Genomic DNA, 69,566 nt, shown 5'->3' with positions numbered 1-69,566 from the left:
TACTATGGGCTGTGCCCTCGGCCCCAAACCCAGGCCCCGGGCCAAGGAGCACCCCCTCCTCATTACCTGTCTCTGCCCCATCCTGGAAGGGCTTGTGGACATACACAGGGTGAGCCAAGGTCTAGGGAAAGGGAAAGAGCAGGGCCCCAGAACATCATGGAAGAGAACCAGGCACTTCCCCTGGGAACCTGGTTCTTCCTCATCAGGTGGGGCCAGGAGCAAAATGAGCCACAGGATCCCAGGTGGAGGCACTTGGGGGTGGAGGGTGGGGGTAGGTCACCCAGAGTGGGTGGGGAGAGGCCAGGTGCAGGGCCAGCTCACCCTCATGGACCTTGGCCCCCAGGAACCCTGAGCTGTGGAGTCTACGACCAGGCCTGGCCCTGGGCGTCCAGACCAGTGAGGCAGCCGATCGAGTCACAGATAATCTCTATCACTTTCTATTGCCCCCGTATCACAACCTCAACCAATCCTGAATATTCATTGGAAGGACTGATGTTGAAGCTGATGCACCAATACTTTGGCCATCTGATGCAAGAGCCAACTCATTAAAAAAAAAAAAAAAAAAAGAGCCAACTCATTAGAAAAGACCCAGATGCTGGGAAAGATTGAAGGTAGGAGGAGAAGGGGACGACAGAGGATGAGATGGTTGGATGGCATCACTGACTCAATGGATGTGAGTTTGAACAAGCTCTGGGAGATGGGGAAGGACAGGGAAGCCTTGTGTGCTTACAGTTCATGGGGTTGCAGAGCCTGACACGACTGAGCAACTGAACAACAACAAAAATCATGACCTCATTTTAGAAAATTTAAAACATAAAGATAAGCACAGAAGAAAAAAATCATTAAGCTCATCTGTGAGTTGCCCCCTCACACCCTACCCCCGGGACAACTGCTCGAAACATGGTAGTGTTTATTCCTTTTATTTTCCCTACTCCCACATTTTTTAAAAAACAGAAATGGGATTATATTGTTAATACTATAACATTTAAATGTACTAGTAGAGTATGAACTCTTTCCAGGGCAAAATACTTAGATATACACTGCTAATTTTAAGACTGTCGCAGCTGTCCACTTTTCTAATGGAACCGTAAACTGGCTACACCAGAAATAATAATAATAACAATAGTAATAATATCCATTTACTGAGCATCTAGTATGTGTCATGGTCCCATAAAGAAGGCTAAGTGCCAAAGAAGTGATGCTTTTCAACTGTGGTGCTGGAGAAGGCTCTTCAGAGTCCCTTGGAGAGCTAGGAGATCAAACCACTCAATCCTAAAGGAAATTAGCCCTGAATATTCAATAAGGACTGATGTTAAAGCTGAAATCTCCAATACTTTGGCCACCTGATATGAAGAGCCTACTCATTAGAAAAGACCCCAATGCTGGGAAAGATTGTGGTCAGGAGGAGAGGAGGGTGACAGAGGATGGGGTTGTTGGATGGCATCACTGACTCAATGGACATGAGTTTGAGCAAGCTCCAGGAGATACTGAAGGACAGGGGAGCCTGGGGTGCTGTGGTCCATGGGGTCACAAAGAGCTGGACACGGCTCAGTGACTGAAAAAGAAGAAGCATGTGTCATGCTAATCACTAAAAACCAAAGGAAATGTGTACAGTCACCCCTAGCTTACAAATGATACCAGTGAGGATGACAGGGTCAGGTGCCTTGCCCAAGGCCACAGAACTATCCAGGCAGGATTCAAAGTCCTATCTTCATAGTTGCTCTTAATCATGATATCTGGCCACCTCATAGGCTCCTTTCCCAGGCCCCCATGTCTGTTTCCACCCAGAAATTCCGATAAACTGAAGCTCTGAGTCTGCCTTTTACCCGTTCCACTCAGAGGGAAGCTTTGTATTGGGGTCGACAGCATGGGGGTTGGTGGGGCAACCCTTTCCATCTCCCCTGCCTGTTCCCTTAATTAAGGCTCCCGAGACGTGGCATTGAACCTTTCCCCTCAGCAGCTATGGAAACAACGCTGGCTAGACCGAGGAAGGGACTTGCCCAAGATCACACGCTGCAGAGCCTGTACCAGACTTCCGATTCCCCACCCCAGGTGTGGACAGAATCTGCAGGATACATGGGACGTAGAGCCTAGAGGCCCCCACTGCAAAGACAGGGCTCGTGCCAGTCTTGCTCGCTGCTGATCTGCCTGCCAGGCAGCAGGCATGAATGGGTAGAGAGGATACAGGGACCAGGAGGGGTCTCTGCAGAAGGCCTCCGGGAGGAGCTTAGGATGGGCTGAGGAGGGCAACTGGGGTTTGGACCAGCGGAGGGGAGAGGGCGGGCAATCACGGGCAGATGAATGGAGGTAGGAAGGAGAAAGTATACTTTGGAGGGCAGGGGCGGGACACGAGACCAAGTGTCTGAGTCTTTGAGTGACCAGAGCAGACCCCAGGAGGCTCCGAGCCCAGACTTTGGGGCAGTCCCCACGACCAGCAGAGCCCGGCCCCAGGGTAATTCCTGAACAAGAGCAGAAGGAGGAAGTTGTATAAGCGACACTCAGCTGGTGCGTGGGAGGCAGGGCTGGCTTTCGTTTCCAGACAGTCCTGGAGTTGTTCAGCTCTGGTGGCCGCCCCCGCCCTCGCCCATCCCCGCTGCCTCTGCCCTTGATTCAAGGCAGTGATGAACCCGAAAGCCCAGGGGAGGTCAGGAAGGAGGCATCAAGACCAAGAAATGGGGAAGTCCCGTCCCGTGGGAATGCCCTCAGCGAACTGCTCGATGCGTTTCCTTCTCTGCCGGACCAGGTGGTGAACTCTGGTCGCTGGGGCTGCAGTTTCCACACCCTCTCTCCCTGGCAAACTTCTTCCCATCCTTCAAGACCCAGTTGAAAGGTCCTTCACCTAGGAAGCCCCCCAAGAAAGCCCCACCAAAGCAGCTTGACAAATCACTCCCTCTCTGAGCTCTCCAGCACTCAGACTTAACTTGAAAATAAGGAATCATTGTTTGTTGAGAAATTTCAGTGCCAAAAGTGCTGTATTAGATCCCCCCGAGCTCCAACACCTTATTGCCTCCTCTTAGCATCATTGAGCATCACAGAGAGAAGGTTCCATCACCAGGTCCTTTCCATGAAGCAGCATCGTGAGGCTTCGCGAGATCACGTGGGTTGCAGATGGTGGGGCTGAATCTTCCGGACATGGAAGTTCATGGCTCTCTGGCTCTCCTGCTCAGGGTGTTTCAGTATCTGTTTCCCCTTCTGATTTGAGACCCCTCAATGGGCAGGGTCTGTGTCCCTGCACACTTGGCCCAGGGGAGGTGCTGACCTATGGACAAAACTCTGAAACTCTTAAGGACCTAGGCTGGTGTCCTGTGTACAGTAGGTATTTGATAAATACCTGTGCCATCCAGAACACTTGATCCTAGTTCAGGCTGTCATGAACTTGCATATGACCTTGGGAAAATCTCTTCCATTCCCCAGTCCTTGGTTTTCCAAGTTTTAAAAGGAAATGTTTAGTGACAACTCTCTTGGCTTCCTGTCTATCCTAAAATTCTGTCCTTTGTTTAAAGAACATAACATAGAATATGGTGGCAGTGGTTTTAGTCACTAAGTCATGTCTGACTCTTGGGACCCCAAGGACTGAAGCCCACCAGGCTCCTCTGTCCATGGGATTTCCCAGGCAAGACTACTGGAATGGGTTGCTATTTCCTTCTCCAGGGGATTCCCCACCCAGGGTTCGAACCCTCATCTCCTGTATTGCAGGCAGATTTTTTTTACCGCTGAGCCACCAGGGAAGCCCAACATGGCATATATTCCCCAACTGGTTGCCCCTATAACTGCCATCTTCCATCAGGATGGTAGATTTGTTCCAATGAATGAGCCAATCTCAGTGTACTATCATTAACTAAGGTCCATAGTTCATTCAGAGTGCTGAGTTTTCCCCTAATGTCCTTTTTCTGTTCCAGAATCCCAACCAGGATGTCAAGTTACATTTAATCATCATGTATCCTTCTGCTCCTCTTGGCTGTGAAAATTTCTTGGACTTTCCTTGTTTTCTATGACCTTGACAGTTTCAAGGAGAACTGGTCTGCTGTTTAGTAGAATGTCTTTGACTGATGACATTGGGATTGTGGATTTGGGGGAGGAAGACCACAGAGGTGAAGTGCTATGTTCGTCATATCATATCAAGGGCACATATTATCATCGTGACCTATCCCTGTTGATGTAGATCTTGACCACCTGGCTGAGGGAGTGTTTGTCAGGTCTCTCCAAGGTAATGTTACTGCCTCCTACCCCATGCTGTCCTCTCTCGGAGGAAGGAAGGCACGGTGAGCACTCCCCCATCTAATGAGCTGGGAGTTATGCACCCCTCCTTGAGTTACCATTTTTTTCTTCTTTAGTATCTACTTTTCAAAGTACTCCCACAGAACATTGCTACATTCCATCTATCCAACAGGCCTGGGAAATGTGGGAGATGGAGACGTTCCAGGAGATGCAAGCTTGGAGGCTCAGGGTAGGAGGGGTCAGGGGTGGTGTCCAGCTCTGTGGGTCTCACCTCTCCCTACTGGATGTGAAATATACCCAAGGTCTGGGTGGGACAGAACCACAGAGCCTGAGTTTCAGACTCAGGAGGGCTTGAGATTAAGGTCCTGCCCTCCCTCCCCGGGGCACATCGCCTTGCCTCGCCTCAGTTTTCTCATCTGTAAAACAGGAATAACAATAGCTCCTACCCTGTAGTGCCGTGAAGAACAAGCACATTTGCAGAGAACAGGGCACTGCCCAGGGGGCTCCGGACACGGTCACTATGGGCTGTTGCGATGCTGATTATTTTCACAAGCATTCTTTGAAGCCCTCCTGTTGCAGCCTGTCTCCTCTCAGCTCAGCAGGTTTCTCACCCCCTCTGATGTCTGGGGTCACAGCTCTGGCTGCAGATTTCCGCCCTGCCCTCTGCCCTCCTGCCAGGTGAGGCAGATCAAGGGCCCTGGTTCCTTTTATCTTTTCTCACAAACATTCTGAGATTATGGCGGAAGGAGGCTTGGGGTGGAGGAGGGCAGGTTCTGCTGGCCAGTAACTCTCTGTGTGACCTTGGGAGAGTGTCTGTCCCTCTCTGGGCCTCAACTGAGGGGAGTGATGTGATGAATAGCTGAGTTTCTTAGTGAGGGGGGCAAGAGTCTCCCCTATTTTCACATGGGCAGCCTCTGTTCTGTCTCCAGACTCCAGGCTGAGAATAGAAATTGGAATCACACATTTCCACCTGTGAAGTGACCATACAGACCCAGAAGGTGGGCCACAAGGATTCTAAGTGTGCCGGGTGGCATTCAGAGGTCAGTGCGGTCACTCATTGGTCTTTGCTTGGGCTCTATCTACTCAGGTGCTCACTGTTTCCATCCCTCCCTGGAGGTGGGCAGATGCTGCAGGAGCCTGCAGTTGGCTGACCACCTCTCCAGAGCTCGGCCTCTGAGGACACATACACTCACTTGCTCCCAGCTCTCATGGGATTGGGGGCACTCCCTTGGCATCCTGGGTCTTAGGCCTTCGGGCCAGTTTGGCCTCACTCCCTGGAATATAGGTTTGTGCCCACACACACACACACACACACACACCCTGTAAGCCAGGGGCTCCACCTCCCCTGGTCCTCAGCTGTAGTTGCCACCAGCCCAGAGTCCCACAGACTGCTCCTCCCACCCCTCCATCTGCCCCCTGCTCAAGGACAGCACCTCTCGACCAACCCTCCATGGCTCCCCATTGCCTCCAGGACAGAAGCCAAGCCTGACATTCAAGCATCTTCAGGGCTCCCCCAGCCTCCCTTCCCACCTCCCTTCCCCTAGCCCAGGCGCCCACTGCTCATTACACTGTGCTCCTTTAGCTCTGCCTGCGCTTGCTTCCAAACAGGGTTTTCAGCCTCTGTGTCTTTGCTCACACCTTCTCTGCCCATCTTTCATCTGCAACTACTTCCTCCGGCTTCTATAGTCTCCATAGACATCCTCCTTCCTTCACCTGGACTCCATCACACATGCAGAGTCAAAGCCCCTTCCCTCCACCCCCCAATGCTTGCCCATCACTGTGCCAACCACCACACCACCACTCTTCCCCGCTCCTCCAGACTGTGAACATCTCCAAGGCAGAGACCAGACTTGGCTTGTTCACTACTGAATCCCAGAGGTGAATGTGCAGAGCACAGATCCTAGCATACAGTAGACGCTCGGTAAATATTGACTGACCAGAGGAAGGAAGAGTAAGGCTTAGCCAGGGGCTGGCAGGGAGAGGGCATTCCAGGCAGACGGACCAGAGCAGGCGCTTCAGGGTGGAACAAGCTGCTGTGATAACAGGGAGGCAGGCTTCCCATAGTCAAAGTCATGCTTCCCATAGTCAAAGCTATGGTTTTTCCAGTAGTCATGTATGGATGTGAGAGTTAGACTCTAAAGAAAGCTGAGCGCCAAAGAATTGATGCTTTTGAACTGTGGTGTTGGAGGAGACTCTTGAGAGTCCCTTGGACTGCAAGGAGATCCAACCAGTCCATCCTAAAGGAAATCAGTCCTGAATATTCATTGAAAAGACTGATGCTGAAGCTGAAACTCCAGTACTTTGGCCACGTGATGCAAAGAACTGACTCATTGGGAAAGACCTTGATGCTGGGAAAGATTGAAGGCAGGAGAAGGGGATGACAGAGGATGAGATGGTTGGATGGCATCAGCGACTCAATGGACATGAATTTGAGTAAACTCCGAGAGTTGGCGATGGACAGGGAAGCCTGGTGTGCTGCAGTCCATGGGGTCGCAAAGAGTCAGACACGACTGAGGGACTAAACTGAACTGAACTGATTGAGGCTTCCTGAGCAAGGCCCGAGCAGTTAGCGAGGCTGATGCACTGGACATCTCTGTGTAAACTGTAAATTGTAGTGCCAGGAGAGGTGCCAAACCCATTTCACAGCCTCAAGCCAGAGTCTGTCTTCTTTCCCACCTTGTCCTGTAGCCCTGAGCCTGGTTCTTCGAATCGCAGCAGACTATCTAGGGAATGAGAGGGCGGGTCTGGAATTTCCCACCCAGCGCCTGGGATGGGTCAGCTTCCCAGTGGCTTTCCAAGGATGTGCTGGGCTCAGGGTGGGTGAGGCGAATAGCCTGGGGGAGGTGCAGGCAGTGCCCTGATCCCATGGCATGGGAAAACTCTTGCCACAGGTCTGCTGCCAGCTGTGAGGAGCCAGGCCTCACCCCACATGCTTCATCCTGCCCTCAGTTGTGGCTTTGACCCAAGTTGGGGGGAGGAAAAGAGAGGAGGTTTCCAGAGACAGAGAACTGTATACAGCTGGTGCTCACCATCTCCACGGTGTTGACCTCAATAACGTCTGTCATCTGCTGGGTGCTTGGGGTTGGGAAATTATCCCTCTTGGTGTTCCAGGCCTGGCACGGGGCTGGGTATATTATCGGTGACCAGTGTTTGCCGTTCATGGACAAAGATGAATGATTGGCAGGTATGAAGCAATGAGCTGCTGTTTTACTAACAATCTTTTTAAGCAAAATAATATACAAAGAGTCACTCACCAGTTCCCCAGGCTAGACCAGCAAGCAATTCTTGCACCTGCATAATCCTGGTAAGGGTATTGCTCCCAATTTATCGATGAGTAAACTGAGGCTCAGAGAGGGCAGGATCACATAGTCAATGAATGGAAGAGTTAGAACTCTTGTATGTATATCCCTAATCCCAGTGCTCTCTTGGCCAGAGAGTGTCGCTTGGCAGTGCCTACTCTGTGCCAGGGAACAGGCCAGAGTCCCTGCCCTCTGGTGGGGACAGACACTCCCAAATGGCTCAGGGTGTGCCTCCAGCAGAGGATTGTCAGGAAACTTATCCTGGAGGAGGCCACACTTACTTAGGACCATGATGGACAGGGAGGGTCGGGAAGCTAGAGAGGTGGGGCGAGCATTCCTGGTGGGGGTTACAGCCTGAGTGAAGACCCAGAGGGGTGGTTGAAAATAACGAACTCTTCCAACGCTCAATCATGAAACCACCGTATTGGCCACATCCTCCCAAAAGACCTCCTGAGAACCTCAGCGGCTGAGCCGAGCCACTGGTGGTTCCAGGTGGAAGGCCACATATCACTCACAGAGCCAAGAGGGGTCCCAGCTGCCCCCTCTCCTCCAAGACAGTGGTAGGGTGTGAAAAGGGCTGAGACACACCGAGGGGACGTTGCTTCATTTCACGTTCACGGGAGTCTTCTGAGGGGAGCACTCTCTTTAGCTCCTTTTGCAGGTTGGCATAGTGAGGCTCAGAGAAACTCTGCTCCCCTCAAGGAGAGGTAACCATGGAGTGGCAGAGACGGGACTTGAACCGAGGTCTGTGGGTCTGAAGTCTATGCTTTTAAGCACTCTTGTTATCCAAGCTTTAGAAGAAGCCCAGAACTTTCAACTGAACTCCTGGGGATGAATTTAGTGATGGGCTGGTAAATATTTAACAACTAGCTCTCTGGAATTAAAAAAAAAAAAAAAAGCAAAAGCCTTGATTTGTCGTGTCTGCTGGTTTCTGCGGTGTTAAAAGTTCCACTTCTGACGTCAAGCTACCAGGATGGTATCACTGAATGTGGAGTTGGGAAGAGATGAACCCAATCTGCTCCTGCCCGAGAGAAGAGCCAGCTTCAGCACACCACTGGATGAATACCCCGCCCTCAGCCCAGGCCCCCCAGTAAAGGCCTGCAGGCCTGTCTGAGGAGTGAATGACGGCTGAGAAACCCGCTCCTCCAGCTAGGGCCCCGCCCAGTATATCCTAGGAAGCTGGGGTTAATCTTTAAACCAGCCTTGCAAATACCTGCAGCCATTTCACCAGCCAGGGTTGGCTTCTGGTGCTGGCTCTCTTGCTGACTTGCTGTGGGACTTCAAGCAGCCCCTTCCCCTTCTGGTCTCAGTTTACCAACAATAAGCGCTTTAGCTTTGTTGAGCACAACCTCAGTCACCCTCACTCTTGTCAGTTCTAACCTTCCTGGAAGTCGTCTGTGGACATGTTTACTCCTGTTTCATAGGCGAGGGGACCTGGGCTGGGGAAGGTGATGGACTCGTAGAAGGTACAGCAGCTGGGCAACCAGTCTAGATTTGAACCCAGATCAGTCCAGCTTAAGGTCTTGCTCATTCCTGGTCTCCCAGGTACTGTACTGTACCCTGAGGCCCTTGCCTCCCATGGTCTCGAGTTTCCCTCCCTGCTCCTCTCAGGAGAAGTCCAGGCTTCTACTATTTGACTTGGACTGGGCTTTACTTTCCCATCTGTGAAATGGGAAAACTTTCAGAGAAGGAAAACAGAGGCAGATGGTGGCATTTAAAGCTGGATTCAGGCTGACCTTGCCCTGTGCAGTAATCCCAGGAGGACCTGTGAAAAGCCAAAGGCGGGACTAGCACACGTGCTCAGTTGCGTTTGACTCTACAATCCCATGGACTGAAACCTGCCACCAGGCTCCTCTGTTCATGGAATTTTCCAGGCAAGAATACTGGAGTGGGTTGCCGTTCTCTTTTCCAGGGGATCTTCCTGAGCCAGGGATCGAACCCAAGTCTCCTGCCCTGGCAGGCAGGTTCTTTACCACTGAGTATAATTGCCACTGAATACCTGCTTTGGCCCCTCCTAAGGGGCTTACTCAGAGAAGGCAATGGCACCCCACTCCAGTACTCTTGCCTGGAAAATCCCATGGGCGGAGGAGCCTGGTAGGCTGCAGCCCAAGGGGTCGCGAAAAGTCAGACACGACCGAGTGACTTCACTTTCATTTTTCCCTTTCATGCATTGGAGAAGGAAATGGCAACCCACTCCAGTGTTCTTGCCTGGAGAGTCCCAGGGACGGGGGAGCCTGGTGGGCTGCCGTCTGTGGGGTCGCACAGAGTCGGACACAACTGAAGTGACTTAGCAGCAGCAGCAAGGGGCTTACTGGAAGCCGTTTATAAGTTCCTTATCTGGAACTTATTGGCTTCTTAGTTACTTTTTTTTTTCTTCTGATGCACATTAAAATGAATGCATAGCTATTAAGATAAAAACGCTCTTCCTTACCACACTGTCCTGCTTGTCTCAGTCCCCAGTTTGGGAAATTCAGGTCAAGGCCAGGGTCCAAGACCTGGCTCTTGTCAGGTGAGTCCCTTCTCTGTGCCTCAGTTTCTTTGTCTGTAAAATGGGGGTGATCATTGGCCTGCCCAGCCCACTTGGTTGGTAGGAATAGATCCTAAAGTTGACCTGAACAGCTTAGCATGGCACCTGGTAAGGAATGAGTGCTCCATCAGTGCTGCTGTTACTGATTATCAGTAATAATTTAATGAGAGGTAGACTTGGGGTCAGTTGGGTGGGTGGGTTGGGAGGAGTTGGGGAGGATATTTTGGCTTGAGAGCTGATGGGTGGGTGCCCCATGGGTAGGGAGCACTCTCAGGGCGGGGTAGGGGGCGGGGCTTCCGTGGCCGGAGCCCCCGCCCTTCCATTCCCTGGCCACCGGGACCCCGGGCGTGGGGAGGCCGCGCGCGGGACTCTCCCAGGTCACCGGCGGGGACCCGTCCCGGCACGCTTCCTTCTTCCTACCCCTCCCGGCGGCCTGCCGGGCCCCTCCTCCCTGCTCGCGCGCTCCCTCCCTCCTCTTCCCCTCCCCGGGCCGCCGCCTCCTCCTCCTCCTCCGCCTCCCTTTCTCTCTCGATCTGTCTCTCCCGGCCCGGAATCCATTCCGGCCCGGGAGCCGGAGCGGCCAGGCCGCCGTGTGCCCGAACCCCTGGCGGTCCGGCGGTCCGTCCTCCAGTGAGTCTGTCTGCCCGGTGCGTCCGCCTGCCTGCCGGTCCAGGTGAGCGCCCCCCGCCCCTCCGCCGGCCCCGGCTCCCGGCCCGCGTGAGGGAGCCCCCCGGCCGGGGACCACTCTGGCGTCCGATCGCTGGGCCGCGGGGGCTCCTGCCCCCCCTCCAAACCTCACCCCTCGAGCCAAGCGGCGATCCTGGGGCGCAGGGCGGGCGCACCGGGACTTGTCTGGCGCGGCCTTTTGTTGTGATGCCGCGGGGGGGGGGGGGGGGTCGGGGGGGGGGGTGGGGGGCTTGTCCCCGCGCGGGCCCCCCCCCCCCCCGCTCACTCTCCCCCTGCGGGCCCCCTGAGAGCAGCGAGCCGGGCCCGAGCCCCCAGGCCAGGTCTAGGCCAAATCTGAAATCTGAACCAGTCGGCGCCGCCTCTGGCCGCCGCTACCCAGCCTGGCGCCCCCAGCCCGGGATGGGAGGTGGAGACGGGCCGGCAGGGTGGGCCTGGGGGGGCGCCGGGCAGGGGGTGCCAGGCCAGAACACCAGGATCTCCTTGTACTCGTGGGGCCTCGGGTAGGGCCTGATGCTGCCGGGCTGGAAAGGACTGGGCCAAACTGTGGTTGGTCCCAGCTGCCCACAGCCCCCAGCCTCCTCTCTGGGCAGGCCCTACCTCCGGTCTGCTCAGAAGTTGGCAAAAGTTTAAGATTTGGCCCCCAGGCCGGGTCCATCTGCCTGCCTGGGCTAGGGTTGGTGGTGGGTTTGAGTCCCAGTGGGGGCTCCGCTTTCCTCCCTGCTGTGCTTCCTTGAGCAACTGCCTGCCCTCTCTGAGCTGGGGGTCCTTGTCAGGTCCAGCTGTGGGCCTGGCTGAGCCTACTGGGCTGGTGGAAAGACTGGGTGAACAGAAGGGGCTCACCTGTGGGGTAGCAGTTCACCCTCTGGGGCCTTCAGGCAGACTTGAGAGTGGACAGAGCCTGTGTGGCCCTGGGTGAGGTGTCCCCGGCTTCAGGGACTCTGTCCAGCTGGGGCAGTGGTCTCTGGATCACCTGGAGTGACTCCAGGCCTGGCTTCAGTCAGCTGAGATCAGACTTGATTTCAAGAATGGAGCAGGCTGATGCTGTTGCTGACCCTCATCTTGGCTTTCTGGCTGGAGAGACAAGACCTCGGCTTCTGGTCACACTGGGCTACCTGGGCCAAAGGACCGCCCCTCTGAGTCTGCTTGTGTGCGGTGGGGATCCCCAGGGGAAACCTGTAGGCACTTCTGCAGGTAGGGCCTTGGCATGTAGTAGGTGTTCAATAAATGAGCATGGCACTGGATGAATGGCCTGAAAAAGATGGGCATGAGATGAGATGGCTGGCTCTTGTGGGGCTTATCCCAGAAGAGGGTGGATCGGTGTCCCCAAAGCCACCTCCTAACCCCTTGAGGAGGAACCAGCCTCAGTGCAGTCTTGCCACCCAGCACTTGAGACAACTCGCTTCTCCTTCTGGCTTCAGGTTTGTTCAGTATAAAATGGGCTCGTGAGAATGATAGCTGCTAACATCTATCGAGTACCACCTAGGAGGTAGGGACTTTTGTGTATCCCCTTCTTGCTGGGGAAGAGACTCAGGCTCTGAGAGCGGAAGTGACTTGACCGAGCCACACAGTTTGAAGCTGGAATGAGAGCCTAGAGCTCAGAGTGCCCGGTTGGGCTGCCCTTGTTCCCTTCCCGTGATGGAGGAATGGGTGTTTCTCAGCATGGGACCAGGCACACGACAGTGTTGGAAGAGACTCGGATGAGTGATTGTGTGGATGCCACGAGGCCCTTTGGGTGAGGTGGTGTGCCGTGGTGATGTGGTCTTTCCACCCAAGGAAATGATTTACAGTGTGTCACCTCTCAGCTGACTGCCTGCCTAGGCCCTCCTGTGTGACCCCTGGGCCTTTGCTCCTGAGGGTTTCCCCGCCGAGAGTGCCCTCTCCTCTAAGAGGTGCTTGTCTGCTTTTGCTCTTTAAGGCTTTGTTTAAGGCCCACCTCTTCCAGGAAGGCCTCCCAGCTTTCTCCTCCTCTCCCCTAGCCTCTTTCCAGGCGTGAAGTATCCCCAGCTCATAGCCAGTTCCTGCTTTGGCTTCTACCCTGATTGTGACCTGACCTGGGAGTGGTGGGGTGGTGGGTGGGGGGAGGTTGTCTGGCTCCCTCAAACCCCAGGAGCCAGGAACGAGATGGCTCAGTGGCCTGTGACCAACCACCCATTCCCTGAACCTCAACTGACCCCATTTTCCCAAACCTGCCGAGATACAAGCATCCATGGCCCTGTGTTGAGTACCTATGATGTTCTACGAGCTTTGATCTTGAGCTGATCAGTGTGTGATGGGTTAGCAGTGGGAGCTGTAGCAGACCTTGGGAGGCTACAGGGGCGGGGGGCAGGGAGCAACATTTTCCTCAACAAAGAAGGGGACACAGTACTCTTTCTTCCTTTCAGCTCAGACATGTCCCAGGGCCCCTGGGGGAGGCTCTGGGACGTGTGTGGGAGTGGTCAGTTTGGGTGGGTCCTTGCTGGGGAATTGTGAACAGTCCTGGCTGCCCAGAAATGTAAGTCTAGAGGGTGAGCCAAGTATAATAGCAAACAAGTTACCAAGTAAATGAATATATAATCACAGATGTGATAAGGGTTGAGAGAGAGGTGTGGGGTGCAGAAAAGTCATGAAAGAAGCATAGAGGAGTCCGCCAGGCATGGAGCTGGGGATAGGGCTTACCAGGCAGAGGGAACTCATGTGCAAAGGCCCTGAGGTGGGGAGTGTGTGCTGTTCTGGAGAAACAATGGGAAAGCTTGTGAGTCTGGAGCACAGAAAATTAAGACAAGTAGATGACAGGTGAAATGAGGGGATGTTATCAGCAGGGCTGGGCCATGTGGGGCCACGTGGGCCTTGGGAAGGAGCCTGGCTTCCATCTTCGCACAAGGCGCCGATTGGCGTCCCCTGTGTGAACAGCTCCAACTTGCGGACCAGGGAGGTCAGAGCTGACCAAGTCACCTGGGAGAAGTAAATCTGTGGGCTGGACTCCACGTATTCTGTGGGGGCGTAGATCAGGTGTCAAGAGGAGGAGGCACTGGAGGCTGGGCTTTGAAAGTAGAGTAGGAGTTCGGTAGCAGGAAAGCAGGAGAGGGTGAGAGCCAGGGATAGGGGCAGTGCCATGCAGAGTGTCTGGAGGCTGGGAGCAGGAAGCAGTTGTCTGGGCAGCTGGAGACTAAGGTATGGTAAGGGCTCAGGAGTCAGACAGGCCTGCATTCAAGTTCTGACCATGCCTGCTTGCCAGGTGTCCTTGGCTCATTCATCCTGTCTTTCTTGAAAATGGGAAGAGTAAATATCTCCCTATGGGGTGAGGGTTCAAGGAGGGCTGTAAGCCTAGTGCTTGGAACCAGCAGGTCCTCAGGGGAGTGGGACCTGCCCTGTGCGGTGTGAACACTGGGAGGGTTAGTTGCCTCAATGAGTTGACCCCTCCCCAGCTGTCCCATGAAGGCTTCGAGGGAATGAGCTCACTAATTCTGAAGGCGCTGGCCTCAGAAAGGATGTTGGTGGCCAAGGCTGTCCGTACACGGGGTGATCGGAGTCCTGCCTTGCCCTGTGTGTGTGAGGAGGCTGAGTTGGGGAGAGCTCTGTGGGTCCAGCTTGTCCCAACTTTTGGAAACCTTGCCTTCAGTGATATTAGCCCATTTTCCACCTGTGAATACTGAGACCCGGAGGGGGAAGACACTTGGTAGGGTCTCCCAGTTGCCAAGTGACAGAGCTTGGGGCTCTGGGCTCCTAGTCCTAAGAGACCCTTCAGAGGCCTCCGCCCCCTGCCCTGGGCCTTTTGACCAGAGCCTCACTTCCTGCCTTAGCTGTGTGGCCACCCAGCCTCTATCTCTCTTGGGTTCCCCCAGCCCTTTACTTCCCCTCCGCTGCTCCTCCCCACTTATCTCCATGGTAAACCACTCTGGTCTCCACTTGAGCCCCTAGAGGGTTGGGGACCGTTTCCTTTGGGGGCACTTCAATTTCCTCATCTATGAAGTGGGATGGTATGAGTCATGGCTCCTGGAGTGTCCCAAGGGGACTGAAATAAAGCGTTTACATTAGCTGGATGAATGGTGGGAACAGCTAGGTACATGGTCAAGTCCATCGTTCTCTGGCAGCTGACACCCCCTTCCCGTGACTCAGTTTCTGATGCTGTAAAATGGGCATGGGGCTTGCACTTAGTAAGCCCAAAAGGAGGACGAGGTGAGGCCATACCTGGTGGCTGGCTCTGCATCATTATTCCTGGGGAGCGTGACCCCAGAGGTACCTCCCCTGTGTTCAAGGCCCCGTTCCCAGCTGTCTGTCCAAAGGCAGATCACTCAGCCTCTCTGAACCTCAGCTTGTGCACACCTCCCTCCTTAGGATTAAATCAACAAATGTCTCCCAGCACTTGAAACTACTGGATGTCCAGTAAATGTTACGTCTTTCTTTCTCCTTTCTCCTCCCTTGCGCGCATGCTAAGTCACTTTAGTCGTGTCTGAGTCTTTGCAACCCTATGGCTGTAGCCTGCCAGGCTCCTCTGTCCGTGGGATTCTCCAGGCAGGAATACTGGAGTGGGTTGCCATGCCCTCATCCAGGGGATCTTCCTGATCCAGGGATCGAACCCATGTCTCTTATGTCTCCTGCACTGGCAGGTGGGTTCTTTACCACTAGGGCCACCTGGGAAACCCTCCCCTCCCTTGGGGAGGACTCATATGTTGCCCAATCTAGGGCTAGCCCTGGGACTCAGACCCCCCAGACCTGGACTGCTCTGTTAAAAAACATGCTGAGGCCCAGTCTGAGGCTTCATGGGAAAGGGTGCTGTGAAAGATTAATAATGTTAGATATCACTGTGTATGTGCCATGAGTTTGTCTTTCCTGATCTATTCTGAGCTTCTCTTTTCACAGATGGGGGAATTGAGGCCAGAAAGACCCAGGACATAGTATTCAAGCAGGGTGAAAAATGCACATCTCCTATCTTTTCATCCAGGGCTCTCCCCACCCAGCCAGCTTGTTCGCAATACAGCCCCACAATACAATGCAGGGCTCGGGGAGGCTGAGTCAAGGAGTAGATGCTTGGGGAAGATCCCAGAGCTGGAAGTCAGAACCCCAATTTCCCTGCTTCTTGCTGCAAGACCTTGAGCAAGTGACTTCCCCTGCAACCTGGGCCTCAGTTCCTCTCCTCCTCTTGAAACTGTCCAGCAAAGTTCCAGAACAAAATGAGAAGCCAGAGAGGAGAAGTAGTCCAGTGATCTTGTCCAGGCCTCTTTGTGCTCTGTTCCTTGGGTTCCTCAACTGTCTGGTGAGGGCTCTCCCCTCCTGAGGTTCTGAGACAGGGATCCTAGCAGGGGGTCTCCAGGGCCTGGCTCCGGCTGCGTCCTTATTGATGCTGGGTGGGCCTGGGGATGTCACTGGGGCTGGGGGCTGTTGAGAGACTGTGGGGATGGGTCTTTGGGGTCCTCAGACCTGCTGGGCTGTGAGGCTGGCGCAGGTGGACTCCTGCTGCTATGGGATGGAAATCAGGGTTGGAGTGCCGTCTGGAAGCTTGGTCTGCTCTGTTAAGATCTGCTGTTGTGTCCGACTCTTTGTGACCCTACGGACTGTAGCCCGCCAGGCTCCTCTGTCCATGGAATTCTTCTGGAGTGGGTGGCCATTTCCTTCTCCAGGGGATCTTCCCTACCCAGGGATCGAACCCATGTCTCCTGCACTGGCAGCAGATTGTTTACCACTGAACCATCTGGGGAGCTCCTCTTTCTGGCTGCTTTATCCAAATTCTCGGTCTTGACTTTTACTCTATCTGATGTCAATGTCCAGGTCACAGCAAGGTGACTCATTCCATTCTTTGTGTCATCTGGGGGTGGGAGGAATTTTTGTTTTTATTACACAGAAGAGGAAACTGAGGCTCAGAGGGGCTAAGAGCTGGAGCCACAATCACCCATCAGAGTGTGAGCCCAGATTTCTGACTTCTGGTTGATGTGTAGCACCTGAGTCCCACTGAGCGAGAGCTCAGCTTAGCTGAGGTCTTGCCCGAAATAGCATGGGTGTGTGGCCGGGCTGACAGGCGATCCTGCCTCCCTGGGCTTTCGGCTCTGGCCGGTGGATCTCCACTCAGATCTGGAATGCTGGGCCTTGCAGGGATCTCCCAGCTCCCAGGATCAGCATAACATGTGTGCTCCACGGACACTACTTCCACTCAGATTTTTGGAGTGAATGGGTTCCGGGTTCAAGTCCTGGCTGTGCCCTTGTTTGCTGTGTGTGATTGCGGGAAATGGTGGCTCTGAGCATGAGTCTCCCTGTCTCTGAAGTGGGGATGGCAGGGCCAGCGAAGCTTTGGCCAGGTGGCCTGAGGGTCAGGCGAGCGAATGTGTATCTGCTCTGGCGCAGGGCCCCCACGCAGTCCGTGCTTAGGATTTCTGAGTGCCTGTAATTATGAAGGTAATTCCCTGATGAGGCGGGAATTCTGGGTCTCTGCAGGCCGGTGTATCCAGGAACCCTGAGGCCTGAGACTGGACGCCCGTGTCCAGGCTTGTCCACTGGGGCGGGGATGGGGGCGGGGAGGTTAACTATAGACAGATAGGTTTGGTGGCCAGACCAATTGCACGCTGCCAGCTCCCTCCAGCCTCCCTGAGCCCACCTCCCGCCTCAGCGCCTGCCCTCCTGTGGCTTGTGAAGGTCTTTGAGTGTCCTGAGCCCTGGCATTCAAGGACTCCCTTACTGAATGGGTCCATTTCTCCAAAAGTGGCTGCTGTTTGAGCACTGCGTGCTTTGCATCTTTGCCTGCTGGGCCTGGAGTCAGGGACTGTCACTGCTCTTGTGTTTTGGGGGAGGCACAGCTGAAGCTGAGAGAGGCTGGAGGAGCCCAGGGCCCATAGCAAGGGCTCCTGGACATGGTGGTGGTCTGGACCACGCTCTTCCCTCCACTCCACCCTGTCGCCTCCCACTTTCCCCTTTCACTCAGGTGACCTGTTAGCCTTTCTGAATCATCGGCTGCCTTCCTGCCAGCCCCGGGCAGTCTAGCGTCCATACTTTGACTCTGCGGGTCCCGCTGCCAGGCGTTCCCGCCCTCTCCCTCCATCTCCATGTGGCTGAGATGTCTCTGCCTCTGGAAAGTTCTGGCTGACTACCCTCTGCCCCAACCCAAATCTACACTTTCCGAGCTCCTCTGTCCCCTGACCCCCATTCTCTGCCTTCCCTCATGGCTCTAGCACATTCTACCTTAGATGGCAAGTCACAGGATTCTTCTTGCCTCTAAGGGAGTACAGTGATCGTCATCACTCTCAAGGGTGCCATGCTTTGCAGTTTACCAAGCACTTTTCACCATTGCCTTTGATCATCCCAGCAGGGCTGGGAGGGAGACAGACCATCTAATAATCTTCATTTGGGGAATTCCCTGGTGATCCAGTGGCTGGGACTCTGTCTTTCCATCGCAGGGGTTCAATCTCTGGTCAGGAAATTAAGATCCTATATGCCTCACAGCCAAAATAAAAAACCCAGCAGACTTCATTTGGCAGGATGAAGACATGGAGGTCTCCAGGCAGCATCATGCCAGGCACTGCTCTCTCCGCGTAGGCAGGCTGAACTGAGCCACCTTCCCCGCATATGCTCTCAGTCCTTCCAGGGAGGACCTCCTTCCTCAGGGCCCTGTGAAAGCCTTGATTTAGTAGCAAAAGGAGGAGCCAGAAGTTCAGAGAGGTGAAGTCATTTGTCCGAGGTCACACAGCCTGGAAAGCTGGCAGAGCTCGGAGGGTTCCCACTAGGGAAGATGTAGGCTGTACCCCCGCCTTCCTGGCTCTGCAGAGCAGAGAATCAGATACCACCCATATCCTAGAGGAGCAGTGAGCTGTTGGCCCAGCCCTGAGGCTTCTTTCCTGAGCACACAGTTGAGCTCTCGTTCAGTGGCAGACGAATGTCTGTGTCCCGTCCCCACAGTGTCTCTGCGAGACAGCAGTTCTGGCCCCATTTTACCAAATAGAGGCTCAGAGGAGCAAAAGGACAATGGCTTGGGTACGGACCCCGGGCCTCCTGAATCCTGCCCCATCCTGTGTTCCTGCTGCCTGACCCCTGACCTCTCCTCCAGCCTCCTCCCCACTGTTCCTCCGGGGCAGCATGAAGGCCAGGAGACTCCCCTGGGAAGCCCCCCCACCCCCCGCCGTCTCCAGCCCCACAGCCTTCTTTTCTGCCTCCATGCTCGCTGTGTGACTTTGTGAGTCAGCTCACCGCTCTGTGCCTCAGTTTCCCCATTTGAAAAACAGGCCTGATGGTAATATCTGCATCACAGACTTGTTCTAAGGATCAAGTAAAGCATTATGTGATGCTCTGAGCAATGGCAGCATGTAGGAAACACTCAGTATGTGTTGGCTGTTACTTTATTATAATTTGTATCAAGGCTCCCCAGGTAGCGCTGGAAAAGTGATAAAGAATCTGCCTATCAATGCAGGAGACATAAGAAATGCGGATTTGATCCCTGGGTCAGGAAGATCCCCTGGAGGAAGGCAAGGGAACCCACTTCAGTATTCTTTCTTGGAAAATCCCATGGATAGAGGAGCTTGGCAGGCTATGGCCCATAGGGTTGCAAAGAGTCGGACGTGCCTGAAGCAACTTAGCATGCATGGGGAGGAATCACAGCTCCTGTCACCAAATAGGAAATCTGAGACTCAGAGAAGGGAAATAGTATCCACCAGGTCAATCCATAGAGGAATATCACAGCCAGAGAGTTCCTGGGGCACATCGCACTCTCCAGATGGGGAAACTGTCCCCTTGTAGGACTCAGTTTTCTCATCTGTGTGGTGGGTCTGTGCATATTTGAGGGGAGACAGTTGTATCACATTGCTCCAGGGTGGCTCCTCAGTCCTCAACCACTCTAAGGGGAAGGTCAGAAGGATGTAGGGGCTCTTGTTCTATCTGGGCCAGTGAGGTTCTCTGGCCGTGAGCTATGCCAAGTCCCCAAGGCTGGGCTGACACAGAAAGGTGAACCAGGCCCTGTCAGGCCTCCTGGGTGGTCCTCTGGCTGCCACCACCCAGGTCCCACCACCTTCCATCTGGTCCACCTGCCTCCTCTGCTCTGTGTCCTGAGCCAATGGCTTCTCTTTTTGAGCCTCAGTTTTCTTATCTGTGAGATGGGGGCAGGAGTCTTTTCTTCATATGACTGTTGGGAAGATTCGATAAGCTCATTCCCCCCAGGTGCCCACCTGTGTCAGGCTTATACCAAGTGCCCAGTCTGTGGCCACAATGCCAAGGAGGGGCAGGATTCTGACCAACAGCCAGGGCAACAGCATTCTGGGCAGAGGATGCAAGTGAGCAAAGGCTGGGAGGTGGGACAGTTTAGGGAGCACCCGGTTGGTAGGTGGGGGCAAGTGGGATTGGATTGGGCCTAACCCTGAGGGAGGAGGGTGGGGTGTCTACACCACCATCTCCGGCTGCAGGGGTGCTGGCCTCCCCGTTCTCCAAACTTCAGATCTCCCTTTGCAGCCTTGGGAGCAGCCACCTGCCCTCCCCACCCCCACCCCCACCAGGTGTTCCCGGAGGCCCTGGAACCAGATGAGCCACCGTTCTATTTGGGGACAATTCTGCTGCTCCCGTTTCTCTCCTGTGCCCTAGTTTTAGAAACGATGTGGGTTTGGTTACCAGTTGGCTGTTGGTGGAAAGCCCCCCTCCCCCACTCCACCCCTACCTTAGATCTGTGGGCAGTGTGGGCAAAATAGGAGTCAGTCCTGCCTCTGGGAGTTGCTCCTGGCTTCTGTTTAGTGGGTTCTCCAGGCAGGGGGTTGGCAGCTGGCCTTTGGACTATGTGCCGGTGAGATCTGGGCCTTGTTCTGGGTGCTGGGGACCCCAAAGAGGCACTCTGGGAGCAGCCTACACCCCAGGGGAGCCAGACACAGACCCTGATCATGGCCCCAGCACCAGGTAGATGCCATATGAACTGGGGCAGCTGTTACGATGCCAGAAGGGCTTTACAGAGGAGGTGATACTTGGCCTGAAGCTTAAAGGGTGAGCAGGAGCTCATGAGGGAAAGAGAAGGGTGAGGGCCTGCCAGCAAGAACAGACAGGGTGAGCAAAGCTCTGGGGAAGTGGGGAGGTCAGATCCAGGGCAGTTAGACCGCGACGAGGTTGGTCAGGCAAGGCTTCGGACTGCGACTTCTGGGCACAGGGCTGGCCTCTTGCTGAAGGTGAGAAGGGAGGGCGGAGAGAAGGATCAGGCTGGGCTCAGGTGCTCAGTTACTGTTGCCAAATGAAGGCAGCCCACAGAGGCTGGGGTTCAAGATAGTGATCAAGAGCCCCTAGCTGGAACAGAAGGGAGGGGCTGGTCTGGGGTCTTGGAGAAGTGAGTCAGGGAAGACTTCCTGGAGGAAGTGATACATATGACACCCTTGGGACAATGGAACAGTTCTCTGGGAGCAGGTAGAACTTGTGAAAGGCCTGAAGGTACAGTGTGAGTAGCTCTACTCTTGTTGGAGTTCAGAGGAACTGCAGAGTTTTCTCCTGGCGGGTGGCTGGTGCCAATCAATGGAGGGTTGGGAGTCCCTCCCTGGGGAGTCTACACACTACCCTTGGGGAGCAAGGAGAAGCCACAGAGGCGAGGGTGGTGATGGTGATGGACAGGACTGATTTGCCTGGCCCTGTGGTTAGTGCCCGCTGAGGGTATGTGTCCCGTTGGCACTGTGGCCTTGGTGAAGTGGCCCTGCTGACTGCCTTGAGAGCAGATGGGCCTGGAGAGAAGGTGGGTGCCAGGGAGGCAGATAGCAGGTCTGTGATTGACAGGGGAGCGGCAGGTGAGGGGTGGGGGAAGTCTACCCCCTGGTCTGTCTGCCTGCCCAGCCTTTCCCTGTGGACGCCTGCCTGGCAGGAAGTGGTGGAAACGTGTTGGGGCCTGGCCAGCAGATTGTGAAGACACCTGGGGCATGGGCTGGGCATGGAGCAAAGGCTCCGAGTTCAGAGCCCAACCCCCCCTCCCTTGTTGGGTAAACCTCCAAAAGACAGTAATCTTCTGCTAAGGGTGAAGGACCAGGTGTGGTTGCCCACTTGTGCCTCCAAAAAAGGCACCCCCACCCTTCTGAACCCAGAGACAGGGCGAGTTGAGAGCAGGGGCTGAAGATGCTAGTGCCAGGTGGGCTTGGGTCTGAATCCTGGCTTTGCTCTTTGCTGGCTGGGAGACCTTGGCCAAGTGACTTTGCCTCACTTTCCCCATATATAAAAATGGGGGTCTTCCTAGAACCTCCCTCCTAGGGCTCCCAGGGAGGATTAATGAGATTTTAGAAGGCTGTGCCCAGCACCATGCCAGCCCCTGGGATCCGGCTTTGGAGCTGTTAGCTCAACTGACCGGGGGTGCTAGGACCTGCTGGGTGGCTGAGAGGCAGCTTCCGGTCTGCCCTGGGCTCTCAGCACTGAGGACAAAGCCCCTTTGTGGTGGGACAGATGGAGCCTGGGAGCGCCCCCCTCTCTGGGAACCAGGGGGCCATCTGCCCCTCCTCCTCACTCGTTCCCTGGGGTGGGGGGGAAGGAGCTTCCTTAGACTGAGAGGATGAGAAATGAAAGTCGGGCTGTGCAGGGGCAGAGACTCCAGCTGCAGAGCCTGGCTGGTGAGCTAGGGCGGACCCTTCCCTTCTCTGGGCCACCTTCTCAGAGCCCTGGGCATCTCTGGTAAGTCCCAGGCCCACGGTGTGTTCACTTATTCATCCATCCATCTAGCTATCATCCATCCATCCATCCATCTATCCATCATCATCCATTATCCCTCCATCCATCCACTATCCCTCCATCCATCCATTTGTTCATTCATCCAGTAATTACCAAGTACCGACTCCATGCTAGGCCCTATACTTTGGCCAGTGTCCATTCCGACCGGATGGCCCCAAGCATCCCGGCTGTGAACTGTTGTGACTGTTACACCCACTGCAGAGTATTTGGCTGGGAGTGAGACAGAAGTGGCCCCGGTCCTCCTCCTCAGACATACTCATCCAGTGTGTTATGTCATCACAGCTATGGTCCCCGCTAGGAAGGAGAAGTTGAAGGTTCTCACTTGGGGGAGGTCAGAGAGGCCTCCTGTGAGGAGGTGGCTTTTGAAATGAGACTCAAAGAGAGCGGAATTGGCTGAGTGTGTTGCTGTTTAAACCGCTGGTCAGGACTGGCCTCTGAGCAGGAGATGTCTGAGTAAAGCCCCCGAAGGAAGTAGGTGCTGCTGGGGGGAACAGCAAGTGCCAAGGCTCCGAGGCAAGTGTGTACCGGGTTCTTAGGGAAAGGGGAAGTGGCCAGTGTGGGCGGAGCAGGAGGAGGGGAGGGGCGTGGGCCGGGTAGTGTCCACTGGGGGACCTTGGAGGCCCCGCGAGGATTTTGTCTTTTGTCTTGGAGTGTGGGCTGTGAGGGGCGTCAAGCAGGAAGGATGGGTTCAGATGGACGTTTCAGAGACACTCTCTTCAGGCAACCTGCCAGCCTGGGGGGTTGACCTGAGGGGTGACTCTGGTGGGAGGGAAGGAGGTGGACTCAGGCTGTGTTTGGAGGTGGGAGTGACAGGGCTTGGAAGTGGGTTTCGTGAAGCACAGGAAGCATCATCCTTCCTCTCTTGGACTGCTGGTGATGCGGGGCTGAGTCTACACCACGCACCACTGGCTTCCTGTTCTTGTTTGCTCCCCTCCCCTTGATCCATCTGGAGGCACAGAGGCCAAGCAGCTTCTCCACCTTGTCCTGAGGGCTGGACTGAGACTTCTGGCTCCTGAAGCTTTTTTTATTTTTATTTATTAGAAGAGGAAATTTATTTATTTAAAATTTTATTTTAGTTTTGAAAATATTTTGGCCGTACCATGAGGCATCTTAGTTCCCAGACCAGGGATCGAACCCATGCCAGCTGCCGTGGAAGTCTGAAGTCTTAACCACTGACCGCCAGCAAAGTTCCTCCCTTCTGTGGCTTTAAGCAGTGGTATACCTTAGGCTAACCTGGCAAGATCCTACCCATTTTATAGATGTGAAAACTGAGGCTCAGAGTGGTACACCTATGACCTGGATTACAAAATAGGGGCAGGGTTAGAGTTTGGCCTCTCAGGACTCAGGAAGGCCTATGGATTTCGGAAATATGGACCCTGCCCACCTTCTCCAATTCCAGCTATAGATTTCAGGGGGTACCTGAGATTTCTTTCCTACCCTGACCTGTCTTGGGGAGAGAGAGGCTGCCCGTGTGACCTCAGGGGTGGGGGTGGGGACCTGGACTCCAGCTTGCCATGTGATCTGGGCCTCAGTTTCCTCTGCTGGGAAATGGGCACAGTAACGGTCGCTGCCTCACAGTGTTGGTGGGAGGACCCGGTGAAACAGTGCCTGTAGAGCTGGCGTGGCAGGCACAGAGTAAAGTGTTCAGTAACTAGTGGGCCTGTTATTGTTGCTTCTGTGAGGAGTAAGGACATGTGTGCAAGGCTAGGCTCTGGCCACGCCCACCCCAGGGGTTTGCTCAGGGGGAGGGCTGGAGTCTCCAAGGTGGCCTCTTCTAGATAACTCCGCAGGTTGGGATGGAAGAAAGTCCCTGGAACCCATGCCCAGCGCTGTTTTTCCCCTGGGGAAATGGTCTGGACCCACCTGGATTGGCCGAGGGCCGTGTTGCACCTGGGTGCGGAGCGGGGCTTGTCGAGCTCCGACATCGCCTCCTTCCCCGTTTTGGGCTTCCTGGCTGAGGACAGGTCCTAGGGCTTAGAACTGGGTTTCATGGGGCACAGGAAGAACCGTCCTTACTCTTGGGCTGTTGCTGATTCAGGAAGGGACCCCGCCCTTTACAGAGCAGGTCAGGGCCTAGGGTCTGGAAAGGGGATCTCCTTCCTGTCCAGAAAGAAACCTAAAAGCTGCCTGGACTGGAACAGTTCCATCTCCACGGGGCCGGGGTTAGTGGGAGCAGCACGATCCGCTTGCTGAACCATCATCCTCCCGGGGCGGTGGGTCCCAGCTCAGGCAGTGCCCCTCCATCTGCCCGCTGTGCCAGCCTGAGCCTGCAGTGCCCACCCCGCCCCGGCCACACTGGCGGAGCCGGTTTGAGGTCTGACAGCTGTGTGTGTGCTTGCGCCGGGAACACAGGACCAGACATGTCCTGGCTGCCCTGGCCCGTGAATGGCCCCTGGCTCACGCTTCAGTAACCTCTGGCTCATGCAGCAAGCATCCCTGGTACCCAGTCCGTGCCTGAGCCATGCAGGGTGGGGCTCAGGGCTTAGAGCTGTCTCACCCTTGCACACTGTCCCGTGTAACCAGGGAGGTCAGAGGCTCTGCCCAGGGGACAGGCCAGGCAGGAGAGTGCTGTAGTTGGGGCATAGGTTGTGGGGCTGGGCAGACCTGGGACGGAGGCCTGTATCTCTTTATCTTAGGGGGCCCTGGATAGGACCCATTCATCCGTCCCTCCCTCTGTTCCTCCCTCCGTCCCTCTTTCTATCTCTCCCTCCTTCCATCCCTCCCTCCATCTACCCCTCCCTCCCACAAATATTTACTGAGCACTACTGGGTGCCAGGGGGGCTTCCCTGGCGGCTCAGATAGTAAAGAATCTGCTTGCAGTGTAGGAGACACAGGTTTGACCCCTAGGTCGGGAAGATTCCCTTGGAGGAGGAAATGGCAACCCACTCCAGTAGTCTTGCCTGGAGAATCCCATGGACAGAGGAGCCTGGCAGGCTATAGTCCATGGGGTCACAAACTGTCCATGGGGACACGACTGAGTGACTAATACTCTGTGCCAGACAATGTTCTAGAGGTTGGAGATTCAGCAAAGAAGCAACAAGGCAAAAATGTGTGGTCTCACAAAGCTGACATTCTAGTTGGGGAGATAAAGGCAGAGCAGATAAGGAAAATAGGCACATGGTCTGTAAGAACTTGATAGGCTCAGTTGTGTCCGACTCTCTGTGACCCCAGGGACTGCAGCACACCAGGCTTCCCTGTCCGTCACCATCTCCCGGAGTTTGCTCAAACTCACGTCCATTGAGTCGCTGATGCCATCCAACCATCTTGTCCTCTGTCGTCCCCTTCTCCTGCTTTCAATCTTTCCCAGCATGTCATGGGTCAAACATAAAGCTGGGAAGACTGGCTGGGATAGAGAATGGATTGTGATTAGCTGATTACATAGGATGGTGAGGGATGGGAACACGTGGGGAAGACTTCTCCCAGAAGCTCACATCCCCGGAGGGGAGGGAGGAGACAGGTCACTCCCCGAGGCAAGAGAATCCAGGTAGAGGGAACAGACAGTGCAAAGACCATAAGGTAGGGGTGCACTGGAGTGTTGGAGAAACAGCATGGAGGCCAGGGGAACAGAGTGAGCAAGGGGGAGAATGGCAGGAGGAAAGGACAGAGAGATGGAGGTCAGGGAGGGCCTCTGGATCCTTTTGACGTTGACTCTTACTCCCAGTGAAATGGGGCTTCAGGAGGCTTTCTGAGGGCATCTGGTTGCCGTGTGGGAAGCAGACTGTGGGACTGAGGATGGAGCCCCCAGACCAGAGAGAAGACTGCTGCATTGGTCTGGTAGTGGAGAGTGTGACAGTGGCTGGCCTCGTCTGGGGGCGGTTCATGGCAAGGGGTAGGGGCTCAGACATTGTTTTGTATTGTTTTCTTTCATCTTCCTTTTTGGTTTTTTCTTTTGGCCATGCCGCATGGCATGTGGGATCTTAGTTCCCTGACCAGGGATCGAGCCCATGTACCCTGCATTGCAAGACACATTCTTAACTACTGGACCACCAGGGAAGTCCTGACAATGATTATTTTTAATATCTATTTTATAAGTGAGGCAATGGAGGCACAGAGAGGTAGAGTAACTTTTCCAAGGCCACACAGCCAGGAAGGGTCAGAGCTGGGTTTTGAACCCAGGCAGTCCAACTCTTAATCTCTATGTGATGGAGGCTTGTGAGCCCAGAAAAAGAGGGTACCTTTCTCAGCTGAGGGCAGGGTATGGCCTGTGGTCAGGCTCAAAGAAGGCACTGGAGTTCCTGGAGTTGGCTGGGGCCGGGGTTGTGATGCTTCAGGAGGAAACAGCAGGGTGCAAAGGTCTGGAGGCTGGAGTGTAATTCTGAGTTCAGGGAGGGTCAAGGGGTGGGGAGGAGGGAGCTTGCAGCAGCCACCCCCCCAGCCCATTCTTGGCCTTGATCCCATGAACAAATCGTAGGAGCTTTGAGGGTTTCGGCCATCTTGCTACCTCTGTCCTTGGCCTCAGGCTCGGATGCCCTCTCTCTCAGAGACCTCCCAGAGGTCCCCATTTCATGGGTGAGTAAAGGGAAGCCTGGGCCTTCTGGAGGTTACATGTCCCGGGTGGCACCTGCGGGCTCTGAGTGTGGAGGGCTGAGTTCAGGGCCAGCCGTGTGGAGGGGCCTGGCCGCCAGCTGCTCCTGCCCACCCGCGTCCCTGCGGGGGCTGGGGCGGGGGTGGGGAGGAAGGGAGACTGTGTGTCCCCAGAGCAGGGACGCAGCCAGAGCTGCTGGCAGGAGTAGCGGGCGCCGTGGGCAGGGGCCGGCTGGCAGCTGTCTCCCCCGGAACCTGTCAGCCATCAACCAGCGGGGCTGGGGGTGCCTGGGAGGTATGACCTTGGCGAAGCTGGGACAGAGCAAAACTCGTCACCTCAGTGTTCCCTGGGGTCACTCTGATGCTGGGTTGGTGGGGGGGTCTGTTAAAGAATCCTCGGCATGCCAGGGCCTCTGCCCAGGTGCAGATGCTAAGGCCCATGAGTGGGTGTGATTTGCGGAGATCACATGGAGATTTGGAGGGAGGCCTTCTGCTTAGCCACATGGTGGCCAGGCCAGGCGGTACCTGCCTGGGTCCCTGCGACCAGCCTGATGCGTGGTCCTGGGGGCCCAGCATCTCTCTTCCAGCTCCTCTTCACCCCAGTGCCCTTAGGCCTGGTGCGCCAAGAATCTTCAGTCCAAGCCCCATCCCACACCCTCTTTCGAACCCCCACCTCTACCGTGCTGTGTGGCCTGAGGCTGAGTGCGGCCCCTCTCTGAGCCTCTGCTTCCACATCTGTAAATGAAGATCTCTTACAAAGCTCTCTGAGATTGGGACTGTGGTCTCCTGGCCCCTCAGCTGCCCTCCCCGTCCACTTGCTGGGCAGCCTGGCCTGACCTGTGGGGTAGAAGGGTAGGGGGTGGTCAGTGAAGCCTCCCAATCCTGCCAGCCTCAAAGATAACCCCCATGGCAGGAGGACCAGCTGCCAGTGCCCTTCCTCTCGGGCAGCGGCCTTGGAGAAGGGAGGTGGTAGGACGTGGGGGTGGGGGAGACGGAGGCACCCACTGTGTGCCCTTCTTTCCCCCATTTTGTTCCTGGAGAAACTGAGGCCACATGACTTAAACTGACCTGGCCCTTTGTCTTTCTTTCAGTGGTCCCACCTCTGGGCCTTTGGCCAAGCATTTGCTTCTGCCTGGATCACGCTTCCCCTTCCTCTTTTCATAAACTGCTTACCTTTGGACCTCAAGTAAGATGTCCACTCCTCCTGGAAGTCCACTGTGGTTTAGGTGCCTCCGCTGGAGCTGGAGACAACTGTGCTCTGACAGGATCGCTGTAGGATGAAGTCTCAATAATCTGCCCCCATCCCACTCAGCATGCTCCAGGGCCTGAGAAAACCTTCATGGGCTTCCCTCTCAATTTTTCAGGTCTTTATGACCTAAATTGCTGGACGTGTCCCTCTCGGGGCCTCCCTCAGACCTCCTCGTGCCTGGGCCAAAAGCCTGCAGTGACCCAGTTAGGCTGGAACCCACTCAGTCCAGACCTCGCACTCAGTAACCCTCTGCACATCTGACCCTCCTGGCTCAGGGCCTTAGCTGGTGCTGTGTCTGCCTCCTGCACGGCCCTTCCCATGCCTCCTTGCAGGTGCAGTGGAGAGAGGGTGGGCTTTGGTATCCTTGGGCCTGGCTTGGCACCCTGGCTCTCTACTTCCTGGCTGGGGCAGCTTCCTGGAGCCCCCCATGTGCTGACATGTAAAGTGAGTGACACGTAAAGTGGTTCCAGGGCTGTTGGGACTATGGAAGGAGTACTGTAAACCCCAGGTGGGAGGACATGAAGGGGAGTGGTGTAGGTCTCCACACCACCATCAGCACGCCCCGTCCCACTCCACCAGCCCGCACTGGAACAGCCGATGGCAGGATATTTGTAAAAATTACTTATTTGACTGCGCTGCATGGCAGGTGGGATCCTGGTTCTCTGATCAGGGATTGAACCTGTGCCCCTTGGTTTGGAAGTGTGGCGTCTTAACCTCTGGACTGCTAGAGAAGTCCCAAGAGGTGGGATTAAAAAATATATATATTTATTTATTTGGCTGCACCAGGTCAGTTGTGGCACGTGGGGATCATTAGTTGCAGCCTGCGAACTCTTAATTGCAGCATATGGGATCTAGTTCCCTGACCAGAGATGGAACCCAGGCTCCTGCATTGGGAGCGCAGAGTCCTAGCCACTGGACCATCAAGGAAGTTCCTCCCTGCCTCTTTTTTTTTCTTCTAATAAGAGGTGGGATTTTAATCGCATTATTTAACCTTTCTCTGCTTCTACTTCTTCATCCGTAAAATGGGTTGAAAAGCATAGGACACAGTAGGCACTAAATACATATTAGCTATTGCTTCTGCTGTTATCTTATCAGTGTCATTATTCATATTCCCTTCTCTGAAGCAGGACTTTTTTCTATATTCCGAATCTGCTTGTACAAAAACACCTCAGGTGAGCAGGTGATTCTTTTGAAAAGCTGAAGGAAAAAAGAAAATGAAAAGATTTTTGCCATATGTGGGAGGTCTCTGGGGAGGCAGGCAAGGGTGGCAGCCCCCATCTGTGAGATGGGCATGAGGGCTGGCCCCTCTCCCAGGCTCCCCCAGACTCAACTTCCTCCCCTGTGGACACGGCCAGTGCTGGTGGTGCCTGCCCCGCCTAGGGCTGTTGTGAGGAGGCAGGGGGGATCAGCTGGGGACCCAGCCTTGGAGGTTCAGAGGGCTGAGAGGTTCCTTGCAAAATAAGGGTTCTTCTTGGGCTGTGTGGATAGGCCCATTCCCCGTGTCTTGGCCTCCATTCCCCTAGTTGGAAATGGACTGGCTGAGGGCCCTGCTTAAGTCCCTGGTGTAATAACTTCCTGGGAGAGCCCAGCTGGGACGGTGCCCTTGGGGAGGGGGGCCACAGTGGCCCGGGGCCAGGAGAGCCAGGGTCCCTAGCTGGTCCTCTGCTGTCTTGGATGGTGGCCTGGTGCCTGGCTTGGCTTTTCTGAGCCTCTCTCTGTTGCCTCATCTCGGGGCCTGGGCTGATCTTCCCTATGAAGCAGGGTCCCGGTGAGAACTGGAGAGCGCGACGGTAGTGATCGAAACTGTACGGTAGCTGTGATGGTTGGAGCCCCGTTTATCCAGCGTGGCCTGTGTACCCAGGGCACGAGCGGTTAGCTCCTGCGCCTTCATAACTGTCCCGGGATCCTCTAGGTGTCTCCATGGTACTGAAGAGCCGACTCGTTAGAAAAGACCCTGGTGCCCGGAAAGATTGAAGTCAGGAGGGGAAGGGGATGACAGAGGATGAGGTGAATGGATGGCATCACCGACTCGATGGACGTGAGTTTGAGTGAGCTCTGGGAGTCGGTGAAGGACAGGGAGGCCTGGCGTGCGGCAGTCCATGGGGTCGCAAAGAGTCGGACATGGCTGAGCAGCTGAACAATAGCAATGGTACTGAAGGAGGCTTTGGTTGACTTGCTCGGAGCCCTCCCATGGGTTGTGGCAGGATCCCTCTTCACAAGGATGTTGCATCCCACCCAGCTGGCTCTGGCGGGTACCCGATGGAGCTTTTTTTGCTCCCTTCCCTCCAGAGGCACGACTGAGATGGGCTGTGCCCCTCCCCCACCTCCTCCACCTTCCCCCTCCTCTACCCCCGCTTTCCCCGCACAACCTCCACCATCCACCCCTCCCACTCCTGGTCCTGTTATCAGGACACATTCCTGGACTGGCTGAGAACAGCTTATACCCTGGGTCCTTTTCAGAAGGAGTGTGACTGCTGATACAGGCCCTGGCAGTACAGGCTCCCTCGGGGGAGAGGCCCTGGGACATGAGATTACGGAGCCCAGGTGATCTGCCTGCTGATTCGGTCTCTTTTGAGCTGCGTGACCTTAGGCTAGTCACTTGACCTCCCTGGGTCTCGGTTTCCTCATCTGCAAAATGAGAGTGACCAGGTAGGGCTGCAGAAGGTTCAGTTGGGCTTGTGGACTGTATGGACTTCTCAGCCCGGTGCCTGGTACACAGGAGTCTCTCTACCCATCAGCCAGGTGCTGTTATCATCTGAGAACCAGTTGTCCCTCCTCTTTGGGATGGCATCTGTATCCACCTTTTGCTGAGCACGCCATGGGATGGCCCCTGTGAGCTTCCTCTTCTCCAGAGGCACAGGGAGGGTGGAGCTGGGAGAGGCCCTTTCCGGAAGTTGAGAAGGTGCTGTGTGACCTTAGGTGGCCTCTGTCCCTCTCTGAGCCTCTTTTTCCTGGGTGTGGCTCTGCCGCGGCCCCTTGTCTCCGCACACTCTGTAATTCCTCCCTCGGCTGGTCCAGCTACTTGGCTTTGTGTGTCTGTCTCATGACAGTGCTTGGTGCATCGTCAGGATTTAGCTGAGCTTTGCTGAAGGACGCGGTGAATGCACGATTGCGCAAACACCCAGGGCTTTCTTACTTCCAGGCCTTGGCCTGCGCGGCTCTCTGCCAGATGCACCATCCCCAGTCATCTCTGCTTGTGGACCTCCTTCTCGACTTTGAAGTCCTTTCCACATGCTGCCTCTCCCAGGAAGCCCTTCCGGTTTCTCCCAGGCGGAGGGGATTGCTGATGCTCTGAACACTTGGTCTGAGGCTCTCTGGTGGCACCTGTTACAATCCACCTTGGTGTCCATAGTGACATATTAATAACCGACGCGGACCACGCACCTACCACTAGGCGCCAGACACAGAAACAGTGGGGGCCCTGTGCATGCCTGTGGGGCCTTGTCTTATTTAATCCTTCACCACAACCTTGCAAGGTGGAGACTATTATTAGCCCTCCCTTTGCAGAATCCAGAGGTTCAGAGAAGTGACTTGCCCAGCTATGAGAGAGAGCGACACCAGGATCTGAAACCAGGTAAGCCTGTCTTTTTTCTTAAACAAGAAAGAAAAAGCATTGACACACACAGTAAAAAATAATTCAAGCGGTATAGAGGAAGGCAGGGAAAAGCAAAGCTTCTTTGGCATTCAGATCTCCTTGCCAGAGGCAACCATGGGGAGGCGTTTCCAATATGTCCTTCCAGGGCGTATATGGAAGCATGTATGTTCCACAGACGATCACCCATGGTGTATCCTCTAGTCTACACCTGACTGCTCTTGACAGTGTGGCTTGGAGATCTTTTTCTGCTCCTGCTTTCTTTTCCCTGGTTACATAGTGTTCATTGTGTGGATGGAGACAGTGCTTTATTTAATTTGTGAGGATTGCTTTGCTTATTACAGATCATTCTGGGATGCATACCTTCCATTGCACACTTACTGGCCCTGTGTGAGGAACACTGGATAGTCCCAGTCACAGGGTCTGAGGATGTGTGCAGTTGTAATTTTGGTAGATGTGGCCAGATGGCCCTTCACACGCCACCCACCCTCTGCTTCCCCTAGCTGTCACCAACACAGGTTGCTCTAGAATTTGGGAACCTGCCAATCTAACAGATGAAACTTAATAGATGGCCTCTGGTGTAGTGTTTTGTTTTTTTAATATCACACCTCTATTGGACTTCCCTTGTGGCTCAGCTGGTAAAGAATCCGCCTGCAGTGTGGGAGACCTGGGTTCGATCCCTGGGTTGGGAAGATCCCCTGGAGAAGGAAAAGGCTACCCACTCCAGTATTCTGGCCTGGAGAATTCCATGGTCTATATAGTTCATGGGGTCGCAAAGAGTCGGACCGGGTCGCAAAGAGTCGGACCGGACTGAGTGACTTTCACTTCTCTCTGCTGCTGCTGCTGCTGCTGCTGCTAAGTCGCTTCAGCCGTGTCTGACTCTGTGCGACCCCATAGACGGCAGCCCACCAGGCTCCCCTGTCCCTGGGATTCTCCAGGCAAGAACACTGGAGTGGGTTGCCATTTCCTTCTCCAATGCATGAAAGTGAAAAGTGAAAGTAAAGTCGCTCAGTCGTATCCAACTCTTAGCAACCCCATGGACTGCAGCCCACCAGGCTCCTCCGTCCATGGATTTTCCAGGCAAGGTACTGGAGTGGGGTGCCATTGTCTTCTCCATCACTTCTCTCTATTGGTATAGAATTCACATGCCAAACAATTTACTTATTTAAAGTGTACAGTTTGTGTTTTTATTTAAATTTTTATTGGCATAGAGTTGATTTGCGAGGTTGTGTTAGTTTCTGTTAAACAGCAAAGTGAATCAGTTGTACATACATCAACTCTTTGTTTTAGCTTCTTTCCTTGTATAGGTCATTACAGAGGATTGAATAGGGTTCCCTGTGCTATACAGCAGGTCCTTATTAGTTATCTATTTTATACATAGTAGTGTGTGTATGTCAGTCCCAATTTGCCAATTTATCCACAGCCGGAAGTGTACAATTGAATGATTTTTAGTATAGTCACAGAGTTGTACAACCATCACTGCAATCAATTTTAGAACAATTTCATTACCCCTCCCCCCAAGAAAGAGACTGTGTAACCCATTTAGTCAGTTCCCACTCTCCCCCAAACCTGTCTCCCCCAGCCCTAGGCAATAACCAATCTACTTTATGTTTCTATAGATTTGTTTATTCTGAATCTTCCATGAAATTATGTAATAGGTGGGCTTTTGAGTCTGACTTCTTTTATTTGGCATGTTCTGAAGATTCGTCCAAGTTGTAGCATGTATCAGTATGTCATTTCTTTTTCTTGCCAAATAATATTCAGTTATATGGATATACCACATTTTATTTATCCATTCATCAATTGATGGACATATGATTGTTTCCACTTTTTGGCTATTATGAACAATGCTGTTATGGACACCTTCAAGTTTTTATGTGGATATATGTTTTCTTTTCTTTTGGGTATATTCCTAGGAGTGGGACTTCTGGATTATAAAGCAACTCTGTTCAACCTTTTAAGGAACTGCCAGACTATTTTCCAAAACAGTGACACCATTTCATATTCCCATCAGCAATGTATGAAGTTTCCAATTTCTCTACATCCTCTCCAGCCACTTGTTGTTTTCTGTCTTTAATTATAGCCATAGTGGGTGTGAAGCTATATCTCATTGTGGTTTTGATTTGCGTTTTCCTGGTGACTAATGATGTTGCGTATCTTTTCATGCAGTTATCGACCGTTTGTATATTTTCTTTGGAGAAATGTCTATGTGAATCCTTTGCCCATTTTAAAATTGGGTCATTTCTCTTTTTTGTTTGTTGAGTTGTAAATCTTATTTACATATTCTAGACACAAGTCCCTTATCGGATACATGATTTGCAAATATTTTCTCCCATTTGGTGGATTCTTTTTACTTTCTCTCTCTCTCTTTTAAAATTAATTTATTTTTAATTGGAGGGTAATTGCTTTACAGCATTTTTTTGTTGGTTTCTACCGTCCATCAACGTGAATCAGTCATAGGTATACACATGTCCCCTCCCTCTTGAATCTCCCTTCCACTTCCCACCCCATCCCACCCCTCTAGGTTGTCACAGAGCACCGGGCTGAGCTCTCTGTGCTATACAGCAGCTTTCCACTAGCTGTCTGTTTTACACATGGTAATATATTTATTTCAATGCTACTCTCTCAATTCATCCCTTCTCCTCCTTCCCCAACAGTGTCCATTAATCTGTTTCTCTTTTTTCTCTTTTAAAAAAGTTTTTGGTCATGCCATGCAGCTTGTGGGATCCCTGACCAGGGATCGAACCCAGGCCCTCAACAGTGAGAACATGGAGTCCTAACGACCGGACCGCCAGGGAATTCCCATCTTTCCATCCTTCTGGCTGGTGCCCACCCCCGCTTTTTTAAAATAATTAAATTTATTTATTTTTATTGGAGGATAATTGCTTTACAATATTGTGTTTGTTTCTGCCAAACATCACCATAAACAGCCATAGTATACCTATGGTTGATGGTGCCCTTTGACACACAAAAATTTTTAATTTTGATGAAATCCAGTTTTATCTATGGGTTTTTTTTTTTTTTTTGGTTGCTTGTGTCATGTCTAAGAAACCATCATGATCCAAGGTGTTGAAACTTATGCCTGTATTTTCTTATAAGATTTTTAAAAGTTTTACCCTGTACATTTAGATTTGTGATCCATTTTGAGTTAATTTTTGTGTAGGGTTTTGAGGAAGGTGCTCAGCCTGAGTGTATGTATCCAGTTGTTCCAGAAGTCTTAACTGAAAAAAGTCTTCTTTCTCCATTGAATTATATTGGCAGCCTTGTCAAAAATCAATTGACCATAAATGTGAGTGCTTATTTCTGGACTCTTAATTCGCTCCCATTGATGTCTAAATCTGTCCTCATACCAGAACCAGACTGTCTTAATTACCAGTGCTTTGCAGCAAGTTTTGAAACTGAGATGTGTGGGCCCTCAACTTTGTTTTTCTTTTTCAAGATTGTTTTGGTTTTTCTGGGTCCCTTGACCGTCCGCATGAATTTTAGGATCAGTTTGTCTGTTTTTGCAAAGAAGTTAGCTAGGATTTTTTTTTTTTTAAGGGTTGTGTTGACTCTATAGACTAGTTTGAAGACTATTACCATCTTAAAATGCATAGTCTTCTGATCCACGAAAAGTGGGCTCTCATCCTGTTTATTTAGTTCTTTAATTTCTTTCAACAATTTTTGTGTTTTTCAGAGTATAAGTTGTGCATTTCTTTTGTTAATTTTATTTCTTTTTTTTTTGCTGTTAATTTTATTTCTAAGCCTTCTTTTGATATTATAATTTATTTTCTTAATTTAATTTTTGGATTGTTTATTGTGCTAGTGTATACATTTTTATTTTATTTTATTTTTTTACATTTTTATTTTATACATTAATTTTGTACTTTGCAACTTGCTGAACTTGTTTATTTAGTTCTCCTAATCTTTTTAGTGTACTTAGGAATTTTTATATACAAAATTCTGACATCTGTGAATAGTTTTACTTCCTTGTCAATCTGGATGCCATTTTTGTGTAGTTTAAATATGATTGATCAGGAACTTATAGGCATGTGGAGTGAGATTGAGCTCCAATATTGTTTCCTGAAGGGAGATCGTGGGTTCCAACTCCGTCTTAAAAATAGCCTACCTTTTTCTCACTGTTATGAAATGCCACCTTCGTAATATATTAAATTCCCATGTGTCTGGGGACAATTTTTGGCCCCTCTGTTCTGCTCCATTAATTTGTTTCTTTTTGTGGTGATATCACAGTTTTCCGTATGTAACTTTTCAGTAAGTTGTACTCTCTGGTTGAGCTATTTGCTCTTTGCTACTCTTCTTTTTATGATTTCCTGGCTATTCTTATACCTTTACTCATAAACTTGAAAACTGACCTGCCTAATTAGAAAAAAAATCCTGCTGAGATTTTCATTGAGATCACATTCAATGTTTAGATTTACTTAGGAAGAATTGATATTTTTGTAATGCTAAGCTTTCTTTCATTTTATCTCCTGATTGCTGTTGATGTGTAGCTATATTATTGACTTTGAAATATTTACATTTAATTTCCTTCCTTTTTACTCAATTTACTTTTTCTTCAATAGTTTTATAGCAGATTCTCTTGGATTTCTCAGATATACATTGATAATATCTGCAAATGATGAAACTTGTCTTCTGTTTGTTTTCCAATTCTCTTTATTCCTTCCATTTCTTTTTCTTAGCTCATTGCACTGGTGAGCGTTGTAGAGCAAAGTTAACTTGTAGACATGCTTGTCTTTTCTGGACTCTTTCCCTATGAAGTGACTTCGGTAAGCCTCAGCTCCAATCAGTTCTACCAGATACTCTGTCCAGGGTCATGCACAGGGCTTGGCACATAGTAGGAATTTTGGAAGCCGTTGCCTAATTATAAGAGTGGTTAGAAAAGAGAGCAAGGATATGAAAAGAAATCTTCCATAGTAATGATAATAATAGCAAGTATTTAGGAAGCACTTCCTGTGTTCCGGGCACTGTATGAGTATTACCTCATGATTTCTTCTCAAGCTTAATCATGTGGGTGCAATTATAGATTCCCATTTTTGATGAGGAGTAAACTGAGGCCCCCTGGAGGCTATGCGACTAGAAAGTGGCAAGTTGGCTTCTGAATCTGGCATTCTGGCTCCAGGCCTTCCATAATGCTTCTTCTTCTCTGGAGGATCCAGAGGTATGGATGATGATGTCTGAGGTTGACCTCTGACCCGAGTTGCCTCTGTGTTAAGGAGGTGGAGATGATGGAGTGGTGGGCGCGCCTAGGGTAGTCAGAGCATCAGTGAGGCCCCAGAGGTACCTTCTCTTCTGACTGCACTTCCCTGAACCTGAGCATCCCAACTCAGCTGCACCCGCTTGCTGTGTGGCCTCAGGCAAAGTTCTGGCTTCTCCGAACTTTGAGCCTATCTGTAAAGAAGGTGTAGTTATAGTCCCCCGCTTCACTGTGTTGTGGGGACAATTGAGTATGAACTGCAAGCAAAGTTCTCAGTTCTGTGCTTGGCTTTCAGGGCCCTGCCATTTACTCTTGCTTTATCTTGCTATTTGTCCTCTCGTCACTTGTAACGGTAATAACAGTAAACGACAGTGAGTGCTGTTTACTGAGCACTTATTCTCTGCCTGGCACATGGACTCTCTCACTTAATTCTCAGACATTAAGTTTATTACTACCCCCATTTTATTTTATTTTTTAAAAAGTATTTATGTCCAGACTCGCCATGCCGCCCTGGTGGCTCAGATGGTAAAGAAATCTGCCTGCAATGTAAGAGACCTGGGTTCGATCCTTGGGTTGAGAAGATTCCCCTGGAGAAGAAACGGCTACCCACTCCAGTACTCTGGCCTGGAGAATTCCACAGACAGATCCTTGGTGGGCTACAGTTCATGGGATTGCAGAGAGTCGGACACGACTGAGCGACTTACTGGGTACTTATTCTCTGCCTGGCACGTGGACTCTCTCACTTAATTCCAGATGTTAAATTTATTACTACCCCCATTTTATTTTTTTAACGATACTCATCTATTTATTTTATTTTTGCTGTGTTTGTCTTTGTTGTGGTGCACGGGCTTCTCTAGCTGTGGCATGTGGGTTCAGTCATTGCGGCACGTGGGCTTAGTTGCCCCATGACATGTGGGATTTTAGTTCCTGGACCAGGGATTGAACCCACGTCCCCTGCGTTGGAAGACAGATTCTGAAGCACTGGAGCACCAGGGAAGTCCTACCCCGCTTTTAAAGATGAGGAAACAGAGGTAAAGTGACTTGCCCGAGAAGATTTAGCTAGTAAATGGTGGAGCTGGCTCCACTGGGATTTGAATCCAGGTCTGACTGGGATCCTCACTCTCAATTCCTAAGCTCCTGGCCTTCCTTCCACCCTTAGAGGAGGTGGAGGTGACATTCTTGAGTCAGGAAGGAAGGAATGGGTATGTCCTGACTCAATTACAGTCTGTTTTGGACTCTTCTGGATGTTGTGTCTGCGCACGTGGCAGAGGGGCACAGCTTACGCAAAGGCCAGGAGGTGAGAGAGTGGGGTGCCCTCCTGGGGGGGGGGGGGGGGGGGGGCCGCAGCCCCCCTTCAAGAGGCCACAAGGACTCGGGTGAAGGGTTTAGGCCTCATCCAGAGAGGATGATGGGAAGTGCTTATATGTTTTTTTAAGACTCACTGAAAAAAAAATGATGAGAGAGTAATTTCTAAATGTCATGTCTGACTCTTTGCGACCCCATGGACTGTAGCCCGTCAGGCTCCTCTGCCCATGGGATGCGCCAGGCAAGAATACTGAAGTGGGTTGCCATTCCCTTCTCACGGAGATCTTCCCAGCCCAGGGATCGTGTCCAGGCCTCCCGCATCGCAGGCAGATTCTTTACTGACTGAGCCCCCAGGGAAGCCAAGTGATACAACACTTAACATAAAGAAAGGATTTTGCTCTTCCTTTTCCACACCCTTTGGATGAAATATTGTGAAGAACTTGGACTTCTTCCAAAACTTTCTCTAAAGCTCTATAGCACGTGTGTGTGTATCCACACATACACATTCACATGTGAATTTTCTTTACAGAAATAATTGGAGTTTCTGTGTACTACATGCCAGGCACCCCACTAAGCCCTTGCCTGCACTGTGTCTTTTTTTTTTTTTTATTTGTTTATTTTTATTTTTTGCACTGTGTCTTTAATCCTTCCACCAACCCTCTGACCTAGGTAGCAGTGTTGTCCCCATTTTCCAGATGAGGAAACTGAGGCCCCTGATGGCCCAGAGGACCTTCTACACTGCCGTCTTCCTCTTTTCACGTAATAGTGTGTGTCATGCACATCTTCCCAGGCCACACGGGCACTCATTCTGTTTATTTAGCTGCACAGCTGTGCACTCGGTGAATGGACCGTCCCTTATTTATCCAGTCCCCATCTGATAAACACTTAGGTCATTTCTGGTTTTCCGTGGACAGTGTTGTACAAAAGCCCCATTTGTTTGTGTGGATTACAGAGATGCCGCTGGCTTTTGGAGGAGGGGTCCCCACTGCTGACCCAGGTCAGGATGACAAGGGCCTGGCCTCGAGGGAGTAGAGACAGGATGAAGGGAGGGATGTGTATGAGGAAGACTGGAAGGAAGGGTGTGTGAACCAGCCTTGAGACGGAAACATGGAGTGTGGGGCAGTCTTAGAGGAGGATGCTAAGTCAGTTTGGGGCCCACTGAGCATGAAGCCCTGGGGACACTGATGGGGAAGTGCTGTAGGGCAGGGGTCTCCAACCTCCCAGATCTAATACCTGATGACCTGAGATGGAGATAATGTAATAATATTAGAAATAAAGTGCACAGTAAATGTAATGGGCTTGAATCATCCCAAAACCATCTTCGAACCCCCACTGTGGTCCATGGAAAAGTTGTCTTCCACGAAACTGTTCCCTGGTGCCCAGAAGGTTGGCGACCACTGCTGTGGGGCATTCTGGGGCCTGTCACGGTATTGACAGTGCGGCTCCTCTGACCTGAGCCTGTGGTCAGGAGAAGGTCCCCGGAGGAAAGGGACAGCCTTCCTCTGGGAGCCTCACACATCCCCAGTATGGAGCTCTCCCCACTTCCTCTTGAACCCCAGGGATCTATCTCTGCCTGGGAGTGAGCAAGTGGCAGAAGAGATGTGTGGAGCTAGCCCTTCTCAAATGGGCAGCTCATGGTGACTTAGCGTTTGGGCCCTGAGACAGAGTCCTGTTTCAAGAAAGGAGACCATGGTCCAGAAGGAGGGTCGGTCCCAAGGTGACACAGCCTAGCAGAGACTGGACCCCTCCCTAAATGTGCTGTCCTTCTAGCACACTCTGCTGTGTCAGAGCTTGAAATCGTGGGTCTTCCCTGGTGGTCCAGTGGCTAAGACTTCACACTCCCAGTGCAGGGGACCTGGGTTCGATCCCTAGTGAGGGAACTAGATCCCACGTGCCACAACTGAGAGCCACGATGCAGCCAAATAAATAAATAAAATATATTTTTAAAAAATTTGAAATCTTGGTCTCTCTAGAGGAACGGGGCTAGGCTGCTTTATCCAATCATGCCCCATCTGCCATGGACATCTATCTGGCTGTGTGAAGGAGAGGTCCGGAAGGCAGGAGGTGGACCCCATGAGCAACCCCTGATTCCTACCTCCCCAATGTGGTTTCATGTCCCCACTTCTTTTCATTCTCACCCTCGCTGTGTGACCTCAGGCAGGTGCCTCAACCTTTCTGTGCTTCTGCTTCCACTGGATCAATAATATAGGGACACTATTAATGTCTACCTCCCATATTATCTTGGGGATTTGATGAGTCAATATTTGCAAAATGCTTAGAGCAGGGCCCAGTACAATGTCCAGGCTCCAGGTGAGTTTGAATATCTCAGATACATGGTCTCTGACAATGTGGCATTGCAGGAACAAAGCAGGATGTAAAGTGTTTAGTCTTTGCGTTTAGTCTTTTGTCTCTTCCACAAATATTTCAGAATACCTAGTGGGGATAACGAAATGGATCTGACCTGGTCCTGCCTGGAGGGAGCTTGGAGTCAAGCACACTAGCTGGGTCCCTGGATTCAGTCTTATGTTTCTATGACACTGGAATGAAGTCCACCGCCATGCCCAGGGGCTGGCCCTCTGGCAGCATGTTGCCAGTGGGCCTCAGTGTCCCCAGCATCTTCTGTGTATTTCCTCATGGATCCTCCCAGTGGCCCTACGACATGGTACTTACTGGTGTTATCCTCAGTTGGCAGAGGAGGAAACTGAGGCACAGGGTCCTACACTGGGCTTGTAGGGCTGGAATTCACACAGATGGTCTTCTCCAGTGTTCTTGCCCTTGACCTCAACCCGCCCACCTCTCTCCAAACACATGGCACTTGTATAATCATTGCATAACAAAAACCCAAACCCCACCAACCAACAAACAGTGCAGTTAGAGGCCCCAGGCCACCTTAGTCTTGAAGGCCCTCTTATGCTTTTTATGAATGCCTCAATGGGGAGTGGTCCTCTTGGTCAGTGTAAGAACTTAGAGGCCAGGAGCTTTTTTTCTTGCTCCTTCCCAAGAGGGCACATGCATCCTCTTGGTGCCAGAAGGGCCTCTGAGGTGCAGCCCTGGCTGTCCCTCGCCTTCCATGGCATGTCAGTCAAAGGACCCTTTTTCTTGTCCTTGATTACTTCTAGTGACAGCAGGCTCATTCTTTATCATTTAGTTCCTTTTAAAGAAAATTTGGGCTTTTAGAAAGTTGTTCATTAAAATTTTAAAAGTACTTTTATATTTTTATTTCCTCTCAAAGTCCTGCAAACAAGTCCACTGTTAGACCATGCACCCCCTGAGACAGGACCTGGCCAGTCCATCTCTGTGTCCCCCTGTGGTGACGGGCAAAGGGCTTGCTGCACAGGTGGTGCTGTGAATACTGTTCCGGGGAGCAGGTGAGTGGGAGGTATGGTGGTTGGGGATCAGCTTCCATCAAGCCTGGGGCTGTGGGCAACTGGGTCAGTAGGTCCCACAGGATGGCAACCATATGAGCGCTGCTGGGCATCATGACCTCAAGGGATTGAGTTGCCATAGAAATCAGCTTTCCCAGGCCCATTGGCATGTTGCTCCCCTGGTGATCTTTTGAGTAGGTCTCCCCAGGGCCTTCCCAGCCCCACATTCTCTGAGCTGGTTGGCCCCCAGGGAGCATGCAGGCCACACCCCTATTGTGCAGATAGGCAGCCTGAGTCCCAGAGGGTTAGAGGCGCTGGCTAAGGCTCACCTATGGAGGGGCTCGCATAGCTGGGCTTAGTGCTTTGGGCCAACAGTCCTGCCCGAGGCCCCAGCCAGTCATGGAGACATTTCCCCATTCATGGGTCCACAGAGGAATCCTGGACTGATTCCAGGACCTGCAGCTTCCCCAAGGGAATAATTGGAGCTCACGTCACCAGTGTGTCCAGAATCACAGTGTCAGTAATAGCTGGTGTGGCAGGGTGATCTACTGTGTTCCCAGCACTCTGCTTTGCCTTCAGTTGTCACAGTCATTTCCTGATGAAGAAATGGGGCACACAGAGAAGTTAAGTCATTTGCCTGAGGTCACACAGCCAGTTAGGGGTAGAGCTGGGATCCAAGAGTGGGGAGTCTGGCTTCGGCCTCTCTCTCTCTCTTGGTTTGAGAGGAATGAAGGATCTTTCAGGTCTGGGGAGCACGTAGCACTGGGCCTGCCAGAGTCAGAGCCAGATAAATCGTGACCCAAGTGTCAGAGCCTTGGCAATTTCTCTTTCTAAATCTTTATTTATTTGGCTGTGCTGGTTCTTAGTTGTGGCACGTAGGCTCTGAAACCGGGGTCAGATCCCTGACCAGGGATCGAACCAGGCCCCCTGCGTTGGGAGCACAGAGTCTTAGCCACTGACCACCAGGGAAGTTGCTGATTTCTCTTTCTAATCATACCCCCTCAACAGTCCTGAGAAGTCTGCTTTATCCCTACTTTGCAGATGAGGACACTGAGGCCCAGAGAGGGGAAGTGACTTGCCTAGGGTCACACAGCAGGCAGCGGTGGATCAGGGCCTCTAGTCCACGACCCCTGACTCCACACCTGGTGTTCGTGCTGTGACCTCAGGCTGCTTCCCAGGTCCCCTGGGATAGCCCCTGCCTTCCACCAGGTGAGGTGATGACCCGTCGGGGCTGCCAAGATGAGGGAGCTGCGAGGGGTGGCCATAGTGGGTGGGGAGACCCTGGCCAGGCTTGGTGGGAGTCAGCACCTGTGGATGGGGACATAGGGAGCAAAAGGGGGTGGTGGAATGATGGTCATCACTGGGGAGTTTGCAGCTTGAGTTTCTTTGTATTTCCTGATCTCTAGCCCACCCAGATTCCTGGCTTAGACATCTCCTAACTTGTCAGTAGTCACACATTCACTCATTCATTCAGCTGTTCATTGAGCACCTACTACGTGCCACTTCTAGGTACTAGGAGTGCAGCAGTGTGTCTAGATGGACAAAAGCCCATAGAAATAATCATAATCACACACACACACACACACACACACACACTGGGTCATGTGACCCCACGGACTGTAGCCCGTCAGGCTCCTCTGTCCCTGGAATTCTCTAGGCAAGAATACTAGAGTGGGTAGCCTTTCCCTTCCCCAGGGGATCGTCCCAACCCAAGGACATAACGTGGGTCTCCTGCATTTTAGGCAGATTCTTTACTGTCTGAGCCACCAGGGAAGCCTCATGTTATCAAGAAGAGGCACAAAAGGAAGGGAGCTTAAACCAATGCAAGTGGTTTGGGAGCACATCCAAAGGAGATGAATTCTTTTTCCCTAAGAGCATAATTGAAGCATAATTGACATACAGTAAACTGCACATGTTTAAGGTCTGCAGTTTGATAGATTTTGACACATGGGTGCACTCCTGAAACCATCCACATAGTCAAGATAATCCATCACCCCTAAACGTTTCCCTCCCACTCCTCACATGCTGCCTTTGGGCTAAGAACTGAATGACACATGAGTTACTCTGCTGAAATAGTCAAGGAAAAGCATTCAGGTGGAAGGAATAGCATGTGCAAAGGCCCTGGGGCTGGAATGAGCTATCAGCCATCTCTCCTTCTTCCAGCTGCCTGCTATATCCCTGCCCTGGTTGCAACTTTTAGCACCTCTTTCCTTGGTGTAGGACAATTGCAGCCAACCATGTATTCACTCAACAAACCCTCAGCCCTTTCCTGGGTGCCTGGAACACACACATGCCTCAGATACTGTCCCTGTCCAGGAGGGACGGACACAGTGTCTCAGGGGAAGGGGGGGGTGCAGTTAGGGCTGCTGATTATGAGGCATTTCTTCTGTGCTTGACCCTATACCAAGGAAGCCCTTTATGCGTGCCATCACTATTCCCATTTTGTAGATGGAGTAACTAAGGTTCTGAAAGGTGCCATACCCAAAGATATCTCTTTGGGCCTCAGTTTTCCGATCTGTAGAATGGGTGGAAGTGCAGGCTAAGGGGCCCAGGTAGCCCTGTCTGCTCCCAGAGTCCTTCACGTCAGGGTCCTCTCTACTCTCCAGGACCATGGGCAGCAACAAGAGCAAGCCCAAGGATGCCAGCCAGCGGCGCCGCAGCCTGGAGCCTGCCGAGAACACCCATGGAGGCGGTGGCGGTGGAGGCGGCGGTGGGGGTGCCTTCCCCTCCTCACAGACCCCCAGCAAGCCAGCCTCCTCTGATGGCCACCGCGGCCCCAACACGGCCTTCGCCCCTGCAGCCGCTGAGCCCAAGCTGTTCGGAGGCTTCAACTCCTCTGACACAGTCACCTCCCCGCAGAGGGCGGGGCCCCTGGCTGGTCAGTGTGCCTGGGAGTGAGTGCCGGGTGGCCCTGGCCCCTTGGGCTGTGTGCCCTGGAGGGCAGCGATGCCCGCTTTCTGGGCTGCTGTTTCTTTCTCTTAATGACGGGGAGGAGTCTAGGGGTTATTTGGTCTTAGGGGCTATTGGGAGTTTTTTGGAGGTTTTATAAACTGGAAAGAGTGGTGCACACGCCATTGCCTTTAGGGCTGAATTCTGATGTACAGTATAAAGGGCCCTAGAGATAAAGGGCTGCAGGTGGAAACTTAGGCCCAGAGAGCCTTCTTGGGGAGGCCCGAGGACCAGGTCTGAGGCTTTGCTTTTCGCTCTGGTTAGCCTGGAGATGGATCAGGACTGGAGGCGGTGAGTGGCCAAGGGGGCGGGGCAGGTTTTAGAGAGAGAGCGCTCGGGTCTTCAGAGGCTCGGACCTACGAGATGCGCCCCTGCGCCCTCTGCTGGTATTGAGGGGGTATAGCCGCTCCGGGCGAGTGATGCTTAGTAAGAGAAGTAGATGCGGTTCTGGAGAGGTAAGACCCTCACACAAACACGGGCATTTCTACCGGGCCACCTTCAGACAGACAGGCACACACACAGTCGGCAACTCATTCAGAGACACCCAAATAGGACACGTGCACATGTTAGGCTGAAGATGCCATTGTAAACACAGACACACCATGGACACAGACACACTCAGGGACAGGAATGGGCACCCTCCAGGCACAGACACGCACCCCACGCAGATGCACACAAGTACAAAAGCACATACGCAGAAGCGCCTCCTACTCCCAGATGGAGACACAGACACGTGCAGTCAGAGCCCTTCAGAAGTGCACACATGCTCAGCTAGCACCCAGGGACTCGCAGATGCACAAACGTGCGGTGAGAACACACAGACACGCACCCAGGCGAGACAGACGGACCCACAAACACAGCCATTCATTTGCTCAAGAGACGGTTGTGGCGCCCCTCCTGTGTGCCAGGTCTCTTCTGGTGTCAGGAACACAAGCAGTGTGTAAAACAGACAAAACCCTCCTGGGGAAGAGAGGCGAAAAGCAAGTTGTGTAAACCGTGCCGTGTGTTTGTGGGTGGTAACTGCTCTGAAAGAACACGGAGGACAGGGAGGGGCGCTGGAGGGTGTGTGGGTGGAGGTTGTAACTTAAAATGGGCACAGAGAGGGCTTCGGGAGGGACAGTCACCCGCAGCCAGGATCGTCCCGATGGCCCGAAGCACCAGAGTCACAGAGCGCCTCCCCAGGGGCAGTTTCCCTTCATTCACTGCTTCACTCACCCCATGGTTGTTTCTTGAACACCTGCGATGCTCCAGACTCTAGGAACAAAATAAAGATGCTTGTTACTGGGGACGTCAGGTTCTTGGGGGGAAGGCAGATACCAGACAGAAGCCAACACCCAGCATCACCTGGAGCCCACTGGGCTCATCACGTGAACCCGCTCAGACGCACGTGAGAGACCCACGTGCCTCCTCCGTGCCCTCACAGGTGTGCCAGACACATAGACACGGGGGACATGCACAGAAGCCCACCATCTGTAAATGAAAGCAGGCCCCCGGGCTGGCAGTGGGGGACCCACCCCCACCCCCAGGGTGCAGGGCTCTCCTCCGCCAGCCAGGGCCAGGCCTTCTGACACGCCCGTCTTCTGAGCAGGCGGAGTGACCACCTTCGTGGCCCTTTATGACTATGAGTCGCGGACAGAGACTGACCTGTCTTTCAAGAAAGGGGAGCGGCTTCAGATTGTCAACAACACGTGAGTGCCCCCTAGGGACCCTGATCTGGGCTTGGGCTGGAGCCACTTCTGACCATCCCAGAGCCAGCTTGATGGGCAGTGGGCGGGGCTGGACGTCAAGGCAGCCGAGGCCCAGGGAACCCATCCTGGGCATCCTGGGGCCTGTGGGGGTGATCAGGCGGGCACCCCGATGAGGTGGGTGTGGCTTTGGGAGGGCTCCAGGGACAGGGATCTGGGTTTGGTAACTGATCCACAGAGCACAGTGCTCCAGATCCCAGCACCCGCAGAGGGGCGTGTGGTCAGAGCAGGACTGGGCCCAGGACCCGGGGCTACAAACAGCAGGGCCTTTGTACTTGAAGGCTGTGCTCCCAGAGGTGCTGGAGCGCCTGGGGCAGCCCAGAAAGTGAGTCTTCAGCTGTAGAGGGAGGGCCCTGCATTGGCAGGGTTGGGGGACCCATATTAGGGACCCAACATGAGAGGGGTCAGGATAGGGCATGAGGAGGATGGGGCATAGGATGTGTAAGGCAGGGCACCCTAGGGTGGCATCCATGTCCCCCTCCAGGGACTCCAGCCTTGGCATGGGGCATCCTAGGGCCAAGCTGATGAATGGGGGCAGGGGGCCCTGCCAGACTCTGGGGCCCCTGTGAGTGATGAACTGATGAAGGGGGTGGGGGCCTTCCCCTCCCCCCTCCTCTCCTTTCCCCGCCTACCCAGAGTGCAGTGGGAAGTGGGGTGCCGCACCTGTCATGGGGGGTGGGGAGTGCAGGCTTTGGATCACAGTGGGGGCGGAGCTGCCGACAGAGGGCGGGGCACAGCTCCACACCAGCTGCCTTCCTGCCCTTGGACGGCCTGCTCTCCCGGCCTGCTCTCCCGGCCTGCTCTCCCGTCTCTGCCACCTCCCATCCCCCCCGCCCAGCCTCGGGACGCCCCGCCCCACTCCTGGCCCGTGCTTGCTCCCTCCAGCTCTCTCTCAGCTTCTCCCTCTCTGCTTCTCTCTCGCTGGCCCTAGGAGGAAGGTGGACGTCAGGTGTGTACGCGCTCGCAGGGCGGCGGGCTGGGGGGGGGTGCTTCACTGGTGGGGGTGGGGCTGCATGCGCTTCCGCCTGCACCCCCTTGGCTGCACCCCCTCCGGCTTCCCCAGCTTCTGTCCTCACACCCTAGAGTTGGACCAGATCCTGACCTGCACCCCCAGGCTGAGAATGGGGAGGGTCCTCTCATCACCCCTGTCACTCCCCATCACACCTCCTCCCCATCCACCTCCTGCTCGCTCAGCTCCCCCCGAGTGCCAGCTGCATGTAGGGCCAGCGCTGGGCCCAGGGAGGCCTGGGTGGAGAAGGCCACGTCCTCCTGGGGCCAGAGTATAGTGGGACTGGCCCTAGTCTGGGCCCGTGGCCTGTGCAGGGCGGGGCTGGGATCAGCTTGGGCTTTAGGGGGCTGTGCTGTGTGCCCACCTCTGGTGGTGACCAGAGGCTGGGAGGCTCAAGCAGGACCTCGAAGGAAGCACAGTGAAGCCGAGGTGCTGGAGGCGGGTGGTAGATGGCAGCCCCCCTCACAGAAGGGCAGCTCCTGGGAGGGTGCGGTGCTGGAGGGGGTTACATGCCTTCAGGGCTGTGGAAGGGTGAGAAGGTTCTAGAGGGTAGAGTGGGGTTGATCCTGGAGCGTCCTCGAAGGCCTGGCTAAGGAGGTTGGACATCCCCACCGTCTCTAGGCATTTCTTGCTTGTTCATGCCTGCCTGCTGTTATGCATGTTGTTCCCTCTGCGTGAAAGGCCCCTTCTCCCATCGGTCTGGCAAACTCCTACTCATCCCTCAAGATCCAGCTCAGAAGTGCCTTCCTTGTGAGGCAAAGGGGAAAAGAGGGGTAGGCATTTTTACCCACGTCCTTTACTCTGCTGCCATTCCACCAGGGCTGTAGTGATGGGGGAGGGGCCATCGCCATATTGATTCCTTATATGGAATGAGGAAACTGAGGCACTGAATGAGGAAACTGAGACTCGGAGATGTAAAGACCCTTGCCCAAGGTCACACAGCTACCAAGTAGCAAAGCCAGGATTGGAACTTGGGCAGCAGCTCTCTCTCTTCTTTAAGCTGCTCTCCCAAGGGGAGGGGGCTTTCCCAGCTCCCCCAAACCCCTGCTGTCTGAGTCCCAATGCCACTCTAGTTCTCTTCTGGTTCCAGCTGGTTCCATCTGCCTACCCCTAAACTGGAAACTCGTTGAGGGCTGCTCTTGTGCCTGCCCCCTTTTGGGGCCCCCATCACCCCATGTTCCTCACCCCCCTGGGGGTACCCAGGTGGTACTGGCGCACCATTTCTTGTGCCCTGCTTGTGGGCCTGTGCTCACGCTGACCACTTCAGTTGCCCTGTTTTATTTAAAAGGCACCATCGCCCTGGGAAGTGGAAATGTTTATTGGCTCCATTTTACAGATGAGGAAACTGAGGCCCAGAGGGGGTGAAATGACTTTCTCAAGGTCACACAGCTAGTAGTGGCAGAGCTGAGTAGGGGGCCATGGTGGGGGGTAGGCATGACCCTGAGCCCTTGGAGGAGGGGCTCTGTGCAGGTGCAGAGGAGCTGGGAGGAGGGAGGGGCCCAAGCTGGGCGGCATGGTACCTCAGGCTGGAGGAGACTTTGAAGTGCTGGGGAGATCTCAACTGGCAACGATGGGAAGGGCTTCTCAGGGGGCTCACAGCTTGAGCAAAGGTGTGGCCAGAGGAGAGTTCTGGAAACTTTGATCCTGCCTCTTTCACTCGTCGTTTGCCAGCCCCTTCCTTTCCTTCTTCCTGTCTTCCAGGATGGGCTGGGGGCTGCCAGAAGTAATGGAGACCTGTCCATGGGAAGCCCATGAGGGGCAGTGAGGTGCCCCAATTGGAAGGTGGGGGTGGATCGGGAGCCCTTCCTCATATCACAGTACTCAGCTGCTCCTCTGCCTTAGAAGTCGGGTGATGGTGGAGTTGGGGGGAGCTGGCGTTAGAGGAAGAGGAGGGGTAACAGGGTCAGGGATGGGGCAGGGGAGTATCCTTGTCCTGCTTCCCTTAGTGGAAGATAGGCTACCCAAGCGTGAGGTTTCATACCTCACCCTGGGACCACCCTGCATGTCCTTCTACCATTATCGCTCAAGCTCCATTATTGTAAGCCCCCTGCACCCACCGCGCACCCTGCAAGAGTGAGGGACTTTCTGAGTCTAGCCTGTGGCTGAGCTGGGAGTTGGGGAGGGAGAACTTAAGGCCGAGCCTGTTGGGGCTGGGCCAGGGCTGGCTGGGCTGGAGTCCTCACAGTAGCTGCCTGGAGACCCTGCTCCCTGGATCTCCATGCCACGTGGTCCTGGACCTAGAGCTCTGGGTGCTGTGTGGCCTTGGGTCGGAGGAAGCCCATCCCGGGGGTGACCACCCTAAGCCCCTGTCCTGGTCCTCTAGGAGCCAGAGCCCATCTTGGGGGTGACTGCGCTAAGCCCCTGTCCTGGTCCTCTAAGAGCCAGAGCCCCTCTGGTCTGACTGTGGGGTGCTTCCCAAACTGCCGTTTGCTCCCACCCAGATTATTCCAGCAGTTTCTCCAGCAAGCACTGACCTCTGCCCCCTTTCCCTGGGCTCTTCGGTTCCACTCCCCACCATGGGTCGAGGGACCCCTTCCTGCCCTCCTCACACGATCTGCCTTGGCCTCACCCTGCTCTCTCCCCAAGGGCCAAGCAGGGGTCCAGGCCTCAGGGCTCGAAAACTTGACTGTCTGAGCTGTGCCCAGCTGCCCTGGCTCGCCTGCAAGCTCCAAATCGCTTCTCTGGTCAGTCCCAACAGCCCAAATGGGTTAAATAGAACGATGCAAGCTGCCCTAATTCCCCAGGTTCCAAAGCTGCCACCCTCCCAATCCACATGCCTGCCTGAATTAGCCACGAGGATTAGGCTCTTAAAAAGAGGATCCTGAGGCTCAGAGAGGTGAGGTCAGTAGCCTGAAGTCACACAGCTAGTGACAGCACTTGCGGTGTAAAATCGTAGTTCAGGGATTGCTGGTCCAGTACTTTATTCTCTGGCCACATGAGCGAAGGTGAGGGGTCAGGCAGGGAATGTGTGATTCCCTGCCTTCCCTTCTTCCTGCCTATCTAATGGGACCTAGGCCCCAGGAAAGGTGTGAGATGCAGTAAATGTGCTCAACATGTTAGGTTAACACCACCATCACTTCCGAGCTCAGATCAGAGTCCCCACCAGACCAGACTGATCTGGGAAGCTATGGGGCCCCTCATTGTGAGGGCAGTCCCTGGCGCTCCGCAGAGCCAGCTCACAGCCACCTGAGGCAGGTTTGAACCTTCCAGACCATTGGCAGCGGAAGATGGGGCTTGATATTTCTATTTCACAGGTGGGCACACTGAGGCTCAGATGATAATCACAATAATCCAATTCTTGGCTTGATGCTGACTGATTTACACACTTTGCCTGCAAAGGAGATTTTGTGACTATTATCTCCTTTTTATAGAAGTGCTGAGAGGGTAAGGAACCTGCCCAAAGTCACACAGCAAATCCTTATCAGAGACTGGAACTGAGCCGCATGCTGATTTTTAAAGCCGTGTTGAGAGTGGGGAGTGGTACCATAGAGATGCGGATTTCATTCTTTTTCTTTTTTTAGCCAAATCAAGATACTATCAGCTCATGCACATTGAGTACCTGTTGTGTGCCAGGCATAGTGCTGGGATTTTACATCCTCGGAGGGAGGCATGAGTTTCCCCATCCTGCAGATGAGGAAATCGAGGTAGGGCCAAGGTCATGCCTGTAAGTGCTGAGCTGGGCTGGTGCCGGGATGCTTGGATTCTGGCGCTCAGGCTCTTCGAAACCTCTCAAGCCGGGGCCAGGCTGAAGCTGGACCTTGGATCCTTAGTGAGCTTTCAGCACACCTCCATCCCTGTCCTTGTGAAATAAAACCCCCCAAATTGGACTGTGAGCCCAAACGCACACATGGGCTGGTGTCGGGGAGCTGGAGGCTCAGCTGGCCCAGTCTGGGTAATGTCAGCAGAGCTGAACCCCTGCTTCGGGGGCTTCTAGGACCATGCTTGGCCAGCCTCTGGGCACATGCCGCTGCCAGCCTTCCATTGTGAGTAGGTGGCTGGGGCCTTTCCCGAGGCCAGCCAGCTTGCAAACTCTGCTTTGTCCATCTGCTGCATTTCGTAGTCTCTGACCTAGACCTTGGCTCAGTCCCCTGCCCCCAGCCCTGCTGCCTCCTCCTCCATCTTCCCCTGGTTTCCCTGAGGGTCTCTAAGTCTGAGAGGCCTGGGGAGGGCACAGGGGTCCAGGGGGCCGGCCAAGACAGGCTGTGGGCACACAGGGACCCTGGTTCTCACCCTTGCTCTGCTGTTGATTTGCTGTGTGTCTTTGGGCGAATCATCGCCCTTCTCTGTGCCTTAGTTTCCCCCTTGGTGAAATGAAGGCTTCAGACTAGATCTCTTCTAGCTTTGGGGAAGTCTCTACCCCATTCTGTGCCTCATTTTCACCAACTCTACAAAGAAAGTGCTGGGTTATTCCATCCTGGGTGTTGTGTGTCCTTGGGCTGGCCCCTAGACATCTCTGAGCCACCTTTTCTTCATCTAGGGGCTGAGGCCTGCCTTTTTTGCAGAGTGGTCTTGAGGGTCAAATAGGACAGACAGTGTGGGTGCCCCCATCCACTGTGGGTACACACAGAGAGGTAGATGGAGGTCCTGGGCACCTCCAGGCTTCTTGCCTTGAGGGGGGCATCGCCACCTTACTCTGGGGCCCTCCATCTCCTGCCAAGATTCCCATGTGAGCCTGTGCCCCCGCCTGAGTGTGCACGCGTGCAGTGATTGTATAGCTGAGTCAGCCCACACAGCGCCAATCTCACTCCATCCAGAAGGGACTCAAACGATCTGGTCGAGCCTGGGCTCACCTGGCTGACTTTGGGTTGCTCACCAGTACTCATCTGTTCTCAGAGAACTCCCCCAGCTCCACTCTCTCCTAGCCTCAACTTCCCCATCTTCAAAATGGGCTGAAGAGCATAGGAGGGGCAGCTCAGAAGAACCCGGAGCCAGGGATCCAGGTTCAAGTTCAGACTGTGGCTGTGGGCAAGGGCCTTTTTCTCTTTGAATCCCGATCATGGGCAGCAGGGAGCACATCCATTGGCTGTGTGTCTTTTCAGGGTTGTGATGAGGTCAAAGGCAGCCTTGGGGTGAGAAGCTCCGCAAGGTATCAAGCTCTATGGCTCCCCATAGGGAAGATTCCTCCTCATCTGGGAGTTAGGAACCTGGACCTGGCTGTGTGACCATGAGCAGAGGCCCTTGCGTCTCTAGCCTCAGTCTTCCCATCTGTACAGTGGGAATTGGAGGGGGCTGGGCCCTATTTCCCAGGCAGCCCTTCCCATCGGCCTCCCCTCCCTCCCCTTCGACCCTCTCCCTGCCTCCATTGATTGCTTTGGATGCAAGGCCCCTGTGGCTGCCGCCTTGTCCCCTTCCCCCATCCCCAGCGCTGCCTGGCACTCTGCTCTCTCCCTCGCTCTTTCTGCCTCTCTCTCTCTCACCACCCCCATCTCTGCCTCTTCTTTCCTGTTGGGCTCTCGCTTTCTCCTCCCTCCTCTGTGTCTCTGGACCCCCGCTCCAGCCAGACCTGGTTCACATTCAGATGGCTGCAAAGGTACTTCTGCCCCTTCCCCGCTGCCCCCCACACCCAGGGGACCCACCCTGCTGGGGGCTTCTCCTGCCCCATCCCCCTGTCCCCATCACACTCCCTGCCTCATGGGGAAATCAGTGTAGAAGGGCCCTGGGCACTGGGGCTCTGCCACTTCAGCTCCCTCTGACATGACTCGCTGTGTGACTTTGGGCAAGTCCCAGCCCCCTCTGGCCTCAGTTTCCCCACAGCTGGGTAGGCTGCAGGAGGAGGCCTGCAGTTTTCAATCAAGGAGCCTGGTGGGTGCGACCCGTGATTTGTGACAAAGGCAAGCATTGCTCCAGCTGCAGTGGCAGCTCTGCAGAGAGTGCCTGGATTGTCACCAAGCCCCCAAAGGACCAGCCTTTGCCTCCACTCAGGTCTCGCCAGTTGCCAAGCTTGGGCTTCCAAATCTCAGGGCTTGGGGAGGTTTTGAAGGTCTGATTCACCATCCGTCTCAGGCAGGAAGCTTCTCCTGTTACAACTTGCTTGCTCCCCAGAGACAGGGAGCTCCCTCCCTAAATCGCAAGGCGGGCTCTTGGCATCTTGAGACAGCTTGGGGTATCTGCAGGGCAGCTGATCACTTCCCGTCTCAGGACTCTGCCCCTGTGAGTTCGGGCCTCATCGTCTGAGTCAGCTTTGGCCAGGAGGCTTCTGGGATAGGGAGGGGAGGAGTCCCAGGCCAGCTTAGCTTGGCAACGGGTGAGTGGCCTGATCTCCGTGTTCCCTGCACCTCACTCAGCCTCGCGAGCCCCCAGCACAGCACCTCTGAAGACCGCACGCCCCGGGGCCCATTGCTGATGGTTTCCTTCCCCTTTGCTCCCTCCCTCTCCCCCTGCTCAGAGAGGGAGACTGGTGGCTGGCCCACTCGCTCAGCACAGGACAGACGGGCTACATCCCCAGCAACTATGTGGCGCCCTCTGACTCCATCCAGGCTGAAGAGTGAGTATTGACTCTGGCCTTCTGCTTGCTCACCATCATCGCTGCTGGTTCAGAGCTTCTCTCCTGGGCTAGAGTGGGGGGGCTGGCTGCCCCAGCCACATCCCAGGAAGAGGCATGGTGGGTGGGCGGAATCCTGGACCACCAGCACCATCCCCCTCCCTCCCACCCCAGGTGGTACTTTGGCAAGATCACCAGACGGGAGTCAGAGCGGTTATTGCTCAGTGCAGAGAACCCAAGAGGGACCTTCCTAGTGCGAGAAAGCGAGACCACGAAAGGTATGAGTGCTTCTACTGGGAACTGAACCTTTTGTGGGTTATTTGAGCTGGGTATTGAGGAATGAATAGGAGTTTGGTATATGGAGTGGGATGGGAAGAATCCTCCAGCTGGAGAAAAAGCCAGGATCAATGGCAGGGAGGTACATTTTCCCTTTTTGACACTGGATATTGTAAACCCCACCTGAGGGTTGTCCAGAGGTTGTGGGGGCTGAGGGGCCTGGGCTTCTAGAATGATGCCTGTATGCTGTTTACTTAGAAGGGCTTTCTCTGGCCACTGAAGCCTTCTCCCTCACCTCTGGGGCTCAGCCTTTTTCCCTGATGCCACCCCAAGCATCTCTTGGGTTCAGGTTAACAGGCCTGTTGGGCAGAAGCAAACTTTTCGAGCCCAAAGCTTTTCTAGGCTCCAGGGCAACAGGGAGGGGCCACCCGGACTGGCCCAGCTGAGCCTTGGCGCCCTTCAGGCTATGCCGTATGTGGTCTCCTGCGCAGGGCAGCCTGGTCTTAGCCAACCACTGGCTCCTGGCTAAGCCTGGAGTCTTCAGGGAGGGGCGGGGCCTGGACACCACTCCAGTGGGCAGACCCAGAGAGGAGAGGCAATTAGGCTGGGACACACAGCTACCTGGAGCTGTTCCTATGAGGCTCCCCACAAACATTTACTGAGCACCTATTGTGTATCTGGCCTTCTTATATGTGGTCTCACTGAATCTGCCCAGCTGCCTGGGCAGTAGCCTCCTTGTGCAGAGGAGGACACTGAGGCCCAGAGAGGGCAAGTCACTTGCTTAGGTCACAGAGCTTGGATGCACATCTGGGCTTCACAGGTCAAAGGTGCATGGAAAGACTCTTGAGTCAGGTGCCCTTTGTCACTTGACTGCCCCAGCGGCCGCCCAGGGGCTGGGTGCTCAGAGACAGGCTGGACCAGACCTGGCTCCGTCCGTGCCTGCCTTCCATCCCGTGTCGGGTAGGTGTGCTCAGCGCCGCGGCCGTGGGCGAGCGGGCGTGGTGGTCACAGCCCCTCTCCGGCCTGTCCTGTAGGCGCCTACTGCCTCTCGGTGTCTGACTTCGACAATGCCAAGGGCCTCAACGTGAAGCATTACAAGATCCGCAAGCTGGACAGCGGCGGCTTCTACATCACCTCCCGCACCCAGTTCAACAGCCTGCAGCAGCTGGTGGCCTACTACTCCAGTGAGTGCCAGCTGGGCGCAGGGGAGGGGAGACCCCGGAGGGGCTGGGGGTGGCGGTCTCCATCCATACTGCAGACCCTGAGCTGGGGACTTTGGAGCCATCCAGGTCCAGGACTCCTGTCACCCTGGGCTTGAAAGCTCCTGTTCCCCTCCCCCTTCTTCCTTTCCCCTTTTCTCCCTCCTCCCATTCTCCTCTTCCTGTGCCCTCCTCCCTGGTTTCCCTCTGCCCACCCCACCCCCTCCCACCCCTCCATCCTATTTCGCCTCCTCCGAAGCTGCCTGATGAGGAGGGGGCTGCCTGGAGAAGTGAGCCAGGAAGGAGGGGGGCATAGACTGGTGTCATTTGGCCCTGCAGCCTTAGGACCGGTTGGAACCGGTTACCGGGAGACAAGGAGGGGGCGGCTAGATCGATCGCAGCAGAGGAGGGGAGAGCGAGTGGCAGGCGGGGAGCGCACAGGCGCAGGTTAGGCCGTGTGTGCAAGGCTGTGGCCAGTCCCTCTGGATGTCCAGGGCTGCCTGGGTGGGCTCCAGTGGTGTCACGGCCTGTGTGCTCCCATGTGGACAGTCCTGTGGGTACCTGGGTGTCTGGCATGTGGCCACAGCCTTTCACGTGTGGCCTTTCCTGAGAGCACCACCTCCTTCTCTGTCAGCTGAGCCTCCTGACCCCCTCAAGGATCTGCCACTGTCCACCTCCATCCCTTTGGCCACCGCTGTATTTATTCTGAACCTGGTTCCCCCAGATCAAAACACTCCAGGGGTTACCTTGGAATTTTAGGAGAAAGACCCCCATGTGGCCTCAGGTTTTGGGTGGTCTAAACCCAACTGGCCTCCATGCCTTACCTGGGGCCCTCCTTCCCCTACTCACTCCTTGGCAGCCCTCCCCACCCTCCTCAGCCTCCTTTCGGCTCCTCCAACCCACTGGCTTGTTCCTCCCTCAGGGCCTTTGCACATGCATGAGGCAGTGTGTGCTCTGCCCAGAGGGCTGTTCTCTAGTTGACCACTCACCCTCCTGCAGATATAAGCCCAGGTGCCACCTCTTCCAGGAAGCCTCCCAGGATTCCACCCAACCCACCTGCTATTGCATGTACAGCTCTCCTCTGTCACACTCGTGGTCCTAGGAGGTGATATGGGAAAGTTGGGTGACCCCCTGGACTGGGAGCTCCAGGAGGGCAGGCTTCCACTGGCTCCCTGGCACCCACCTAAAGTCAGATGAATGAATGAATGATTTGGGGAAGATGCATGAGGCAGTGTAGGCCCGTGTTGGAGGCAGTGCATACACACAGGTATGGACGCCTGGCCTCTAGGGTGTCCTGTGTGGCCCCAAAGCCTGTGTGCATGCAGTGTGTGGGTCTACACAAACACACACACACACACCGTGGGACACGGCGACCCTGCACGGATGCTAGGCCTGAACTCCACTGCCCTGTCTCTGTCTTCAGAACACGCTGACGGCCTCTGCCACCGCCTCACCACTGTGTGCCCCACGTCCAAGCCGCAGACTCAAGGCCTGGCCAAGGACGCCTGGGAGATCCCCCGGGAGTCGCTGCGGCTGGAGGTCAAGCTGGGCCAGGGCTGCTTCGGAGAGGTGTGGATGGGTAAGGCCATGCCCCCGGCGCTCCCACCCCTGCTTTGTCCCCACTTGAGAACCAGGCAGATGTCTGTCCCATGTGGCTGCTCCAGGCCCCACGAATCCCTCAAACTTGCTTCCACAATGTCATCACCTCTGTGAACTGTGGGTCCTACTCTCAACGTGGAACTCCTCCAGTGGTGGGCAGCAGCAAGCTAGGGCCCCAGCAATCCGTGCCTCCGGCTGCTGTGGTACCTGTTTTCCAAGAACTGCTTGGGGCTGGTCATCGTGATTCCCCAGTGACATGCCCTGTGGTCTGGGCCGGGTGGCTTCCCTCTGAGCCTTGATCTTCCCACCTGTAAAATGGGGCTGGGGGTAATAGGACCCCCTGGGGGATTGAGAGAATGCTGGCCCCACATGTGTCCCCATGTTAACTTCAGCTGTGGGAAGAGAAACCTCAGCTCCTAGATGGAGCCCTGGGAGGTGCAGAGTCTAGAGCGCTCCTGGCCTGTTAATGATCTCCTGTTTCACTCTGGAGAAATGGCCAAACCGTCTTTGAAAACAAACGCCGTGCAGCCGTGACAAAACCCAGGCCCCCTTCTGCTGACTGGTCTCTGCGGACATGGGTCGCAGAGGTCATGGTGAGGGAGGCCTGGTCGTTGTGAGCCTGCGTGTCCAGTGGGGAGATGACCGTGTACAGTTTTCAAGGTGGTTCCATCTGAGCTCCGGTGTATCACTGCCTCCACTTCCTTCCCTTCAGAGGAAGAGATGATGGAGGAGAGCAGAGGGGCTTCCTGGGAGGCTCATTGCAGGGACAGAGGCCTACAGGCTGGAGGTCAGGCCAGGTCAGGAAAGGGGAGCTGCTGGCTTTGAGCTGGGGAGAGGAGATGGAGATGCAAAGCACAGGCACAAAGAGAGGACCTGATGGGACTTCCCTGGCAGTCTAGTGGCTGTGATTCCATGCTCCCAATGCAGGGGCCCAGGTTCAATCCTTAGTCAGGGAACTAGATCCCACAAGCCACAACTAAGAGTTCACATGCTTCAACAAAGATCCCATGTGCCACAACTAAGATTTAGCGCAGCCAAATGCATAAATCAATATTTAAAAAAGAGAGAATCTGAGCAAAACGGAGACAGCATCAGCCATTCTGGTGGCTGCAAAACTCATTCCTGGCTTGCCTGTGTGGTGAAATCAGTGGAGGAGGCTCTCGCTCCTCCCTGGATGATCCAGGCAGACTTACAAAGAGAAGAGCCTGGTACGTATCTCCAGAGGGCCTGTGCTGGAGGACCGCAGACATGGGCCTGAGCCCCAACCCGCAGATGGAGGCCCATAGATGGTGAGGCATGAGCCAAGGCCACTCATCAAAGGAGCCTCAGGCCTAGCTGGGACCAAACTGGGATTAAACACACTGGTTTAAAACATAGCTTTCCCTGAGGCATCACAGTATAAAAAACCAGATAATAATAAAATGATAGCTGCAGCTGTTAACTGTGTGCTCACAGTGGGCTTAGCAGCCCTAGCAGCCCCATAGATGGATATTATAGCATCCCCATTTTCCAGATGAGAAAATCAAGGTTTCGAGGGGCCCTGACTCACCTGTGGTCTCACTGCTGACAGTGGGCAGAGTTGGGAGCCAAACTCCTGCCAGTCTGACCTCTGAGTCTTTGTACTCAGTGTGAGGCTTTAATTACTTTTTGGCGAGTGTGGCTTGAGACAGCTTCTTGTTGTGGTGGCCTTGTTCTGAGGCCAGCTCTGTCTCACCTCCAGCCCCCACCAGTGCACACGCACCATCTGTGGACACCTAGGCCACCTTTCGGTGTGTTACCCAGAAGGAACATGACCACCCCGAGGAGGACAGTTGAATTGACGAATGTGCTGCTTTTGGGGACATTTCTAATTATAAGCGTCCTAAGAACAGCTTCTGTTTCTTGAGCGTGCCCTGTGAGGAGCATCCTGCCCATTTTGCAGATGGTGACACAGGCTCAGAAAGAGGCTGGGCCTTGGCTGGGCTGTCACCTGGCCTGGGAGGTCAGAGCTGACATTGGTACCCAGACAGGCAGATTCTGCATCTCTGTGAGATGGGAATGGGGGTCCTCCCCTGAGGCAACCTGCACGCCTCTCTACACAGGTACCTGGAATGGCACTACCAGGGTTGCCATCAAAACCCTGAAACCTGGTACGATGTCTCCGGAGGCCTTTCTGCAGGAGGCCCAGGTCATGAAGAAACTGAGGCATGAGAAACTCGTGCAGCTGTACGCCGTGGTGTCCGAAGAGCCCATCTACATTGTCACGGAGTACATGAGCAAGGGTGAGGGAAGCCGGGAGGGCCCTGGTGGGGTTCCTTGCAACAGGGCAGGTGGGACGCGCTTCACTTCCCACCACATCTAGAATGAGTGTGTGCCTTTATTTTTTTAAAGTTTTATTTATTTATTTTTAACACCAAAAACATTTTGTGTTGGAGTATAGCTGATGAGCAGTGTTGTGACAGTTTCAGGTGAAATGCAAAGAGATTCAGCCATACATATGCATGCATCCCTTCTGCCCCAGGCCTCCCTCCCTTGAGCTCTCCCATCCACCTGGTTCCAGGCTGGCACGTAACATTGAGCAGAGTACCCTGTTCTATCCAATAGGTCTTTGTTGGTTATCCATCTAAAATATAGCAGTGTATACATGTCCTTCCCAAATTCCCTAACTGTCCCTTTCCCTCAGTGAGTTAGAGCGCATGCCTTTAAAGGTGAAATGCATGAAAAGAATCAGCTTCCCATGTCCGTGGAACCTTAAACCGCAGGTTGCCTTTCTCGGTTCATTTTGTTTTTAGTGATGTCCCACAATGCACCAGTGTCCCCGTCTGCTGCTTTTGTAAAGCTGTTTGCCATTTCTAGGGCTGGAAGGAAAAATCCCTGAATCCTCCAAGCTGAGCCACATCTGGATCAAGTTCCTGGCTTGACTTTTACTTGGTTTTGAAAATAATTATTTTTCAAAATTCCACTTTTGGAGGTATAACTTACATATGATAAAATACACCCATTTTAGGGGACTTCCTAGGTGGTTCAGTGGTTAAGATTTTGCCTTCCAATGCAGAGGATGTGGGTTCGATCCCTTGTTGGGAAGCTAAAATCCCACATGCCTCATGGCCAAAAAACCAAAACATAAAACAGAAGCAATATTGTAATAAATTCAATAAAGATTTTAAAAATAGTCCACATTAAAAAATATATTTGGAAAAAAAACGCCCATTTATTTATTTTTTTTTTTTTTTAAACGCCCATTTAAAATGTACAGTTCAGTGAGCTTTAATGAATGGATATGCTGTGTATCTCTTAGCATAGTTGAGATAAACATCTCCATCACCCCAGAAAACACCTTTGTATTCCTTTGCAGATAATACACTACAGTCCCAAACCCATACAGCCACTGATGTGCTTTCTGCCTTCATAGATTTCTTTCTTCTAGAACTTCATATATGAAATCTTTTACATCCAAGGGTTTTCTATTTTGTTGTGTATATCAGTAGTTTCTTCCCTTTTTATTGCCGTTTATAGTACGGCTGTACCACAGTTCTGTTCTCCTAGAGGTGAACGTTTGGTTGTTTCCCATCCTGCTTACCTTTTGAGTGACAAACAGTTTATTCAGAGATGGGTTTACATAAAATCTGATGTATGGTTAAAGCAAGACTGGCCTGCCTCAGTGGACAAGATCGGGGAATCACTGCTTCCTGGCTCAGGGAGGACAGAGCAGGAGCTAGAGCTGCTTTCTCTCTGCCCAGGGAGTTTGCTGGACTTTCTCAAGGGGGAGACAGGCAAGTACCTGCGGCTGCCTCAGCTGGTGGACATGGCTGCACAGGTGAGTCAGCCCCTCCCACCTCCTACATCTGGCCTTGGGCTCTCCCACCCGCCTGGCTCTGCCACATCTGGCCTCTTGAGTGCCCCCCCGCCCCAAGAAACTTGCCTTGATTGCCCGCTCCCTCACTGATCTCATCCTATGTATTACTGGGACCACTTACAGATGCTGTGAGTGGTGGTTCTGGGCAGAAGAAAGAGCCCTTACCTGGGCATCAGGAGTCACTGACTTGCTATGGGACCTCAGACCTCAGTTTTCTTCTCTGACAAGTGTCAATACACTCATCAAATGTGTATTAGTACTTGCTTGTTGTAGGCAGTGCTCAACAGCCACTTTTTAATGCTTATCACAATCAGAGGAGGTAGGATGGCTATTATTCGAGATGAGAAAACTGAGGCTCAGAAAGGGGACTTGGGACAACTGGCAGGATCTGGTACTCATCTGTGTCTCTGGGAGCATCTGGGGTCTCTTTCATGGTCATCCCACTTCCCTGGTTGCATCTTGTCTTGTGCCTCCCCTTTGCCCTATGCTCCCTCCTTAGGCCAGGCATTGGTTCCGCTTTTTGTGCGAACAGGATTTACTGTGAACTGGTTTCGTTGCCTGAAAAACTGGGAAGGGCAGGACATCTGGTTGGCTGTCCACTCCTGGGGATGACCCCATCCCTGGGCATGTGCCCTGTGATCTGGGAAGGGCATAGGGTGGCCTCTGAATCAGGCTCCCCGATTCTGCCTGCAGATCGCCTCGGGCATGGCTTATGTGGAACGGATGAACTATGTCCACCGAGACCTCCGGGCTGCCAACATCCTGGTTGGAGAGAGCCTCGTGTGCAAAGTGGCTGACTTCGGGCTGGCTCGACTCATTGAAGACAACGAATACACAGCCCGGCAAGGTGGGCAGGCTCCCAGCAGAGGCTATGTGGCTGTTGGGAGTCACGCCCCGTCTCTGAGCCTGTTTTTCCCTCTGTCAAGTGGGGACCAGAATGGTGCCCGACAGAGAGGTAATGATGTTCTCCTGAGCTCCCCCGACCGTTCTTGTTCCTACAGGTGCCAAATTCCCCATCAAGTGGACGGCCCCGGAAGCTGCCCTCTACGGCCGGTTCACCATCAAATCAGATGTGTGGTCCTTTGGGATCCTGCTGACGGAGCTCACGACAAAGGGACGGGTGCCCTACCCTGGTAAGAGAACTCCCCGCCACCCATCTTTAGTCCTTCTGCCCCTGCCCTGGTGACGCCCCTGCTCAGGAGATCTTGGGCACGTAAAAGCCCCTCCTGGACTTCAGTTTCCCCATCTGTGTAACAAAGAGGTGACCCTCTGACCCTAGGTTCTGTCATTGTTCAGAGCTCCCAGGCTTGGGGAGGGCCTTACCTATGGTCACAGCCACCCTGCCCCTAAGCAGGAACCCCTCTTGGTTGTCCCCATCAACGTCCCTCTGCTCCACTTGCCTCCTCTAGCGCCTCACGCCTCCCTCTGCCCGCAGGGATGGTGAACCGGGAGGTGCTGGATCAGGTGGAACGGGGCTACCGGATGCCCTGCCCGCCTGAGTGTCCCGAGTCATTGCATGACCTGATGTGCCAGTGCTGGCGGAAGGACCCGGAGGAACGGCCCACCTTCGAGTACCTGCAGGCCTTCCTGGAGGACTATTTCACGTCCACCGAGCCCCAGTACCAGCCCGGAGAGAACCTATAGGGCGGGGCTACCGGGCCAGACTGCCTTCTCGGCTTGGATCCTGGGCGGGGTGGCCCCTGATGCGGGGTCTTGCCTGCCTCTGCCTGCCCGCGTTCCGTGGAATTGCCAGTGACGAGGCCCCGCCCTCTTCCGTGGTGGGGTGGCACTTGGGGCCACCCTGGGGGCGGGGCCTAAGGCTGCCGTCCTGGCTCCGCCCACCAACACGCCCCCTCCCTGCGTTCTCTCCTGGAGCTCTGGATGTCTCAGCAGGAGGCCCTGGGAAGAAAGGCTGGGGCTGAGGGTGCCCTTTTCTTAGTCTCAGCCCACCCCGCGCACTGGCTCCTTGCCACTTCCGCGCCACTCCAGGTCTGTCTGCAGAGCTGGCCAAAGAGCCTTTCCAAAGAGGAGTGATGGGCCTCTGGTCCCCAGCCTGCCTGCCGCCCTGGCCCATGCCGTCCGTTTCTGAATCGCCTGTTTGCGGAAGGCTCCTGGGTCCAGCCCTCTCTGCTGTGGCTCCCAGGCTGGTGAGGCCTAGCTTGACTTGATGATCGTGGGTAGGGGTGGACACCCTCCTCAAACCCTGCCCTTCTTAGGCTTGAGGAATCCTCAGAGATCCTCAATTCCTTATCCCCGTATTACCTATGGGGACACTGAATCCAGAGAGAGGATGTGACTTGCCCGAGGCAGCAGAGCACTTCAGGGTTGAGGTGGAATTGGAACCCGGTGCTCCCTCTGTCTTCCTCAGGAACCAATGCAATTGTCCTTGGAGGCGTTGTGGACCGACTGGGGCAGCCCGGGGGACAAGCGGCCTGAGAATGGCTCAGAGATAGCAGGCAGAGTCCTGTTGCCACTGCTCACTCAGTGGGGCTTGGTGGGGGGAGAGAGTGGAGGTGGATGTGGGGCTGAGCTAGAAATGAAGGGTATAAGGATAGGGAAGCAGGTTTTAATCGGAATGTGGGTGATTTTTTATCTTTGGCACTAGCCAATCATGAAAGGGAGCTCACAGGCTCTGGAGGCAATCAAGCAGAAATAGAAGATCCAAGTGGTTGGAACCCCAGGTCCTCCTTCCCCCAGTTTGTCCTGTGTTGTTTCAATGCCTGTCCCCTGCTCTCCTCTCCAAGTTGGCACCCTTAACTCACGAGTAGGGGAAAGAGTGCATGGGCTGGGGTGAGAGAGGACAGATTGTCTATTGCCACATACCAGGACTGGCTGTGTGACCTCAGGCAGCCCCTGCTGCTTCTCTGGGCTTCAGTGTCTGCCTCCATATGTGGCCATGGCCTCTGCACTCCTGTCCAGACCCTATGGCCTGGCATCACGTAGTGAGTCCAGCCCGTGGCATCAAGAGACCGTGTTTTGGCCCTTGGGCTATGTGGTGGCTTCTCCCTGGGCCTCATCATGCCCTTCTTAAATGGGGCAGCTGACAGTTTTGTAGGCATTCTGCCAAGGGCCCCTGTGTGTGTGTATGTGTGTGTGTGCACGTGTGTGTTCCTCCATGTGTGTCCATATTTAACATGTAAAAATGTCCCCTACTCTGTCCCCCAACCATGTACATTTCATCCCCAGCCCTTCATCATAGCAATAACGTTCCTGCTGCCAGGGGTTCTTGAGCCAGCCAGGCCCTGCCAGTGGGGAAGGAGGCCAAGTGGTGCCTGCCTATGAAATTTCAATTTTTCCTTTCATACATGTGTATTACCCAAGTCTTCTCCTGTCTGTCCCAGTCAAAATTTGGGTTCACTCCAGCGTGCTCTCAAATCCCCTTCCAACTGCCCAGTGCCCTTTGTATAAGGTATCCTAATACTGTCTTTTTTTTTTTTTTTTTAAAGCAAACAGTGTTTTGTAGATTTCAGATGACTATGCAGAGGCCTAGGGGACCCCCGGCTCTGGGCAGGGCCAGGGGGTCCCGCATTCCATGGCTCAGGCCTGGGGTGGGGGAGGGGGGAATTTGGAATTGGTTGTAAATACTTTGCATATTGTCTGATTAAACACAAACAGACCTCAGAGTTTGGCCAGTGGTTTCTTGAGTATCTATTGTGTGCTGGAGCATGACGGGGGTGGGATGGGAGGACAGGATGTGTCAGAGGAGCCTTTGTGCAGGCAGCACCGGTGGCTGGACGGCTTCAGGCCAGGGAGGGACATAATCAGATTGGAGACCTCTGGAGTGCGGCTGTGTGTGAACATCTGTTCCTGTGTTTAGGGAGTGACCATGCCTGCCAGCAACCTTGCTTGTGTCTGGGTGAAGCCCAGGACTCTCCAAGTGTGAGCAGTTGAGGACTCAGATGCCCTGGGTGGATGGTGGCAGTTGACACTCTGGGGGCCCCATGGGGCTGTCATGCCCTTGTGGAGTTGTGGATATCCCCACGGGGAGCTGTGGCTGTGTGTGTGCTGTGTGTTTCCCAGGAGTGCCTGGGAGGGTGGGGGGGTGGTGAGACTGGGTCAGCAAAAGCCCTGGGCGTTCTGGAGAAAACTCCAAAGACTCCTCCTCTGTTCCCTTGTCCCCTCCACCAGGGCACACAGCCTGGGAAATACATTTGCAACAGCCTATAGGAAGAAATGTATTTTTTATCAGATCACACACCTATCCATGTGAGTTACCCCTGGCCTAATGACACTGTTTAATCTGTTTAATTAAAAACAGATTTCAAAATCGGGATGTTTCTCTGTTTGCTGTTATGTTCACATGCCAAACACCACAATGTCTGGATCTGAAAGGACATCTGGAGACTCCACAGGTGTGCGTGTGTCTTGGAAGCAGAGGTAGGAGCATGGGTGTGAGTGTGTGCTCCTGGGAGTGTCTTTGTGCTCACGTGGGTACGCCTGTGCGCCTGTTTGCTCATGAACACCTGTGCTGGTGTGTGGACATGTGTCCAGGTGGCTTGTGAGTCCGGGCTCCTTGGGTTGTGTGCCCAAATGTGTGAACCTGCTTTTTTCCGGCCGTGTGGGTGCGATTTGTGAGTACTACATGGATACCACTTCAGGAGGTTCTGCCTCAATCTGTGGGCTCCTGGGGCCAGGACCCCAAATTGAATGACCGGGCTCCTCTTGTCCGCACGGTGCATCGTGTGTGTTCACATACATGGATGCTTGTGGGCTCAGGATGTGCACAGAATGCCAGCTGCTTGGCCAGGGCCCACACACATGGTGAGGGAGGCGGGTGCAAGGACACGTGTGAGCAGCCGGGGATGCGCCCCAGCCCCTGGTGGGGACAATGGGCCTGTCCTCGGCATCCTCAGCGGGATGAGGGTCGGGAGTGCGCCTATGCATTGCGGCTCTGGGCGGAGGGTCGAATCCGGGAGAAGCCCCAGCCCCTGTTCTCTCCATGCGATTCAGTGGTCTGTTTCTTTATCTGTGTCTCTCCAGCTCTCTCCCTGGCTGTCTTGACAGTTTTCTGTGCTTCTTTCCCTTCCTTAACCCCCCACCCTCCCCCTACAGCACCACGCTCTCTTCTTGGTGTTCTTCTGTGTGTTCCTGGGTGCTCCTGATTGTCTGTCTGTGTGTCTGTCTCTCCCTGTTGCTAGTTTCTCTTTTTCTCTGTGTCTTGCAGCCGTCTGTATTCCTCTAGTCTCTGTGTGTTTCTCTCAGATTTTTTTTTTTTTTAACCAATCTCTCAAAGCCTCTGGTTCTTCCCCAAGCCCTCCTGCCACTCGGTGCCTCTGTCCAGGCTGTTTCCACCACTGAGAATGCCCTTTCTTGCCTCTCTGCAACCTGGCAAACTCCTATTCGTCCTTCAAAACATATCTCAGAGGCCACGGTCACCGCTGGAAGCTCTCTTTGACGCCCCTGGAACTTGCAGAGGTTGTCACAGTGGTTCACAGGCTGGGGAAATTCTGGCTGAGGCACCCGAATATGGCCCACAGAGGTGCCATCTGTTCAGGGAAGGGAGGCAGAGGCTCAGCCTGTCTCTCCCACCTATTGTCTCTGGTTCCTTCTCTGGTTTTGACTCTCACTCTAGGCTTCTGTTCAATTTGCTTTTTCTCGACCCTTTGAGAGAGAGACAGTGAAAAGCCTCGTGTCGCCCACTCTGCTGGCTGCCGGCTCCCCGCCCCACTGCCGGCTCCTCCTCTGCCGCCCTCGTCAGTGTTCAGCCCTTGCCAGGGGATTGGAGACCCTGGGACCTCCTCACCCCTCCGCCTTCCCGTCCAGGTTTCAGTGGTTTTTCTCGTTCTGCATGCATTTTTTTTTCTTTTTGAGAAAAATAAGATGTTTGCAAACAACAACAACAACAACATTCCTTATAGCAGGGTAGGAAAGATACAGAAAAGCACGTACAATAAGAGGTGGTATTTGGGGCTTCCCTGGTGATCCAGTGGTTAAGATTCTGCGCTTCCACTGCAGGGGGGCATGAGATCCTGCTCGCCCTGCGGCAGGAATAAAAAAAAACAACACGGTAATTTGTGCTATGTACCCACTCCCACCACCTAGAGAGGATGGAACATGTTTCCGGGTGTGTATCCAACTGGGACTGTCGCTTGTCCTCTACCCTCTGGCTTCAGTGTCTCCTTGTCTCTTTCTTTCTGTCTCTTCATCATTTGATCTATTGTTACTGGCTGTCACTCTGGGCTCTTGGGCTTGATTCTTGATTCTTTCAGACATTCATATATAAAACTTACGTTAAAGATGGACCCTGGGCCCAGTCCTGCCAGGCAGCCTTGGGAGTGCAGGCACGCCCCTGTGTATCTGTCTCAGCTCCACACACCCGCTACGTGCTGCCTCTTTTTCTCCATGTTTTCATTGACCTCCTTCCCACGAATTGCACTTCCAATGTGTGCAGAGTGTGTGTGGTGTGCTGGTATGTGGTGTATTATGAGGCTTGTGTGTTCCTGATCCTTCCAGGCTGTGCCCCACCCCCGAATCTGCTGTTGGTCCTTTTGCTCATCTTCTTTCATCCCCTCGCTCCTAAGGTCCAACCAGACCTTGTGTTGGACACACACACACACAGACACACACAAGGTCCCTCGTCTTTTTCTCCCATCTCTGTCTTCTTTTCCCATTTTTCTCTCCAGGTCTTCAGAAAGCTCTGGTTTGCAGAGAGGAAGGCAGAGAGAGACCTGCAGGGAGAGAAACACAGAGACGGAGCGATGGAGGTGGAGGGTGGTGTGGTGGGGTGGGATCTGGAGGGGAGATGAAGCTCTGTCCATCTGTCCATCCCACTCTCCCCAGCCCTCTCTCACTGGGGCTCTTACCACCCACTGCCAGACCTGTGCTTCCCTCAGAGTATGTCCAGGGGAACTCAGGGCTCTGCCTTCTGCCCATCTGTCCATCCGTCTGTGTGTCTGCCTTTGTTGCCCTGCCTCCCCCTTGCTGAGGTGTCATTAAATGCCTATCTCTTTCTCTGACTGTCCTGTCCCCGTGTATGTGTGTGTGTGTGTGTGTGTGTGTGTGTCCCTGTATCTGCGGCTGGGTCTCTGTGCCAGTGGGTCTCTTTCTCTACCTCCCACCTCCATCTCCCTGCAGATTTATTAAATATCTTTCTCTTCTTCCCTTTCTTGTCGTTCTCTGTGTGTGTGTGTGTGTCTGTGTGTGTGTGTGTATGAATGAACCTCCCCTTGCCCCCTTTCCCCTTTCTGGGGCTCCTAGGACTTGGTTTCAAGGGTCACTTTCTGCTTGCTCCCCATCCTGGCCCCAGACTCAACCCCATGCTTCCTCCAGCCTCCATCTCAAGGCCTCCCTCCCTGACGGTTTCCCAGGCAACCATCCCCAGGACACTACACCCTCCACTCCAAACTCAACTCAACTCCTGTCTGCTCCCTCCCTGATCCTGGGCCCCACTCAGCCATCACTCAGCCTCACTCTGCCATGGTCTTTCATTTTTCTCTTCCCACTTCTGGCCCTGCTCAGAAGAATCCTGTCTCTGATGGAGGAAGCCTCAGCTCCTTCACGATTGCCTGACATGTCTTTCCTTCCTTCCTGATTGCCCCTTCCCTGGGTTCCCTTGGCTCTAGCACTCCCTTCTGTAGGGTCTGTCCTAGCCTTTGCCTCGTGTTACCCCATCCCAGGCTGGGCACTCAACCAGGGCTCCATGATGACTTTCATGGGCCCTGGTCAGTTTTGCCTCTGTGGGCCCTTTCCTCCATAAAGATCCCCCCCCCCAAAAAAAGGTATTTTACAACATTGATATAAAGTGGAATATGTTACCATTATATATGAAAACATTTTCTTTGTGTTAAAGTTCATTTTTTCTCCTGATTTTGAAAGAAATTAAAACATTTTTCATGGGCCCCTAAAGGTATTGTGGGCTGTAGATGTACTGAGTGCCCTCTCTGTGCTGACCCTGGGCAAAAGCTGTTGCTGGCAGGCTCTATGTCCTCTGCACCTTCTACCCTCTCTGGATCGTATGGGTTCCACTCTGCCCCCTGAGGTTGCCCCTGACTTCCATATGAAAGCATCAAAGCCCCGTGGTATGTGCAGCACCCCTGCCCCCTGCGTCTCTGTCCCTCCCTGTCCATTTCTCTCACTTGACAGGTTTGTCTTTTGCTCTGGGGTCCCCTGTTCATTTATTCATTCCCCCCAGCAAACATGCGTGGCCCTGGCATCTGTGTGTCTGCCAGGGAGCAGGAGTCTAGCTCCCTGTCTGTCCCCCAGGCCCCCTGCCTCCCGGATCTGCAGACTTATTGAATTTCCAGTGTGGGCTCTCTCCCTGCAGCCCCCCTCTTGCTGAGTGCTGGGGGTGGGTGTTTCATTTCATTCCCTGGGCTCTTCAGGCTCTTCATAAAGCACTTGTCATGAAGCAGCTGCCCTGCCTGGGTGTGCGTGTGCACGTGTGCGTGTATTAGCCTATACCCACCAAGTGCTTCACCCCTCACCCACTGCCCTCCAGCTTCCAGGGCTCTGCCCCACCCCGTACCTGCTTTTAGATTATTCCAGATGTGCCTGCCACATCTTTCCGTCTCCCGCCCAGGGCTCTCCCTCCCTCTGCCCTCCTCTTTTACCCTTGGCTTTTCCCTTCCTCATTCATCCTAATGCCTTCCAGCTCTGCTGTCACTCAGGTGTGTAAGCTTTCATTGTACATGTGGCCACTTTGCACCTACTGTGTGCCTGATCCTGGTTGGGGATTGGGGTTCAGGGGTGAGAAAAATCTGCTGAGGAGCAGCTGTTGACCAGGCACTTAGTGTCCAGAAGGACAGATGAGCAGAGCAGATGCAGAAAGGCCCACTGTCCTCGGAGAGTAGAGCTGGGGTCCCAAGCTTGAACAGAGGCCCGGAGTGCCCCGTGCCCCCAGGAGAGTAGAGCCGGGGTCCCAAGCTTGAACAGAGGGCCCGGAGTGCACC

The 69,566-nt window shown here is 53.8% G+C and overlaps 1 protein-coding gene across 6 annotated transcripts; it reads left to right on the top strand.

Annotated features, from left to right (window-relative positions):
- Window positions 1-10,399: 10,399 nt before the first annotated feature.
- SRC (SRC proto-oncogene, non-receptor tyrosine kinase) lies at window positions 10,400-64,949 on the top strand. Of its 6 annotated transcripts, none has more exons than XM_040247344.1 (15): window positions 10,546-10,717; window positions 31,637-31,703; window positions 41,453-41,588; window positions 42,627-42,794; window positions 44,192-44,463; window positions 46,123-46,222; window positions 53,674-53,772; window positions 53,944-54,047; window positions 55,080-55,229; window positions 56,668-56,823; window positions 58,925-59,104; window positions 60,563-60,639; window positions 61,372-61,525; window positions 61,680-61,811; window positions 62,114-64,949. In XM_040247344.1, exons 5-15 carry the CDS (start codon window positions 44,196-44,198, stop codon window positions 62,320-62,322), a joined length of 1,629 nt encoding a protein of 542 aa, XP_040103278.1. In that variant the 5' UTR covers window positions 10,546-10,717; window positions 31,637-31,703; window positions 41,453-41,588; window positions 42,627-42,794; window positions 44,192-44,195; the 3' UTR covers window positions 62,323-64,949. The 6 variants fall into 6 exon arrangements, with proteins under 6 accessions (XP_040103279.1, XP_040103278.1, XP_040103283.1 ...); XM_040247347.1 differs by lacking the exon at window positions 10,546-10,717 and adding an exon at window positions 25,651-26,130; XM_040247345.1 differs by lacking the exon at window positions 41,453-41,588 and having other exon boundaries at window positions 10,400-10,717.
- The last annotated feature ends 4,617 nt before the right edge of the window (window positions 64,950-69,566 follow it).

The sequence above is a fragment of the Oryx dammah genome, unplaced genomic scaffold (genome assembly GCF_014754425.2).
Source record: "Oryx dammah isolate SB20612 unplaced genomic scaffold, SCBI_Odam_1.1 HiC_scaffold_10, whole genome shotgun sequence".
In the NCBI taxonomy this organism is placed as follows: Eukaryota; Metazoa; Chordata; class Mammalia; order Artiodactyla; family Bovidae; genus Oryx; species Oryx dammah.
Note: the sequence above shows the minus strand (reverse complement) of the source record. Positions and strands in the feature narration are given on the sequence as shown.

Coding starts and splice junctions, on each gene's coding strand:
- SRC (XM_040247345.1), top strand. CDS start 44,196: ATGGGCAGCAACAAGAGCAAGCCCAAGGATGCCAGCCAGCGGCGCCGC. Junction 59,105..60,562: donor CACGGAGTACATGAGCAAGG/GTGAGGGAAGCC, acceptor CTCTCTGCCCAG/GGAGTTTGCTGGACTTTCTC. Junction 61,526..61,679: donor CGAATACACAGCCCGGCAAG/GTGGGCAGGCTC, acceptor TTGTTCCTACAG/GTGCCAAATTCCCCATCAAG.